Source organism: Salmo trutta, chromosome 15 (assembly GCF_901001165.1).
Source record: "Salmo trutta chromosome 15, fSalTru1.1, whole genome shotgun sequence".
Classification (NCBI taxonomy): domain Eukaryota; kingdom Metazoa; phylum Chordata; class Actinopteri; order Salmoniformes; family Salmonidae; genus Salmo; species Salmo trutta.
Window position 1 is genome coordinate 14,098,125 of NC_042971.1, and position 72,089 is coordinate 14,170,213.

The 72,089-nt window shown below is 41.6% G+C and overlaps 1 protein-coding gene across 2 annotated transcripts; it reads left to right on the top strand.

Moving 5' to 3' along the window:
- The first annotated feature begins 2,308 nt into the window (after positions 1-2,308).
- LOC115148530 (septin-8-A) lies at positions 2,309-53,051 on the top strand. 2 transcript variants are annotated; one of them, XM_029690482.1, is made up of 10 exons: positions 2,309-2,657; positions 11,301-11,415; positions 11,694-11,889; positions 12,748-12,934; positions 14,489-14,650; positions 26,865-26,961; positions 29,278-29,446; positions 29,659-29,791; positions 34,314-34,483; positions 52,102-53,051. In XM_029690482.1, exons 1-10 carry the CDS (start codon positions 2,628-2,630, stop codon positions 52,262-52,264), a joined length of 1,422 nt encoding a protein of 473 aa, XP_029546342.1. In that variant the 5' UTR covers positions 2,309-2,627; the 3' UTR covers positions 52,265-53,051. The 2 variants fall into 2 exon arrangements, with proteins under 2 accessions (XP_029546342.1, XP_029546343.1); XM_029690483.1 differs by lacking the exon at positions 52,102-53,051 and adding an exon at positions 38,744-39,722 and having other exon boundaries at positions 2,628-2,657.
- The last annotated feature ends 19,038 nt before the right edge of the window (positions 53,052-72,089 follow it).

Consider the following 72,089-nt stretch of genomic DNA (forward strand, 5'->3'; position numbering starts at 1 on the left):
TTGTATGATTATTATTATTTTTTTAATTACATCCACATTCAAACGACAACATACAGACAAACACAAATATCCACAACATACAGACAAACACAAACATCCACAACACCCTTCCCAGACACACCTGCTCACACCCCCATCTCCCGTGCGCATATTACTCTTGCCACATGGCCTCAAACTGTACAATTTTGTTCCTCTCCGTAGCCCACACACTTTCAACATTTAGATTAAGCATTTGACCTTTCCACTGTGTTAATGATGGAGGATTGGTTGTTTTTCCATTTTAAGTATAACTTTTTTCAAGATGATTGACGAGAAAAGTTTTGTCCAACCCATCAGGTACACTATCTCACTGCACCCTTATATGCCATGTTTTCAAATATGCAGACAGACATATTAAAAGTACATTTACGTTTTAATACTTCTGACAGCCAACTTTCTAACTCGGCCCATAACTTTTGGACTTTATAGCATTCCCAGAAGGCATGGATTATTGAGTCATTGTACATTTTACACTTAAGACATGACTCTGTCATTGTGCTGTATAATTTGTGAATTTTGTCTCTTGTGTAGTACATTTTATACATTAAGCATTTTCGATAACTGTAAGTCCATTAGTTATGTTCAAACATTCCCTCCATTTTGTGCCAATATCAGTTATTGCTTCCAGTAGTTTATATTTTTTTTCTAAGAGATTGTCAGTTGGACAGGCTCTCTGCAAGGTTTTGTATATCTTACCGATCATATAAATATAATTTTCTGACTAAAATAGGGTTCCTACAAGATTGCTCTGTCCAAAATATTTCTAATTGAAATTTGTTGACATGAAACTTTTACGTTGCATGTATTTGAAAATATCTACATTGGTCAGTCCAAAACTGCTTTTTAATTCGGTTATAGAAATAAATGTATTTCCTATCACCAAGTAATTTATGTTTTTTATGCCTTTAGTTTTCCATGTAGACTAACTTATCATTGAATACTGAAAAGCTATTCAAGGATTGTTCCATAGGGTTGTGTTTTTAGGCACTGCAGTGATATTTGTTCTTGTAGAATACATTTTATTTTCTTCTATATTGTTAGTGTTCTTAACTATGAAGTTGCTGATGTTCTTAGCTTTATCCTTAGAAAATAGACACGTAAAAATGTTCTGGGGATGAGCATGCTCATCTTCAGTATGTACACATTATTCATCTTTAGTGCATTTAACTATATGTCGCCCTGGGTGGCAAATTGATACAATTGCAAGTCTGGAAGGTTAAAACCACCCTCTGATTTAGGAAGATGTAGAACTTTCATTTTTATTCTATGAGTTGTATTTGCCCATATAAAGTCTGTTATGACCTAGTATACTTTTTAAAAGAATGTCTTCCTTGTGGTCATGGGTATTACCAAGAATAAATATAAAAACTTTGGGAGCCATGCCATTCTACCTGTAAGATTTATGGGAAGATTGTTCATTTTAATTAGATCTGTTTACGTATTGTTGAGTAATGGGATAAAGTTGTCTTTATATATTTGTTGTTTGTTGTCACTTATTAAGCATCCTAAGTATTTTATATGTTTTTGTGGTCCACTTAAAGGTTGCTGTAGAGATCAAGAGTTGTTCTTTTCCCTATTTTATATAGAGAGAACTTAGAGTATTCTGAACATATTTTTTCCAAGGGGGGCATTGAGTTTTCAATATTGGTCTGGAATATCAGGAACTATTCTGCAAATAAGTTTAGTTTATATTCATGTTTACCAATACTGATACCTGTTAGGTTTGGGTCCTGTAGTATAACTGCAGTTATAAAGTGCAGTATAACTGCAGTACGTGGCAAATACTGCATCCAGAATAACACCGTTTTTTTACTGCAGTAATTTTGCAGTGTAATTGCATTTAGAGTGCAGTATACTGCAGTTGTTTTGCAATTACTGCATCCAAAATACAACAGTTGACTGCAGTTAATGCACTTTTACGACAGTTTCAAAACGGCAATCTTTTTTATAAGGGCAGTGCAAACAGGAGGTGGGAGAGAGGTCATCCCTGTCTTGTGCCCCTTTCTAAAGCGATTCATCAGTTAATGCATTGTTTGTGTGTATATCAGTACATTTGTAACAGCCTAAACATAACGAGACTTATATTTGATCAAATAAGCCTCACGTAATTCGACACTCTATCATAGACCTCCATACAAAAAAAGGGTTTATCTCATCCGGACAGATTTTGGGCGGAGTAAAATCCTCTCGCTTCGCCTCTTACTCTTTTGCATTGATGAAAAACGAGGCCAAATCAGGAAGTGCAGTCAAAGCTCTCCAAACTACAAATCCCGTGAACGACCTGCACTGCAAAAGCTTATCGATGGCTTTTCATAATCATCAGCGCTTGGAACGTCAATGATACAATGTTGCAAATGTTTCTTCATCTGCAAAGATAATAACAACCGTTCCAATTGTTCAGCGCGCTGTCCTGTCGTCGCTGGCATACCTCCGACAGCATTCCTAAACCAAATGGGAGTTTCCAGGAAGTGGCCATATTGCAAGCAATACCAAGCTAGTTTCCCTGTGTCAGTTTACGGAGAGAGTGAGACGAGGGCAGTTAGTTCCTTTTTGCCTAGCTCGGCATTAAAACATATACATTCCGCACCATGGCTGCTACGGATGTAGACATATTTTCCGTAAGTACACTAATACAGTTTTCTGCCTATCAGCGTATCGCAATATGCATCTATGGAAGGGAATTTGCAATTATTCGTGGAAGTGTGGACTAACCGTAGTGAGCAGAGATGGTGGAAGTGATTTCTCTCAATAAGTGTTCACGTTGGATTGTCCTGATGGTGTTGCGCTCAGGACATGGCTCATTAATTATTTGCGAGGTTCGTAATGAGTTGACTACATAAAGAGGCATATCGTTATTGCTGTATTGATAGTAGCCTATACCGGTAGTATGTGCATTGGTGTAATTCCTCATTGAGTTACACCAACTGATAGCTGCTCATACCACGGTATGGTACCTACAGGAAATTGTAGTGACACCAAATCTCCCTTTACAAGCATTTAGCCTACCCCATATTAGCTACAATGTAGCAACATTGTTTACTAATCATTGGTTGGTTTTATCTAATCATTGATTTGACCTACTTGCTTTGAGAAAATGTGGTTACATTGGAACTTCCTGTTTAAGCAGTCTAAAATTATGTTTAGGCTAGCCTACATACTCATTATTTAATGTTGTGATTGAGATTGAATTGCCTTTTTGAAGGGAAGATGGGCATCTTTTTGTTCAGTAGCCTAATTCACATCTCAGGAATCTTTTCTTTTTTTTAAGAGTATTTTTATATATATATTTTTTTTCCAGCACTTCATTGTTTCCGAGCACTATTAAACAGATTTTTTTATTTAACTAGGCAAATCAGTTAAGAACAAATTCATATTTTTCAATGACGGCCTAACCCGGACTTCGCTGGGCCATTTGTGTGCCGCCCTATGGGACTCCCGATCACGGCCGGTTGTGATACAGCCCGGGATCGAACCAGGGTCTGTAGTGACGCCTCTAGTACTGAGAAGCAGTGCCTTAGACCGCTGCGCAACTTGGGAGCCGTGATGTAGTAGTTCTCTGTCTGAATGCAACCCAAAACCTATCCTGAAGATACAATGTTGAATTGCATTGGATTCAACGTTTCTTCTCACAACCTCTAAAAGCCAGGATGTTGAATTCAAAACATATTTTAACTTCATATTTTAACTTCCAATCTGTAAGTCGTTCTGGATAAGAGCGTCTGCTAAATGACTTAAATGTAAATGTAAACTTACTTTACCAGTTGTCTGTACGGTTGGTCCTTTTGCAGGTAGGAATGTGATACAATATATCCAAAGGAAAGTATAATTACATTAACTTTTCAAAGGGCTTGTACGGAGTTCAGATTTCTATGATCTGAAACGTGCGCAGAACCACGTGCGCATGCTTCAGGTGATGGACATCTGAACGCACGACCAGCGCTTTGAAAAGTTGATGTAATTAAATCAAATAAAATCAATAATTGTCACGTGCTTCGTGTCAACCGGTGTAGACTAACAGTGAAATGCTTACTTACGGGCCCTTCCCAACAATGGAGAGAGAGAGGAAAAATATAAATAATAGAAAAATAATAACAAGGAATAAATTCACAATGAGTAACAATAACTTGCCTATATTCACAGGGTACCAGTACCGAGTCTATGTGCAAGGCTACAAGGTAATTGAGGTTGATATGTACATATAGGTGGGGATAAAGTGACTAGGGAACAGGATAGATAGATGGATAAACAGTAGCAGCAGCGTATGTGATGAGTCAAAAGTTATTGCAAATAGGGTCAATGCACATAGTCCGGGTAGCAATTGGTTAACTAATTATACTTTTATATGGATACAGTCTCGCACTCCAACTTGCAAAACGACCAACCACACGAACAACCGGTAAAGTAGGTTAAAACATATTTTCTTCAACATTCTGTCTTTTAGAGGTTGTGAGATGAAACTTTCCTGATCCAAACGCTCATTTATGCCCATCGTAGAATTCAATGTAATTCAACGTCTGGTCTTCAGGGCAGTGTTCATTTTGGCAGCTATTTTAGATTGTCTAGTTTTAGTCTTAATATACCTTTTTAGTTTTAGCCATGTTAAAGTAATTTCATCCTTCGTTAGTTTTAGTTATCAGTTGACTAAAACTAGACAATTTGTCTAGTTTTAGTCACAGCCATTTTAGTCACAAGTCAGTGCATTTTTTATATATTAAATGATGAATATTTAGGCACATTTAGATAGCCATATCCAACTAGGCCTACTATTCCTTCGTATACCTTAGCTGGCAACATTGATATTGTGGCAGATTTTAACCAATGCCAGCCATAATTAACTCTACAGGCTATAGAGCTTTGACTACAGGTTAAACAATTTACAGTTCTGATTTTCTCCACATAATCAAAGGGGGCAAATAACAGGGTCATTCAAAAATGCCAGAAGTGTTACTATACTTCTAAAATGTAACATTGTTTGAGTTTTTTCCCCAGGTGTCTCGTTATTGTCATAGTTTTAGTCAGGAAAAATGGGTAATTGACAAGTATTTTTCGTTATAGTTATTGTTGACGAAAATTAACACTGCTTCAGGCTACCCAAAAACTAAACCTGGATTATGGTTGCATGTAATCAAAAAACAATGCAAAATATGAATAGTGTGTGTGAGGCATGAGGCTACAAAGACACCACACAAGATGGTGTGATAAGCTTTTTTGGTACAGGTCCACAGTGTTGATTTAACTTTTAGCCAATCCATAAACACATTCCTTGAGTTGTTGAATTAGACAGTAAGCACTAAATTGCTGGGATAAGTAGATTAACAGAGGAGCCGCTCCTTCCTCAACTTGTCACATTTGATTTAGGGAAGGGAGATTTTTCACCCTAAAGAGAGAACACTCCCCAAATTGCAGATTGCATGCAGATACAGTACTCCCCATAGGTTCCATTGTATTGCCCAGTAGGGGCACTGATTACAGAATGATCAAGCCAAATGATTAGATTTGAGTATAGGGAATGCAGTGAAATTAGTGTGACGAACCACTGTGTCATTCCTATTGACTACCCAAGTTTTATGTTGTAGCCTACGTTGCAAGCAAGACGATTTGTTTGATGGGCACTGTTAATTATGACTGGTTATTGATGGGGAGGATGTATGGTTGATTGCATTGATAGGTTGAACAAAGTAGGGTGCACAAAGCTATGTGAAACAATCAGTGTCAAAACAATAAAACAAGAGTTGTAGGGGAGCATTGATCGTATTGTACAACAGCGATCTATTTTAGCCCTGATTTATGTAATGAATTGCCCGTAGCGGCTGTAGAATGTTTGATGCTTACTGACCCCTAAGAACATCAGATGTGTTATGATGCCAACATAATGCATAGCATTGGGCCACGCACATTGCCTTGAGATGGAAGGTATGCTAATGAGTTTTTAACACTGTTTTTTATTTTTAAGAATTACTTTTTCTTGTTGAAGCATATTAGTAATCCTAAAGTAGATGTGCATCTGGTGCTTGCAAACCAGTAGTGTTATTTTCTTGGATATCCACTTTTTCTTTGACTGTCTTTTATTCCCATCAGTGGAGGCTGCTCAAAGGAGGAAGGGGAGGAGGACCGTCCTCAGTGAATTTCATAAAAATAAAAATAGTGAAATTAAAAAAGTTATCATATATTCACGTGGCCAAATAATTGATTAAAACACACTGTGTTGCAATGGAAGTCTACAGTAGCCTCAACAGCACTCTGTAGGGTAGCACCACGGTGTAGCCGGAGGACAGCTAGTTTCCATCCTCTTGGTACATTGACTTCAATAAAAACCTAGGAGGCTCTTGGTTCTCACCCACTTCAATAGACTTACACAGTAATTATGACAACTTCCGGAGGACGTCCTCCAACCTATCAGAGATCTTGCAGCATGAACTGACATGTTGTCCTCCCAATCAAAGGATCAGAGAATGAATCTTGTACTGAAAGCATAAGCTACAGCTAGCTAGCACTGCAGTACATAAAATGTGAGTAGTTGACTCAAAGACAATACTAGAAAATTTTTCCAAAACATTTTTATGAATAAGTGTGTGTGAGAGATTTTGTATTTTTTTCCCCCACTTTCAGTTTCACTTACTTAGCAACAAATGCAGCTAGTTAGTTTAGTCTACTCAAACACCCGGCTCAAACAGTGGAATGCCATGTTAGCTAGCTGACTAACTATCCAACACAACACTGGAACTCTTCCAAGTCAAGGTAAGCTTTTGGTTTTATTAATTTATTGCCACCGGGGCCCACCGGTGTAAATGCTGAACTGCTTAATTGACTATACACTTCAACGTTACTGCATGATTGCAGCGGGTTTACTAACGCATTAGTTCTATTAGCTATGTTGACTAGGATGTTACTTTAGCTAATATGGTGATGACGATGTAGGCTGTGTGCACCGCTTATGACATGGTTTGTCTTGGAAAGGTTTTTTCGCCTGGTCACATACAGCTGATGTGTTGTGCATTGAAGTCCACAAACGAAGGGAAAAGGTGAGAGAAGGAATACAACGTAGCTGCTATGAAAGTGAACTGTTTTTACACTTGATCAGGGGTGTATTCATTCTGTTGAAAAACGTTTCTTAAACAGAAGCAAATGAAACTGGGATAAAAGTACCTGAAATTGTCTAATAGATAGTGCAACAGTTACAAATGAGACTAATGATTACACCCTAGATGGGCTAGATGCAGGCAAGTGTGTGCAAGGCGGTATTGAATGTGTCACTGTCTGTCACCTTAAAATTCTCTTCACCTGTGTGCCCCTACGTTGTAAACTTTCATTCATAGGCTAGGTTGTAGCAACCTCATGATGGGTTAAGGGAAAATTTGAGTATCATGTAGTAACCTAAACCTATTGATGCTACATTGAACTGGGTGAATGGAATATGAATGACAGTCATCCAATATGCTGTAAAAGAAATAAGGCCATGCTGTGGATTTTTTTTTTGTCCCCCCTCATCATAAACGGCACTGACCGCCACTGATCCCCATGATAATGAAGATTGTAACATTCTCTGTAGAACGATTTAGGACAGATTCTTGTAACCTGAGTGTTGCATAATCTGTTTTTATATTGACCATACAACACAGGACAGCCCGGAGCCTGGGCTGTCACATCCACTGTTGAAAAACACTGATTAGCTTAGGCTGTGTGGGCGGTCAATTATCCATGTTATTTGGAGTCCTATATCTCACCATCTGATGTCATGCATATGAACAAACCTATGAAACTGTGCTTTGTGACTCGCATTCTAATACTCTCGATTTGGCTGTAACGAAATGTATTTCCTGACACCCACAGATTGGTATGCTCCTGTCTCTCGTAAAATGGCCTCTGCTGTCTCCCCTCTCCTCGGTGTTGTTTTCTGTCTTTCCTTTTGGACCTAGGCGTGTGACGGGCGAGACGGAGGAGTTTCTGCCAGACAGGCAGCTCTGTGTATGAGTGTGTTTTATTAAAGAAAATATCGGCTTTCTTTTTCCTTGGATGCCTGCTGCCATGCGATGACCAAATCTCCACCATCTGCATACTGTAGACCTGTGCATACTGTGTTAATGTTTCTCCGTTATACTCTGTGTAGTGCCGGTAGCAGCAGTTGTGTCACTTCACTAAAGCGGACCGACTTCAGGTGGGGATGAAAATTCTACTGGAGGTCTCTGTCAGTCTGTCTGGGAATAAATCGTCCCAAGATCCATGTTTTGCCCTAAGGCTTAATGTTAGCATTAAGCATTTGTTTAAGTACTTTGTCATTTGTAATGTATTGTCACAGATAAAGCAAGGGACTGGACAAAGAGCTTTCAATTTTTGTCAAGGTTTACTAGCCTACCGGCAATTACATGGAAATGGAATTACGCAGAGACTCTGATTTTTCACTATAAAATGTACAGTCATGGCCAAAAGTTTTGAGAATGACACAAATATTAATTTCCACAAAGTTTTCTACTTCAGTGTCTTTAGATATTTTTGTCAATGTTACTATGGAATACTGAAGTATAATTTCAAGCATTTCATAAGTGGCAAAGGCTTTTATTGACAATTATATGAAGTTGATGCAAAGAGTCAATATTTGCAGTGTTGACCCTTCTTTTTCAAGACCTCTGCAATTTTCCCTGGCATGCTGTCAATTAACTTCTGGGCCACATCCTGACTGATGGCAGCCCATTCTTGCATAATCAATGCTTGGAGTTTGTCAGAATTTGTGGGTTTTTGTTTGTCTACCCGCCTCTTGAGGATTGACCACAAGTTCTCAATGGGATTAAGGTCTGGGGAGTTTCCTGGCCATGGACTCAAAATATCAATGTTTTGTTTCCTGAGTCACTTAGTTATCACTTTTGCCTTATGGCAAGGTGCTCCATCATGCTGGAAAAAGCATTGTTCGTCACCAAACTGTTCCTGGATGGTTATTAGAAGTTGCTCTCAGAGGATGTGTTGGTACCATTCTTTATTCATGGCTGTGTTCTTAGGCAAAATTGTGAGTGAGCCCACTCCCTTGGCTGAGAAGCAACCCCACACATGAATGGTCTCAGGATGCTTTAATGTTGGCATGACACAGGACTGATGGTAGCACTCACCCTGTCTTCTCTGGTTCATCTTTTTTCCGGATGCCCCAAACAATCGGAAAGGGGATTCATCAGAGAAAATGACTTTACCCCAGTCCTCAGCAGTCCAATCCCTGTACCTTTTGCAGAATATCAGTCTGTCCCGGATGTTTTTTCTGGAGAGTAGTGGCTTCTTTGCTGCCCTTGACTCCAAAAGTCTTCGCCTCACTGTGCGTGCAGATGCACTCCCACCTGCCTGCTGCCATTCCTGAGCAAGCTCTGTACTGGTGGTGCCCCAATCCCGCAGCTGAATCAACTTTAGGAGACTGTCCTGGCGCGTGCTGGACTTTCTTGGGCACCCTGAAGCCTTCTTCACAACAATTGAATCGCTCTCCTTGAAGTTCTTGATGATCCAAAAAATGGTTGATTTAGGTGCAATCTTACAATATCCTTGCCTGTGAAGCTCTTTTTGTGCAAAGCAATGATGACGGCACATGTTTCCTTGCAGGTAACCATGGTTGACAGAGGAAGAACAATGATTCCAAGCAACACCCTCCTTTTGAAGCTCCCAGTCTGTTATTCAAACTCAGTCAGCATGACAGAGTGATCTCCAGCCTTGACCTCGTCAACACTCACACCTGTGTTAACAAGACAATCACTGACATGATGTCAGCTGGTCCTTTTGAGGCAGAGCTGAAATGCATTGGAAATGCTTTTTGGGATTCAGTTTATTTGCATGGCAAAGAGGGACTTCACAATTAATTGCAAATCATCTGATCACTCTTCATAACATTCTGGAGAATATGCAAATTGCCATCATACAAACTGAGGATGCAGACTTTATGAAAATTAATATTTGTGTCATTCTCAACTTTTGGCCACGACTGTATACAAAAAAACCAACAACATTGATTTCAAAGTGTAACAAACCATAGGACTCTATGCACAAGGATTACTTTTAATAATTTCCACTGAACTTTTTACAGAAACACATTTAACGGGAGAACTGTGCAGATACAAAGTTTTGTAACAGAATAACATCGAGGGAGATTTTACTGTGATTCAGTTACCAAACTTTGCATCTGCACATTTTTTTTTTTACTTTTTAAATTGTTCAAAGTAGTCATTGTGCGTAGAGTTTTATGGTTTGTTAACATTGATTTTCAAAGTTTTTGGTTGGCATACATTTTAAAGTGAAAAATCTCAGCGTAGTTCTGGCACTTTGGAATCCACCCTACATATTTCTGAGCTCAGCCGTTTCCCATGCAAATCACTGGATCAAGAGGAAGTGTGGTGTTTCCTTTCCTAGGAACTTTTAACCAGAGTCTCTCTCTGAAAGGCACCATCTCATGATTCTTCTTATACTATTACTTTGCACTCCTATACGGACTCCATTCCCTGACTAGTGTGAAGGATGGATGCCTCGCAGCTTGTGTGACGTGTCCGTTCAGAGTTCATCTCTGGGGAGTTTGTGTCCACATCCGCAGTTCTGTATGATCCTTGAGAAAACACACTGGAGCAGGTTTTGTGTTTGTTTGCATTCCCTTTGTGGCCCTCGGTCGATTCCAGTTGCACACAGGCCTGCCTGCACTGCTCAGCTCTTAGGCTGTGTCCGGTGACATCACCCCTCCAAATATGCAGCTTTAGTAGGAAACGCCAAGCCAAACACATGTGGATGAGCCCATTGATCTCAAGATGGTCTCTCTGCTATCCCTGCACAACGGAGATGAGCAAGATAAGGGACTACATTATTGTTTACCCCCCCAATGGCTCATCATTAGAGATTAGCTGTTGTTCACTGAGGTGGGAGTAGGCTCACTCCCTAACCGTTGCACTTGCCAGATTTATTTTGTGTGACCTCAATTAATCCCACTTGATTTTTGGGATCTCTAGTCTCTTCTCTGTGCAGAGATGCCACCTCCTGTTTAAAGGATTACTCCAGCTCCCTCCTCAGCACTCTCCAGAGTGCTCATCTCATTATTTAAGCTTTAAGGCACATTATGATGAGCTACATGTCCTGTATAATGTATTATCAGAAAATGGCATATGCATAGGGAACAAATGGAATGTGGTGGTGGTATTTCGTATTGCTTATGTCCTCGATTCACAGTAATACATTTTCTCTGTGCTTTCACCCCCTCGCATATCTCTAGCCCTGCCATCATTGTTCATTTATTTAATACTTTCTTTTTGCAGAATGAAGAAAAGCGTAACCTCAGTTTGGGCGGCCATGTTGGTTTTGACAGCCTTCCCGATCAGCTGGTCAGTAAATCGGTGACACAGGGTTTCTGCTTCAACATCCTCTGTGTAGGTGAGTATCAAACCACATGGTAGTGCTACTGTTACTGCATTATCTCAGGGCACCCTATTCCCTATATAGTGCACTACTTTTGACCAGGGCCTATAGGGCTCTGGACAAAAGTAGTGCACTATATAGGGAATCGGGTGCCATTCAGTATGCAGCCAGGGTTGTTTCTGTCCTTGACATGAACGATAATTAAGACTTCTGCTGCGAAGAGGCTGAGAGAAGAATGTCCCCCCTGAGAGTTACTGAGGCCTAACAACACTTTTCCCTCGCTTGCCTCCTAGGGGAAACGGGTATTGGCAAGTCGACGTTAATGAATACACTTTTTAACACAATGTTTGAGAACGAGGAGGCCAGCCACTACCAGAATGGCGTGTGTATGCGGCCCAGAACATACGACCTCCAGGAGAGCAACGTCCACCTAAAGCTGACTATCGTGGACACTGTGGGGTTCGGGGACCAGATCAACAAAGAGGAGAGGTCAGCAGCAGATGCTTAGCATCCTACTTTCAGCTGTTCACTAATTCAAGCATTGCCATTGAGTCTCTTTATCCTTTTCATACTCTCACAGTGAATGATAACATGCCATCTTTTAGAGTAAATTGCTTACATTGCCTGGAATGTAGACAAGACAAGCACAGTCTGTCATTTTTCAGGACATTTTTTCCCCCCCTGAATGGAGCTGGGTTTAGAATGATGATGAGGATGACATTCTTGGTTTGAACTACAGCTGTGGGACTGAGTGTTTGTGTGATCTCCGCAGCAAGAGGGCTCACACGCCCCTGAATGATACAGTGGGAGGAACAGGCCATAACTCATGTTGTTTGGGAAAACGCTGCAGCAATAATGCGTCCCAAATAGTCTTTAAAGGTCATCAGTGACACGTTCTGGGAAAATAGCTTAGAGATGTTAAAGTCAAGGTTAAACATTGTGTATGTATGTTCTTGGCAAGCCTTTAGATCACTAATTTACCCTACAAGCTACAGTATAATGATGGACACAGGGATGTGACTAGTACTTTTAGTCCTTGATTTCACAAGCTAACCAGGGTTTAACAGTGACTTTATGTGATTATTGTTTTTGGCTCACTTCCTCAGAATGCTAGACTAAACACACTGGCATATTAAATGTTCACCTCTGTGACCTCTTAAATATATATTTTTACATGAGTAGATGCTGGATACTTGAATAAAGATCATTTCTGTACACAGACATCTGATATCCCCACTGGCAACTTTGAAAGAAACAAAGAAAGCACATGGGATAGTGGGATCAAAAGGAACCAAAGTGAAACTTTGTTTTACACACCGTAAAACTACATTGTGTTTCCTTTTGCAGTTATAAACCGATAGTGGACTATATCGACACACAGTTTGAAAACTACCTTCAGGAAGAGCTGAAAATCAAGCGCTCCCTCTTCAACTACCACGACGGGAGGATCCACATCTGTCTGTACTTCATCGCTCCCACTGGGCATTCACTGAAGTCCTTGGATTTAGTTACCATGAAGAAACTGGACAGCAAGGTAAAGGATCACTACCACCAATGCCTTGTGGGCAAAAACAGACTGCATCCTATTGTTTGACTTAGAAATATTTCACTTTGACTGGAATGAATTTCACACAGTTGTAGAATAGTCAGATATTCATGTAGGGCTGGGGACCCACAATGTCCTAGAAAAGGAAGCGACAGACATTCCACATAACATTTTATTGGATAGGATTTCCTGAGGTTTATATCATACCCTAGTGTATTGGTCAGAATGATTAAGCAAGTATGATGCTGTAACTTCTTACTTCTATGAAGATCTTTTTTCATTCATGGTTTTGTGTGAGTAACTGGGTATTGGGCAGCAGACCCATATTTTAGAACAATACATTGATTTCAGCCTATTGGAAACATGAATGGTCGGTGCCTTGATTAGTGAACTTGTGGAATTCATCACTATTGCAGTTGAAGCGTGGGTGAGGGAGAGAGTGTCACAACTAGCTACTTTAAAAAATTTTTTAAAAAAATTACCCAAAAGGGGTGGGTGAAATGTGTGAAACACTCAGGCTGAGACAGACCTGACAATGCATACAGTACTCAAACTCCTATTAGCGACAGCCCTACAGAGCTTGTATATCAGGCCGGTTGTACGGCCTATAAAGCGGTTCTAGGAGTGGTGGGGAGGAAATTACAGGCTTGTTTGTATCTGGTAATGCAATGACGCATATCAAACCGATAGTGTGGTTATGAGCAAAGCATAGTAGCTTACTTTAGCCAATACTCTCCTCCAGCATGGCTCTCTGAGCTGTCAGAAATGAACCTTTTCACAGGAGGCAAAGAGCAGGCTATAAATCAGCTTATATTTTATTTAAAGGTCTATGACGTAAAGCAGAGACAGGCAATGGTGTTTGACTTACACTTCCAGAAAGGCTATTAAGCCAGAACGGTGACAGTTAGAAAGGTGGTCTGGTCTAGGGACTGTAGAGATGGGTGTCTGCTCTTTTACCTCAATAGACTTTTTGTAAAGGATGGAAGAAACTATGTAAAACAACAATCACATCCGTTTTGTAGCAAAATTATTGTGAACTGTCACATCGAATAAGGCCTCCTTTTGACCTTAACAAACTATATCCTATATAGCCTGGAGGTGATGAGACGTCGGTGACTAAATCTGTCGTCCCAGTAATCCGAGGAGCCAAGGAAAAACTGTCACAATGTGTTTATTTTCCCATCTGTTTTAGAGCAGAGATGGGACACCATTCAGTTTGTTTTCTTAATTGCGGTTTGTTTTATTTTTCTGTGTGGGTTTGACTGAGCTCAACCCATCGTGGTTGCATAGTGCCACTTTAGCGACATTGAGTAATTTAAGTATTTGTTGATGATACTGTGGCAAAAATTCAGATGCTCTGACTCATTTATTTTCAGCATCTTATCTAATCATGCTTTGATTTATAATTTTACGACACACCCGCCTTGAAAACCTTCCAAACCTTTGCAGAATATCTGAAGATATTAAATTCGAAGGAATAACCTCAAAGCAAACCAAGTGGAGTTGATCTTAAGGCCAGAAATATAATTTTTTATCCTTTAGGTGAATATAATCCCCATCATCGCTAAAGCTGACACAATCTCCAAGAGCGAGCTCCATAAATTCAAGATCAAGATCATGAGCGAGCTGGTGAGCAACGGAGTGCAGATCTACCAGTTCCCCACAGACGATGATGCAGTCACCGAGATCAACTCCTCCATGAATGTGAGTCTCTCTGTCTTTGTACACTCACTCAGTGTTAACCTCACTGTATAGGAATGTATGGTTTTAATAGCTGCACATACTTTCCTCCCTTTGAAACTGCCTCCGTTTGTACTATTTTCCAACTGTAGAGAACTGTGAAGAACTGCACGAAGTGTTTTCTGTGCCAGCTATTTCCTATTATGTAAATCAGGGATGGGCAACTGGCAGCTCGCAGATAAAAAAAATAATTGTGTGAATGTAATACATACGTACATACATAGAGTTGAAGTCAGAAGTTTTACATACAGTTAGGTTGGAGTCATTAAAACTCGTTTCTCAACCACTCCACAAATTTCTTGTTAACAAACTAGTTTTGGTAAGTCGGTTAGGACATCTACTTCGGTTAGGACTACTATCTACTTTGTGCATGACACAAGTAATTTTTCCAACAATTGTTTACAGACAGATTATTTCACTTATAATTCACTGTATCACAATTCCAGTGGGTAAGAAGTTTACATACACTAAGTTGACTGTGCCTTTAAACAGCTTGGAAAATTCTTGGAAACAGCTTGGGGAAAAAATGATGTCATGGCTTTAGAAGCTTCTAATAGGCTAATTGACATCATTTGAGCCAATTGAAGGTGTACCGGTGGATGTATTTCAAGGCCTACCTTCAAACTCGGTGCCTCTTTGCTTGACATCATGGGAAAATCAAAAGAAATAAGTCAAGACCTCAGAAGCCTCAGAAGCCTCCACCTCCATGAGTCTGGTTCATCTTTTGGGAGCAATTTCCAAACGCCTGAAGGTACCACGTTCTTCTGTAAGAACAATAGTACGCAAGTATGAACACCATGCGGCCCTTATACCGCTCAGGAAGGAGACGCATTCTGTCTCCTAGAGATGAACGTACTTTGGTGCGACAAGTGCAAATCAATCCCAGAACAACAGCAAAGGACATTGTGAAGATGCTAGAGGAAACCGGTACAAAAGTATCTATATCCACAGTAAATTCCTATATCGACATAACCTAAAAGGCCGCTCAGCAAGGTAGAACCCACTGCTCTAAAACCGCCATAAAATAGCCAGACTACGGTTTGAAACTGCACATGGGGACAAAGATCGTACTTTTTGGAGTAATGTCCTCTGGTCTGATGAAACAAAAATAGAACTGTTTGGCCATAATGACCATCATTAAGTTTGAAGGAAAAAGGAGGAGGCTTGCAAGCCGAAGAACACCGTCCCAACCGTGAAGCACGGGGGTGGCAGCGTCATGTTGTGGGGATGCTTTGCTGCAGGAGGGACTGGTGCACTTCACAAAATACACTGCTCAAAATAAAGGGAACACTTAAACAACACAATGTAACTCCAAGTCAATCACACTTCTGTGAAATCAAACTGTCCACTTAGGAAGCAACACTGATTGACAATAAATTTCACATGCTGTTGTGCAAATGGAATAGACAACAGGTGGAAATTATAGGCAATTAGCAAGACACCCCCAATAAAGGAGTGGTTCTGCAGGTGGGGACCACAGACCACTTCTCAGTTCCTATGCTTCCTGGCTGATGTTTTGGTCACTTTTGAATGCTGGCGGTGCTTTCACTCTAGTGGTAGCATGAGACGGAGTCTACAACCCACACAAGTGGCTCAGGTAGTGCAGCTCATCCAGGATGGCACATCAATGCGAGCTGTGGCAAGAAGGTTTGCTGTGTCTGTCAGCGTAGTGTCCAGAGCATGGAGGTGCTACCAGGAGACAGGCCAGTACACCAGGAGATGTGGAGGAGGCCGTAGGAGGGCAACAACCCAGCAGCAGGACCACTAACCTCCGCCTTTGTGCAAGGAGGAGCAGGAGAAGCACTGCCAGAGCCCTGCAAAATGACCTCCAGCAGGCCACAAATGTGCATGTGTCTGCTCAAACGGTCAGAAACAGACTCCATGAGGGTGGTATGAGGGCCCGACGTCCACAGGTGGGGGTTGTGCTTACAGCCCAACACCGTGCAGGACGTTTGGCATTTGCCAGAGAACACCAAGATTGGCAAATTCGCCACTGGCGCCCTGTGCTCTTCACAGATGAAAGCAGGTTCGCACTGAGCACATGTGACAGTCTGGAGACGCCGTGGAGAACGTTCTGCTGCCGGCAACATCCTCCAGCATGACCGGTTTGGCGGTGGGTCAGTCATGGTGTGAGGTGGCATTTCTTTGGGGGGCCGCACAGCCCTCCATGTGCTCGCCAGAGGTAGCCTGACTGCCATTAGGTACCGAGATGAGATCCTCAGACCCCTTGTGAGACCATATGCTGGTGCGGTTGGCCCTGGGTTCTTCTTAATGCAAGACAATGCTAGACCTCATGTGGCTGGAGTGTGTCAGCAGTTCCTGCAAGAGGAAGGCATTGATGCTATGGACTGGCCCGCCCGTTCCCCAGACCTGAATCCAATTGAGCACATCTGGGACATCATGTCTCGCTCCATCCACCAACGCCACGTTGCACCACAGACTGTCCAGGAGTTGGCGGATGCTTTAGTCCAGGTGTGGGAGGAGATCCCTCAGGAGACCATCCGCCACCTCATCAGGAGCATGCCCAGGCGTTGTAGGGAGGTCATACAGGCACGTGGAGGCCACACACACTACTGAGCCTCATTTTAACTTGTTTTAAGGACATTACATCAAAGTTGGATCAGCCTGTAGTGTGGTTTTCCACTTTAATTTTGAGTGTGACTCCAAATCCAGACCTCCATGGGTTGATAAATTGGGTTTCCATTGATTATTTTTGTGTGATTTTGTTGTCAGCACATTCAACTATGTAAAGAAAAAAGTATTTAATAAGATTGTTTCTTTAATTCAGATCTAGGATGTGTTTAAGTGTTCCCTTTATTTTTTTGAGCAGTATAGATGGCATCATGAGGCAGGAAAATTGTGGATATATTGAAGCAACATCTCAAGACATCAGTCAGGAAGTTAAAGCTTGGTCGCAAATGGGTCTTCCAAATGGACAATGACCCCAAGCATACTTCCAAAGTTGTGGCAAAATGGCTTAAGGACAACAAAGTCAAGGTATTGGAGTGGCCATCACAAAGCCCTGACCTCAATCCTACAGAAAATTTGTGGGCATAACTGAAAAACATGTGTGAGCAAGGAGTCCTACAAACCTGACTCAGTTACACCAACTCTGTCAGGAGGATTTGGCCAAAATTCACCCAACTTATTGTGGGAAGCTTGTGGAAGGCTACACGTAACGTTTGACCCAAGTTAAACAAGTTATAGGCAATACACTCAATTAGTATTTGGTAGCATGTAAACTTCTGACCCACTGCGAATGTGATGAATGAAATAAATCATTCTCTCCACTATTACAGTGGGGGGGGAAAAGTATTTGATCCACTGCTGATTTTGTACGTTTGCCCACTTACAAAGAAATTCAGTCTATAATTTTAATAGTAGGTTTATTTGAACAGTGAGAGACAGAATAACAACAACAAAATCCAGAAAAACGCATGTCAAAAATGTTATAAAATGATTTGCATTTTAATGAGGGAAATAAGTATTTGACCCCTCTGCAAAACATGACTTAGTACAAAACCCTTGTTGGCAATCAGAGATCAGACGTTTCTTGTAGTTGGCCACCAGGTTTGCACACATCTCAGGAGGGATTTTGTCCCACTCCCCTTTGCAGACCTTCTCCAAGTCATTAAGATTTCGAGGCTGACGTTTGGCAACTCGAACCTTCAGCTCCCTCCACAGATTTTCTATGGGATTAATGTCTGGAGACTGGCTAGGCCACTCCAGGACCTTAATGTGCTTCTTCTTGAGCCACTCCTTTGTTGCCTTGGCCGTGTGTTTTGGGTCATTTTCATGCTGGAATACCCATCCACGACCCATTTTCAATGCCCTGGCTGAGGGAAGGAGGTTCTCACCCAAGATTTGATGGTACATGGCCCCGTCCATCGTCCCTTTGATGCGGTGAAGTTGTCCTGTCCCCTTAGCAGAAAAACACCCCCAAAGCATAATGTTTCCACCTCCATATTTGACGGTGGAGATGGTGTTCTTGGGGTCATAGGCAGCATTCCTCCTCCTCCAAACACGGCGAGTTGAGTTGATGTCAAAGAGCTCCATTTTGGTCTCATCTGACCACAACACTTTCACCAGTTGTCCTCTGAATCATTCAGATGTTCATTGGCAAACTTCAGACGGGCATGTATATGTATTCTTGAGCAGGGGGACCTTGCGGGCGCTGCAGGATTTCAGTCCTTCACGGCGTAGTGTGTTACCAATTGTTTTCTTGGTGACTATGGTCCCAGCTGCCTTGAAATCATTGACAAGATCCTCCCGTGTAGTTCAGGGCTGATTCCTCACCGTTCTCATGATCATTGCAACTCCATGAGGTGAGATCTTGCATGGAGCCCCAGGCCGAGGGATATTGACAGTTCTTTTGTGTTTCTTCCATTTGCAAATAATCACACCAAATGTTGTCACCTTCTCACCAAGCTGCTTGGCGACGGTCTTGTAGCCCATTCCAGCCTTGTGTAGGTCTACAATCTTGTCCCTGACATCCTTGGAGAGCTCTTTGGTCTTGGCCATGGTGGAGAGTTTGGAATCTGATTGATTGATTGCTTCTGTGGACAGGTGTCTTTTTTACAGGTAACAAGCTGCGGTTAGGAGCACTCCCTTTAAGAGTGTGCTCCTAATCTCAGCTCGTTACCTGTATAAAAGACACCTGGGAGACAGAAATCTTTGATTGAGAGGGGGTCAAATACTTATTTCCCTCATTAAAATGCAAATCAATTTATAACATTTCTGACATGCGTTTTTCTGGATTTTTTTGTTATTCTTTCTCTCACTGTTCAAATTAATCTACCATTAAAATTATAGACTGATCCTTTCTTTGTCAGTGGGCAAACGTACAAAATCAGCAGGGGATCAAATACTTTTCCCCCCCACTGTATTTTGACATTCTTACAATAGTGGTGATCCTAAGACAAGGAATTTTTACTAAGATTAAATGAAGGGAATTGTGAAACTGAGTTTAAATGTATTTGGCTAAGGTGTATGTAGACTTCCGACTTCAACTGTATACTCAGCATGAAAAGAAAAGTCCCTTTTTCAGTACCCTGTCTTTCAAATATAATTTGTTAAAATCCAATTTAAGTTCACAGATCTTAATTGTAAAGGGTTTAAACACTGTTTCCCATGCTTGTTCAATGAACCATAAACACTTAATGAACATGCACCTGTGGAACGGTCGTTAAGACACGAACAGCTTACAGACGGTAGGCAATTAAGGTCACAGGTATGAAAACGTAGGACATTCAAGAGGCCTTTCTACTGACTCTGGAAAAACACCAAAAGAAAGATGCCTAGGGTCCCTGCTCATCTGCGTGAACGTGCCTTAGGCATGCTGCAAGGAGGCATGAGGACTGCAGATGTGGCCAGGGCAATAAATTGCAATGTCTGTTCTGTGAGACACCTAAGACAGCGCTACAGGGAGACAGGACGGAAAGCTGATCGTCCTCGCAGTGGCAGACCACGTGTAACAACACCTGCGCAGGATTGGTACATCCGAACATCACACCTGCAGGACAGGTACAGGATGGCAACAACAAGTGCACGAGTTACACCAGGAACGCACAATCCCTCCATCAGTGCTCAGACTGTCCGCAATAGGCTGGACTGAGGGCTTGTAGGCCTGTTGTAAGGCAGGTCCTCACCAGACATCACCGTCAACGACGTCGCCTATGGGACAAACCCAGCTTCACTGGACCAGTCAGGACTGGCAAAAAGTGCTCTTCACTGAGAATCGTGGTTTTATCTCACCAGGGGTGATGGTTGGATTCGCGTTTATCGTCGAAGGAATGAGCGTTCCACCGAGGCCAGTACTCTGGAACGGGATCGATTTGGAGGTGGAGGGTCCATCATGGTCTGGGCCGGTGTGTCACAACATCATCAGACTGAGTTTGTTGTCATTGCAGGCAATCTCAATGCTGTGCGTTACAGGGAAGACATCCTCCTCCCTCATGTGGTACCCTTCCTGCAGGCTCATCCTGACATGACCCTCCTGCATGATAATGCCACTAGCCATACTGCTCGTTCTGTGCGTGATTTCCTGCAAGACAGGAATGTCAGTGTTCTGCCATGGCCAGCGAAGAGCCCGGAACTCAATCCCATTGAGCGTGTCTGGGACCTGTTAGATCGGAGGGTGAGGGCTAGGGGCATTCCCCCCCCCCCCCAGAAACGTCCGGGAACTTGCAGGTGTCTTGGTGGAAGAGTGGGGTAACAGCTCACAGCAAGAACTGGCAAATCTGGTGCAGTCCATGAGGAGGAGATGCACTGCAGTACTTAGTATCTGATGTGGCCACCAGCTGCATTGACTTACTTTTGATTTTGACCCCCCCCCCTTTGTTCAGGGACACATTATTCCATTTCTGTTAGTCACATGTCTGCGGAACTTGTTCAGTTTATGTCTGTTGTTGAATCTTGTTATGTTCATACAAATATTTACACATGTTAAGTTTGCTGAAAATCTACGCAGTTGACAGTGAGAGAATGTTTTTTTGTATATCACGTACTTATTACCGTAAAATTTTGGGTCACTTAGAAATGTCCTTGTTTTTGAAAGAAAAGCACTTTTTTGTCCATTTAAAACAACATCAAATTGATCAGAAAATACAGTGTAGACATTGTTAATGTTGTAAATGACTATTGTTGCTGGAAACGGCTGATTTAAAAAAAAAGAAAAAAAAAAGTAGATTTTTTTTTTTTAAATGGAATATCTACATAGGCGTACAGAGGCCCATTATCAGCAACCATCACGCCTGTGTTCCAATGCCACGTTGTGTTAGCTAATCCAAGTTTATCACTTTAAAAAGCTAACTGATTATTAGAAAACCCTTTTGCAATTATGTTAGCACAGCTGAAAACTGTAGTCCTGATTTAAAGAAGCAATTTAACTGGCCTTCTTTAGACTAGTTGAGTATCTAGAGTATCAGCATTTGTGGGTTTGATTACAGGCTCAAAATGGCCAGAAACAAATAACTTTCTTCTGGAACTCGGTAGTCATTCTTGTTCTGAGAAATGAAGGCTATTCCATGTGAGAAATTGCCAAGAAACTGAAGATCAAGGAAGAGTTCCTCTGTCCAGTGTCTGTTCTTTTACCCATCTTAATCTTTTTTGGTTGAGGTCGGGAGATTGTGGAGGCCAGGTCATCTGATGCAGAACTCCATCACTCTCCTTCTTTGTAGAATAACCCAGCCTGGAGGTGTGTTGGGTCATTGTCCTGTTGAAAACAAATTATAGTCCCACTAAGCCCAAACCAGATGGGATGGAGTATCGCTTCTAAATAAATCATACAGTGTCACCAGCAAAGCACCCCCAAACCATAACGCCGCCTCCTCCATGCTTCACGTTGGCTAATACACATGCGGAGATCATCATTTCACCCACACCGCGTCTCACAAAGACACGGCAGTTGGAACTAAAAATCTCCAATTTGGACTCCAGGCCAAAGGACAGATTTCCACCGGTCTAATCTCCATTGCTCGTGTTTCTTTGCCCAAGCAGTTTCTTCTTATTGGTGTCCTTTAGTAGTAGTTTATTTGCAGCAATTCGACCATGAATGCCTGATTCACACAGTCTCCTCTGAACTGTTGATATGTGTCTGTTACTTGAACTCTGTGAAGCATTTATTTGGGCTGCAATCTGAGGTGCCGTTAACTCTAATGAACTTATCCTCTGCAGCAGAGGTAACTCTGGGTCTTCCTTTCCTGTGGCGGTCCTCATGAGAGCATTCCTCATGAAGCTAGTTGAGAGAATGCCAAGAGTGTGGAAAGTTGTCATCAAGGCAAAGGGTGGCTTTTTTGATTGAACACTTTTTTTTGATACTACATGATTCCATATGTGTTATTTCATAGGTTTGATTTCTTCACTATTATTCTACAATGTAGAAAATAGTAAAAATTAAGAAAAATCCTTGAATGAGTAGGTGTGTCATTTTGACTGGTACTATATTTCACAGCGGTTTAGATGGTACAATGATTCTCGACATCAGGGATGGGCAACTTTTGATGGGGTCCACATAAAAACAGAACTCATCATGAGGGCCCACAGTGGCTCGTGGGCCCCACCATTGTTGGTAATTCGACCATGCTTAATTCAAGTTTAGACAGTCTAGTGGCCTGCTAACTTACCGATCAAATAGAAAATGGGCTAATTGAGTGACTGCTGATACACAGCTACATTTTGAAATTGCACCTTGTTCATTCTATTATTCAGTAAATTAAGACCCTGACTGAGTTTAAAAACATTTGGATTTTTTTTTGTTGTGAAATTGGGCTGAGGGCTTACGAAAGGGGGCCGCCAGTTACCCATCCCTGCTCTACGCTATACTTTTTTGTTTTGTCACACTCTGAAATTAGGCAAACTATTTGAATTTTAGCAACCAGGAAATGACGAAGCCCTTTCTGCATAGTGCATCTTTTAAGAAAAGCTTTCAATCGTGCCAGCCTTCTCTTAATGCACAGTTCAGACACCGAATAGAAATTAAGTCGTTTTTAATTCTTAAGTCTATTGACGCACCTGTGCGTAATACAAATGTCCCCATCAAAATCTGTCAGTTTAAGCTAGAGATCAGGTTTTTAGCATGGTCTCCATCTCAATCCGCCTATGTCGGCCTTCCGCATCTGCGGTGGAAGGTTGCCGAGCTACAGAGGTGTTTGTCAGACCATGAGACATCCCGAAAATCGATCTTGGAACAAAAACGCTTGTAATGTCCAAACGGTTTGGTCCAAAAACACTCTATGGAAAGGGGAGATTCATGGACACTATGGTGTTCACCGTTTTGCTCTACGAGCCCCACAAGTGTCACTCGTCTGAAAGTAACCCATACAAAGAAATGGAGGTAGTTTTGTGCCAACAAAAATAAGGGGTTAAATGTGTCCAAAAAACTAATATCCTGAGCTTTCTCCTAGATATAGGACAGACACTTTAAAACCTTATTTGTTATGCCTGTCTTTTTTGCAATTCATGAATGTGTTGTTCAATGTGTTTCTATGGGCTATAGTATTAAAGGCCAAATTCAATATCTTATCCCCACAGAAAAAGATACCTAAAGGGATCCTAAAATTATAAATCAAATAACTAAATGATCCATGGTATGACCATCTTAAAAGAATTCCATATGTTAGCTTAGTGTATTAGCTCTCCCTGCCCCCAACAGCTTAGACTTTGAGGTTGACTGCACAAATAGATTGATTGCACAAATCAGTTCTGCGTGTGTGTATGGATGTGGGCGTGCAGACCCGCGAGCCACTGCGGCCCCTACCCCCATTAAAGTTGCCCATCCCTGATGTAAATGAATTGGCCGCCTGGCATTGGTAGAGCAGTTGATCAGACAGAACAGGAGTTGTTGTTCTGTCCTGTCTATTGTTGCATCCCAAATGGCACCCTATTACCTATATACTATAGTGCACTACTTTTGACCAGAGCCCTATGGGCCCTGGTCAAATATAGTGCACTAAATCGGGATTAGGGTGCCATTTGGGACATACCCTATAGCTCTGTGTTCAGGCTAGATGACCTCAGTGCCTGGGCCCTAGCCAGTTTTGGCTTGCCACTTAACTCCTGAGGTTCCTTTTGGTGAACATGTTTTCCTCATGATGGCTCACTGGCTAGGGTCATTCTGGGAGCAATAAAGAACCATGGGCCAATTGCACCAACATTGGTCACTAGATTATCGCCAAGGGATCTCTCGTTATGCCCTTACACGCGTGGGAATGTACCTAATATTTACAGGGCCAAATTGAAATGTTTCTAACAGAAGAACTATAAAAAGCATGGTAGCAATTGAAAGTGACCACTGGAGATTATGGGGAAATGATTACACCAAAGGTGAGGACACAACAGTTCACCTGACGCAAGAATGAATCCAAACATTACAATGTTGATTTGATGTGCATTTTACCTTTACTGTACTTTTTACAGCATTTGTCAATAAGGAAATCTGAAAATATGTTCAGCAACAAAAGTATATTCTTTGAAATGTGGGAGTCGGTGCAAGATAATAAAAAAATATTACAAGGGTTTGAGGGAGAAGCTTCCAAGTGGCCTCATCTCTCCAAACTGTGCCTACCAATTACTGTTTCACGCAATCCAAAAACGGTCCATTATAAATCGCAATCTGGGTCAGGTGGGAATCCTTTGAAAGCTTATTCTATTGCTGACATGGCTTGCTACAGTAAGTTATAAAATACGATTTTACAGTGTTGGGCTTTCGAAGGCACTTCAGACAAACCGACTGTAATTTTGGTGCACATAGAATGGAGTCATGAGTGCATTCAAGTGTGTGTTCCATGGCAAATTTTCTTCACAATACGACAAACAGGCTCATTGTGTTCAGGACAACCCAGGGTATAACGCATGCCGTCATTGTAACTGTGGATCAAACATGGCGATCATAAACATTGATACTGTAAATTACATGAGTTTTCAAATATGGAAATGTGAAGTTCACATTTGGGACTCATGGGTGTGTGGTTTGCTTGTATGACATCAAAGCTGTATTTATTATAATCCTCAACGTCTCAACTGTCTGAAACACGTTGACCTCACTCGGATAACAGATGTGAAAAGGTAGCTTAATTAGCAGAAGGGGATCTTTTTGTGGCGCGCGGCGCTCAAGTTTAGAACTGCTGACAGTCAAAACCATACAGTGTAGTGGAGAACCTGAACTCAGTATAGCGTGTTACTGTACAGCCACTGTGATCCAATTTAGGCGCTTATCAATGACGAACTCTGCCATTTTCAACTCGTATACGGAATGACACGTGCTGTGAGTGGAAAGGGCTACACCATCATTACGTGCTAAAATCAACCACACATCTGAGCTCAATTACAACAATCATCCGCCACCGATTTTACCGCTCCATAACTCGGATGTCATTAGCTTTAATCCGGATTACATTTTTCAAGATTTCGTCCTCTGGTGGGTATTATCATTGGAACAATTTGATCTTGCGATTTTATGTATTTGGCTAATCATTCTGTACAACTGAAATAAGGTATTTCATTTACTTGTTTATCACAGCAAATCTGCTATGGCAATGTAGCCTACCCTGCACATTTTATGAATGGGAAAGATCATGGTGTTGGATAAAAAATGTTTGTTTACTATTTATGTAATCCATTAATGGTTTAATTGTCTGAATCGAATATGTCCATTTCTTATCAAGAGGGGAAATATAAATATTCCTGAACTGTAAGCTACACATTTGACATTTGAAACTAACTTGTGATTGTGTTGTATTTTGAATCAAATTATATTGTATTCTAATATTGTGCAGACAGCGGAGATTATTTATTTGTAGAATGTGATAAGTCAATGAACCTGTATCATTTCTTACAGTGCTACATTAATTAGGCAGTGGGCCCACTGTGGCATATTGTACTTTATTGAAGAAACAATGTCTGTCACACATGTTGCTGCAATCCATATAACTTTAATGAATTAATATAAAGTTGGTCTTCAATAACTTTATTTTCGCAAAGTTATAATCATTGTAATTAACAGGCTACATTTCCAGTCAAATAATTTTATTTCAGTTGTAATATGTCACATTCTTCTCTTATCTTTTTCATATTTATCTTTCGTTGTTCCTGATAGAATGTTTTCTCCACTGGGGTGGGAGTAGTAAACGCAGACAATTGCCATTTCCACTGTCTAGTATCAAGCCGGCTTGACACCGTAACAGCGTCAGATCAGCTGGTCTTCTAGTTATATTTCCCCTTCTTTTTTTCCCTTGCAGCCAGGGTTATTTTAGCTTGGAGCTCTGTGTAATCTCCTGGTAGTAGAGTGTTGAGAAATCCAGCTGTAACCTGCAGGTAATCCGCAGCTTCCGCATCTCTGTTGCAATCGGGCCCGTATGTTTAATCAGACCAACAAGACATGCCCCTAAATACAGCTGGCTAGATGTTAAACGCAGCCCCTGAAGTAACTGATATCTCAACACTTTTTAGAGTTACTCTTGTGTGGTCTATGGCAACGTTGGTACAGCCAAAGTTTATCGCCTGTCTGCTTTTTGTCTCTCTTCCATGGACATCTGTCTAAGCAGTTAGACCTGTCCAGTAAAAATGTTGGCTATGCTGTGAGGAAGGAAGTGTAACCTGTGTGAGAGTGATGGGTGTTGTGGAAGCTGCTTCTGGTCAAATCTGTAACCTGACTAACCTCTTGACCTATGAACTCTTTCAGGCTCACCTCCCCTTCGCTGTGGTGGGGAGCATCGAGGAGGTCAAAGTGGGGAACAAAACGGTGCGGGCCAGGCAGTATCCCTGGGGAGTAGTGCAAGGTGAGTACCTCTCCTTCTGTACCACTTTGCTTCTTTCCATTTCAGGAGAGAACCACTGCTCAGGAAGTCAGTCCCTAGTGTCTTTGGAAAATGGCAGAGACCGATGAATGCACTATTGGTAGTATTACTACATGGACACTGCTACATCTATTGGTAGTATTACTACATGGACACTGCTACATCTATTGGGAGTATTACTACAGGGACACTGCTACATCTATTGGGAGTATTACTACAGGGACACTGCTACATCTATTGGGAGTATTACTACAGGGACACTGCTACATCTTGGTAGTATTACTACAGGGACACTGCTACATCTATTGGGAGTATTACTACAGGGACACTGCTACATCTATTGGTAGTATTACTACAGGGACACTGCTACATCTATTGGTAGTATTACTACAGGGACACTGCTACATCTATTGGTAGTATTACTACAGGGACACTGCTACATTGTTTGCTTTGTTTGCAGACGTTTAGCTGTGGTCGACAGGGATGGCTAAACGCTGTAATTTGATCTTGTCACTGAGCACTGTTGTGAGAATATTTGAACCCAGCTGGGAGTTTGATTCAGAACGCTCTCTCCATTATCCTCTGCCTGTTGTTTCCATTCCACAATCCTTCAAGGACTGTGGTTTCGGTTTATTTATAAAGCCTGCCTCATAGGTTAGAGTGTAGGAGAGGATTTCCATCAGTCAATAGGGTGATAAATAATAGGCTAGATAGAAAATGATTAAGTCAGGGGTTCCCAAACTTTTTGGGCCAGTGACCCCATTTTGATACACAAAAATGTGTGACCCCCCACCATCTGTTAAAAAAAACAAAAAAAACAAAGAGCTGTAAACAACTGCCAGTTTTTGCTTTTTGAATTGGGGCTATGACGGCCTATTACAAATCAGTCTGACAGTACTTTTGAAAGCATTTCAAATCTGAAGGAAGTACGGTTTGAAGTGACTGAAATACATCAGAAAGGTATTGGGAAGTTCAGAAGATCATCAGGCAATAATTTTGTATTATCTTCTGTCTAGAAAAGAACATCATTGATGTTATTTTTCCCCTCGTCTGATTTGGTGCCTGGTCTTGTCCACTTTGTTCTAATGAGTCCTGCGTGGCTTGTGGGCATTGTAGAGGGAAACAGAAGACTCATATACGTGTTCCTGAGAGTCTTATCTTTCAGTGAATGGGTCATAAAAAAAACTATTTTGAAATTGTTTGGGAAACTGGATTAAGTGAATCATATTGTGTCCACTTGATTGAATCTCCCTCGCTTATAGCAGCAACTGTCTCAATCAAAACAGGTTTCCTATGTCATATATGGGCTATGATAAATGAGAAACAAAGTCTTGTGGGCGGGGGGAATATTTTGAGGGCTTTTTTTAATCTCACCTCAGGATATCTCTCTTGTTATCTCTGAACCCCAGACAACTATGACAGATGGCAGACGCTGGTATTTCTTCCCTTCCAACTATTTCTGTGCAGAGTGTGTAATGTGTTTCTCCCCTGCCCTGGCAACTCTGGGTTTCCCGGGGTCAGCAAATTGCACCCCGGATCTCAGCGGGGAGAGTTTACCAGAGATGTTAGATGTCGCCATTTTCTTCCCCATTTCTCTTCTCCGAAGACTTCAAAGTGGAGGTCATTTGTCTGTGTATGTAATTTCTCTCAAAGTATTTTCACGTTCTCTGTATACTGAAGGTGTAGTGACTTTCATGTCGAAAGCAATCATGTTCCACACTAAACGCTGTGCTAATTGCCACTTTTTTTTTTTTTTTTTTTACCACATCCTTTACATCCAGCACAGCGCTCACAGCTGGGGTTGATACAGTATTTATTTCCACTATATCCTGCAGTATACCACTGTAGCCATGGAGTCCATGACCTTCCTCTGGGCAAATCCTCCCCCACTTATGTCACTGTGAAAAGCAGGAAAGGCTTCCTGCTCCAGTCCTCACACGATTGGATGCCTGAGAACTCTTTGACTCTGAGAGATAGTGGACCATAAAAAATGGACAAAGTCCAGAGGTTTTCTAATTAATGTACACTACTCTTTTGCCAAATATCCCCAAGTTTTCCCCTGAATCGTACGGTGCTTTCCTCAGCTGATGTGATGCTACTCCTACTCTGAGAGGAGAGTTATCTTACAGAACCTAGTTTATCATGAATCAATTGCAGGAGCCTCACAACGTGGACCCATTGCACTTGTATATCATTCATGTAGATTCATTGACCGTGGTTGAGGGTGGTGCCTGTGACCTCAGATGTTAGTAACATAGCCTCGTTGACATTGCATTGTCTCTGTGCTGTCCCGCCCAGTGGAGAACGAGAGCCACTGTGACTTTGTGAAGCTGCGTGAGATGCTGATCAGGGTGAACATGGAGGATCTGAGGGAGCAGACTCACACTCGCCACTACGAGCTCTACCGCCGCTGCAAACTGGAGGAGATGGGATTCAAAGATACAGACCCTGACTGTCAGCCGTTCAGGTGAGGCAGCAAGGCTGATCACAGAACACACAAACACCGAAATGAATAGTTGAGTCATATGTTATAGGAAAGCAGACCAATGAATCCCAGAGTTCAGCATGTAAAGATGCTCTGTGAGTGATTTTTAAAAACTGTAATTCCTTTGTGAGTTAGTCCAAGCTGTAGTTAGTCTGATATGTAGTAAGCCACTTCTTTGTTTGTCCTGTCCACAGTCTCCAGGAGACCTATGAAGCCAAGAGGAAAGAGTTCATGGGAGACCTGCAGAAGAAGGAGGAGGAGATGAGACAGATGTTTGTTAACAAAGTGAAGGAGACTGAGGCAGAGCTGAAAGAGAAGGAGAGAGAGGTGAGGGTGTGGCTGCTGGCTGGGAAAGAGGAGGAAGGTGGGGAGGTGAAGGAAATTAGTTTGCGTTCTTATGGAGGATTCAGTTGTTGCACATACAGTACCTGTCAAAAGTTTGGACACCTACTCATTCAAGTGTTTTTCTTAATTTATTGAAGACATCACAACTATGAAATAACACATGGAATCGTGTAGTAACCAATAAAGTGTTATTTTATTTTAGATTCTTCAAAGTAGCCACCCTTTGTCTTGATGACAGCTTTGAACACTCTCAACTAGCTTTTGCTTTTCCAACAGTCTTGAAGGAGTTCCCACATATATGCTGAGCACTTGTTGGCTGCTTTTCCTTCACTCTGCAGTCCAACTCATCAATTGGGTTGAGGTCGGGTGATTGTGGATGCCAGGTCATCTGATGCAGCACAATCACTCTCCTTTTTGGTCAAATAGCCCTTACACAGACTGGAGGTGTGTTGGGTCATTGTCCTGTTGAAAAATAAATTATAGTCCTATTAAGCGCAAACCAGATGGGATGGCAGCGGTAGCCATGCTGGTTAAGTGTGCCTTGAATTCTAAATAAACCACAGACAGTGTCACCAGCAAAGCACCCCCACACCATAACACCACCATGCACCATGCTTCACGGTGTGAACTACACATGTGGAGATCATCCGTTCACCTTCTCTGAGTCTCAAAGACACGGCGATTGGAACCTAAAATTTCTAATTTGGACTAATTTGGACCAAAGGACAGATATCCACCGGTCTAATGTACATTGCTCGTGTTTCTTCACCCAAGCAAGTCTCTTTTTATGGGTGTCCTTTAGTAGTGGTTTCTTTGCAGCAATTAGACAAAGAAGGCCTGATTCACAGTTGATTTTGAGATGTCTGTTACTTGAACTCTTTGAAGCATTTATTTGGGCTGCAATTTCTGAGGCTGGTAACTCGAATGAACTTATCCTCTGCAGCAGAGGTAACTCTGGGTCTTCTTTTCCTGTGGCGGTCATCATGAGAACCAGTTTTATCATAGCGCTTGATGGTTTTAGCAACTGCACTTGAATTAACTTTAAAAGTTATTGACATTTTCCGCATTGACAGACCTTTCATGTCTGGAAAGAAATTCCACAAATTAACTTTTAACAAGGCACACATGTTAATTGAAATGCATTCCAGGTGACTACCTCATGAAGCTGGTTTAGAGAATGCCAAGAGGGTACAAATCTGTCAAGGCAAAGGGTGGCTACTTTGAAGAATCTCACATGTAAAATATAGTTTCACATTTTATTTGTCACATACACATGGTTAGCAGATGTTAATGCGAGTGTAGTGAAATGCTTGTGCTTCTAGTTCCGACAATGGAGTAATATCCAACGAGTAATCTAACCTAACAATTTCACAACAATTACCTTATACACACAAGTGTAAAGGAATGAATATGTACATAAAAAAAATATGAATGAGTGATGGTATAGAACGGCATAGGCAAGATGCAGCGGATGGTATAGAGTACAGTATATACATATGAGATGAGTAATGTATGATATGTAAACATATAAAAGTGGCATTGTTTAAAGTGGCTAGTGATACATTTATTACACACATTTTTCCATTATTAAAGTGGCTGGAGTTGAGTCAGTATGTTGGCAGCAGCCACTCAATGTTAGTGATGGCTGTTTAACAGTCTGATGGCCTAGAGATAGAAGCTGTTTTTCGGTCTCTCGGTCCCTGCTTTGATGCACCTGTTCTGACCTCGCCTTCTGGATGATAGCGGGGTGAACAGGCAGTGGCTCGGGTGGTTGTTGTCCTTGATGATATTTTTGGCTTTCCTGTGACATCGGGTGGTGTAGGTGTCCTGGAGGGCAGGTAGTTTGCCCCCGGTGATGCATTGTGCAGACCTCACTACCCTCTGGAGAGCCTTACGGTTATGGGCGGAGCAGTTGCCGTACCAGGCGGTGATACAGCCCGACAGGATGCTATCGATTGTGCATCTGTAAAAGTTTGAGTGTTTTTGGTGACAAGCCAAATTTCTTCAGCCTCCTGAGGTTGAAGAGGCGCTGCTGTGCCGCCTTCACCATGCTGTCTGTGTGGTTGGACCATTTCAGTTTGTCCGTGATGTGTACGCCGAGGAACTTAAATTTCTAGCCTCTCCACTACTGTCCCGTCGATGTGGATAGGGGGGTGCTCCCTCTGCTGTTTCCTGAAGTCCACGATCATCTCCTTTGTTTTATTGACATTGAGTGTAAGGTTATTTTCCTGACACCACACTCTGAGGGCCCTCACCTCCTCCCTGTAGGCCGTCTTGTCGTTGTTGGTAATCAAGCCTACCACTGTAGTGTTGTCTGCAAACTTGATGATTGAGTTGGAGGTGTGCATGGCCACGCAGTCGAGGGTGAACAGGGACAGGAGAGGGCTGAGAACGCACCCTTGTGGGGCCCCAGTGTTGAGGATCAGCGGGGTGGAGATGTTGTTACCTACCCTCACCACCTGGGGGTGGCCTGTCAGGAAGTCCAGGACCCAGTTGCACAGGGCAGGGTCGAGACCTCGACCCTGCCTCGAGCTTGATGACGAGTTTGGAGGGTACTATGGTGTTAAATGCTGAGCTGTAGTCGATGAACAGCGTTCTCACACAGGTATTTCTCTTGTCCAGATGGGTTAGGGCAGTGTGATTGCGATTGCGTCGTCTGTGGACCTATTGGGGTGGTAAGCATATTGGTGTGGGTCTAGGGTGTCAGGTAGGGTGGATGTGATATGGTCCTTGACTAGTCTCTCAAAGCACTTCATGATGACGGAAGCGAGTGCTACGGGGCGGTAGTCATTTAGCTCAGTTACCTTCGCTTTCTTGGGAACAGGAACCATGGTGGCCCTCCTTGAAGCATGTGGGAACAGCAGACTGGGATAAGGATTGATTGAATATGTCCGTAAACACACCAGCCAGCTGGTCTGCGCATGCTCTGAGGACGCGGCTGGGGATGCCATCTGGGCCTGCAGCCTTGTGAGGGTTGACACGTTTAAATGTTTTGCTCACATCGGCTGCAGTGAAGGAGAGCCCGCAGGTTTTGGTAGCTGGCCGTGTCAGTGGCACTGTATTGTCCTCAAAGCGAGCAAAGAAGTTGTTTAGTCTGTCTGGGAGCAAGACATCCTGGTCCACGATGGGGCTGGTTTTCCTTTTATAGTCCGTGATTGACTGTCGACCCTGCCACGTACCTCTCGTGTCTGAGCCGTTGAATTGCGACTCTACTTTGTCTCTATACTGATGCTTAGCTTGTTTGATTGCTTTGTGGAGGGAATAGCTATACTGTTTGTATTCGGTCATGTTTCTGGTCACCTTGCCCTGATTTAAAAGCAGTGGTTCGCGCTTTCAGTTTTGCGCGAATGCTGCCATCAATCCACGGTTTCTAGTTTGGGAATGTTTTAATAGACGCTGTGGGTACGACATCGCCGATGCACTTGCTAATAAACCCGCTCACCGAATCAGCGTATTCATCAATGTTGTTCGCCGCAATGCAGAGCATATCCCAGTCCATGTGATCGAAGCAATCTTGAAGCGTGGAATCCGATTGGTCGGACCAGCGTTGAACAGACCTGAGCGCGGGAGCTTCCTGTTTTAGTTTATGTCTATAGGCTGGAAGCAACAAAATGGAGTCGTGGTCAGCTTTCCGAAAGGAGGGAGGGGGGGGGGGGGCTTAAATGCGTCGCGGAAGTTAGAATAACAACGATCTAGGGGTTTGCCAGCCCTCGTAGCGCAATCGATATGCTGATAGAATTTAGGGAGCCTTGTTTTCAGATTAGCCTTGTTAAAATCCCCAGCTACAATAAATGCAGCCTCAGGATATGTGGTTTCCAGTTTACATAGTCAAATTAATTTTGTTCAGGGCCATCGATGTGTCTGCTTGGGGGGGGATATATGCGGCTGTGATTATAATCGAAGAGAATTCTCTAGGTAGATAATGCGGTCGGCATTTGATTGTGAGAAATTCTAAGTCAGGTGAACAGAAGGACTTGAGTTCCTGTATGTTGTTATGATCACACCACGTCTCGTTAATCATAAGGCATACACCCCCGCCCTTCGTTTTACCAGAAAGATGCTTGTTTCTGTCGGCGCGATGCGTGAAGAAACCAGCTGGCTGTACCGACTCCGATGGCATGTCTCGAGTGAGCCATGTTTCCGTGAAACAAAGAACGTTAGTCTCTGTCTCTCTGGAAGGCTACCCTTGCACGGATTTCTTCTACCTTGTTCATTTGTTTAACACTTTTTTGGTTACTACATGATTCCATATGTGTTATTTCATAGTTGTGATGACTTCACTATTAATATACAATGTAGAAAATAGTCAAAATAAAGAAAAACACTTGAATGAGTAGGTGCGTCCAAACTTTTGACTGGTACTGAATGTTGACATTGACACCTACATACCAACAAATGTAACAATGCATATTTATACCTGTGCTGATCTTTTGATATATATTTGGATCGTGGATAATCAAGTTTTATCTCTTGGCCTGACGTCTTATCTATCTGCCACAATCAGTTGCACAACAAATTTGAGCAGCTGAAGCATATGCACCAGGAGGAGAAGAGGAAGGTGGAGGAGAAGAGGCGGGAACTGGAGGAGGAAATGAACGCCTTCAACCGCAGGAAGGTGGCAGCTGAGACGTTGTCCTTAGCCCAGCCACTCAAGAAGGACAAGGACAAGAAAAAGTAAGCAAGTTCCTGTCCTCTTCCACTCGCTCTCCCTTTATTCCTCCCAAACCTTCTCTTACCCTAGCTTTAGCTTCAAAGTCCCATTGTCCTCCTTTTCCCCAAAGGATTGAATTGAGATCACAGATAGCAGTGGATTGACTTAAGAGTTTATACCTTGATCATGAGGGGCCTTCCCCTCCGTCCCCCCCCCCAAATTCCATGCCAGGGTGTTGTATTTATTGTACACTGAAATAGTTATATGAGCAAACAGACTTATGGAAAATACCTGACCTTAGCAGCTTCTAGTTGGAGAGAGACAGGTTCTCTGTAAGGCAGTCACAAACTTTTTTTAGATTCTAAAGTCTCCATCTAGTGGATAATATGTGCGTTATTAGTGAAACCGTTCATCCATTTTGTGGTTAGTCTGACAGATTTCATAGTTCCTGAGGTAGTGCTTGGGTTTTCACTGCATTAGGGATTGTACGTTATTTATGAGGGATACCTGGAGAAAATTGTAACTCTCTGAAATTAACATGGATGGTCCTTTCCTCAGTAAAATATATTTTTACTCGACCCTCCCTGAGCGCTTGAAATAACTGTTCCCTCCCAAAAAATGTGGCACTGAGCAAATTTCAGGTCTGCTGAGTGCAAACATGAATGTTGTAAAATTCGGTGCAACTTCCATCGCGCGTTTACTATGAACACTGAGGCCGTACCCGCTTTAATTTTTTAATTAAATGTTTTTGCTTTTGTGCAGATGCCCGTCGGTCAGAGGCGTGACCACTTTAAGCGGGCCAAGTCCAACATAACAGGAACAGCCACAGACATCTCTACCAGGGGTTTCTAAAACGGCTGTCCTCAGTCATGTATGACACACTTGAACTCGCCCTACTATCCGAGTACCACCACTACTGCATATGCAGACAAACTGATCCATCGCATGAACCTTATCACACCAACAAGATCTAGGATCCACATTTTTTGTGTATCTGCCTTGATGTTCATAAAACTCCACGGACCCCCTTGTGCAGTGAAACTTAGAATGATACGTGACCACTGCTATCCAGTCAGCACCACGGTTCGAAGGGTGCTCAAATTAACCCTCATAAAGATGTTGCCTACATCTGATAGACCTACTCATCACTTATTATTTACAACGGGTGGGTTTAATCCAGAATGGTGATTGGTTAAAACCGCATTCCAGCCGATGTCTATTCCACAAGCTACCACCGGCTAAATCTATGATGTTAAAATGCCTATTTACTCTCTTCCATCGGACTGTGCAATCGACTGTCTAGTCAGCCCAGCCAGGCAATTTATAAACTTTATCTCCATTATACATTATCTCATTTATTTTAGACTAACATGGAGATTTGTATAAACCTTGCTGTCTGTCTCTCCGACATTTGCAGCCTTGTTTCAATATTCAAATTCGATCTTCAGCTGTCGCATAGTAATGAACGTGTTGGGATGAGACAGACAGGCAGGCAACTTTTCTCAACCAGTCAAAATCATGAATCGGCATATATTTTCAAGGATATATACAAAGAAATGTCAATAGAAAACAGGTAAAACGAAACTAAGTGCAGCTAGTTTGCAGTCTTTCAAGCTTGTATGAAGTGACTGTTGTTGTTAGCTCCGTTGAGCATCGGTGTCCTGCGAGAGAGCACATTTTCTATGCCAAGTGAAATTGCGCATCATTAGCTCATTGTTATAGATGTATCCAAATAGAGAGACAGGTTCTATGTGAGGCAGTCACAGAACCTTTTTTTAGCTTCTACAGTCTCCATCTAGTGGATAACACCGGCCCTCGACACCCGTGTTAAGCTCTCTTGGGCAGGTGGGACGCTAGCGTCCCACCCACAGTTCACACTATTCAACAGCCAGTGAAAAATCAGAGCGCCAAATTCAAATCAACAAAATGTCATAATTCAAAGTTCTCAAACATACGACTATTTTACACCATTTTAAAGGTACACTTCTCCTTAATGTAACCACATTGTCCGATTTTCAAAAAGGCTTTACGGCGAAAGCATAAAGTTAGATTATGTTAGGACAGGTACAACACAATAAAAACCACACAGCCATTTTCCAAGCAGGAGAGGGGTCACAAATACCAGAAATTAAGCACTAACCTTTGACGATCTTCATCAGATGACACTCCTAGGACTCAATGTTAGACAATAATGTATGTTTTGTTCGATAAAGTTCATATTTGTATCCAAAAACAGCATTTTACTTTGCCGCGTGATGTTCAGAAAATATTTTGCCTCCAATACTGCCGGTGAATCAGCACAACAATTTACAAAAATACTCATCATAAACGTTGATAAAATATTAAACTGTTATTCAAAGAATTTTAGATAACCATCTCCTTTATGCAACCGCTGTGACAGATTTTTAAAAAAAGCTTCACGGGGAAAGCACACTTTGCAATAATCTGAGTATGGCGCTCAGAAACAGACACTAGGCAATACAGATACCCGCCATTTTGGAGTCATCTAAAATCATAAATAGCATTATAAATATTAATTTACCTTTGATGATCTTCATCAGAAGGCACTTCCAGGAATCCCAGGTCCACAATAAATGTTGTTTTGTTCGATAAAGTCCATAATTTATGTCCAAATACCTCCTTGTTGTTTGCGCGTTCAGTAAGCTACTCCAAATGTAGGAAGCGCGCCCAAAATTTCACGACGAAAAGTCAGTTCTATTTACGTTCGTTGAAACATGTCAAACGTTGTATAGCATCAATCTTTAGGGCCTTTTTAACATAGAACTTCAATAATATTCCAACCGGACGATTCCAATGTCTTGAAAAAGTTTTGGAACACAGCTACCTCATCACGTGAATGCGCGCCAATGAACTCATGTCCTTTCCTGAGTCACCAACTCCCCGGCCTTCTTGTTCGCCCTCTGTTCACTGCAAAATCCTGAAACTAGGTTCTAAAGATTGTTGACATTTAGTGGAAGCCTTAGGAAGTGCAAAATGAACCCTAAGTCACTGTGTGTTGGATAGGCAATGACTTGAAAAGACTACAAGCTCCAGATTTCCCACGTCCGGGTTAGATTTTTCTCAGGTTTTTGCCTGCCGTATGAGTTCTGTTATACTCACAGACATCATTCAAACAGTTTTAGAAACTTCAGTGTTTTCTATCCAAATCTACTAATAATATGCATATTCTAGTTCCTGGGCCCGAGTAGTAGGCCGTTTTAATTTGGGTACGTTTTTCATCCGGCTGTGAAAATACTTCCCCCTACCCAAGAGAGGTTAATATATCCTCCAAACACCGGCTTCTCGGGCATTATCATTTAAATATTCAATCTGTGGGTACAAACTTTGGTCTGAGAAATGATTGTCATTGAATTATTTATTTTGCTCTCACCTAAAAAAAAATAACACTACACCACTGCTTCTCGGCTATAGAAAGTTGTAGCGCTCCCTCTGAATGTCAGTCAAACCATGAATGGGAACGCCTATCCATTGCACTGTGTAATGCAGTGTAGCCTAGTGTTTTTTAAAATATTTTTTTATATATATCTCACACACACCATCCCAGCAGTGCAAAAACTCGAAGTACATTTTCTTAAAAATAGAACTTTGCCCTGTGCTTCTCCCAGCATGCTTGTTGTACAGCCTAGTCCATGGATCATTTCATTGAGACCACACTAGGCACACTAGATATTGCGCACCCAGCAGGGAATCAGGGAGGAGGGGCCGTATCGGGCACACATGAGATACTATATTAAGCAACTCATTCTCAAACCCTGAGCATTTGACATTTCATCGATTTACAAATTACATGACCCTCCCCTGGACAAAATAAAAAACATATTAAACCCTCCCCCTGACTGAAATTGAAAAAGCATGACCCTCCCCCATTTTCCTCCCAGTAACTATTGTGTAAATTTCGATCTCTTCATGACAGTTTTGTTAGAACTTTACATTTACACTGGCATTTTTCATGAGTGGTCTTCAAAATGGAGTTGAAGGGCTCCCTCCCCTGACAGCTCTGAGAATTATCACTCATTCATGAATTATTCTGTACTGACATTATAATGATTCTCTGAGGCACAATCTACACATTTTCTGACCTTTTTTTTCTTTTTTCTGTCTATTCTCTTTCACCTTCATTATACTTTATCTTCATGAAGTCATACATTTTTCTGAAAAAAATGTAATGTGCAATGTATATGATTTGCATTATTTCATTCCACAGTGTTTCCATTCACTTTATTTTGTCATTTGTGGTCATTTTCTTTGTCATTTTCTTTCAGTTAATGTATGGGCCCAGTATGCCAAGCCGACCATGGATTTGTCTTCCATCATCATTGTGACGTCAACGTTTTGTTTTTTGACATTCCTTCATGACATTGTACACATGGACCAAAGACCCTGATGGGACAGGAGACCGAGAGAGCTAACTTGCTGACAGTGGCCATTCCCTTCTCTAGGATCATTAATGTTATAATTTGGAACATGGTTTTTATACATTTTGTTCTTTTTCTAGCTTGAGACTTACTGATGTGTTTTGCTCACCATCACTGATTTATAACAGAAGGCACAACAAATCATGGACTTTCAACTTCACTGTTTTTTGGTACTAACTTGTGTTGTTACCTTGTTCTCTCATATTGTCAGTTAATGTAATGTTTAATGGATAAACATTTACTGGTAGTGTAGGTGAACTCGACTCCTCACCAGCCAAACACCATTGTCTTACATCAGGTGGCGTCACTCCTACGTGACATTCAACAGACAGTGTAGACATTTCGTTACGCTATCTGACATAAGACAATGGCCGTACACCTCATAGAGTGGGTTCTGAATTCTGAGCCAAACTAGGCCAGACCTTAATCATGCATAGCAATAACGTAACTAAGTACAGTACCTGTATATTTATATTTTTGCAAACCGGTATATGTAAGTACCATCAAGTATATACTAGTACTAAATATTAAAAATATGCAATCAATTCTGGTGCTGTTTTATGTTAATCCAGAAACCTGTATGTGAATATTTTCAGAACTTACTTGGCTTTATTAAAATGCAGATATGCAAAATGGATATGATAAAGCACACAATACTGTATGTTGTCTAATTGTGATGTACCGTAAGCCATTGATGTGAGTGATGTCAGTTTACACAACCCATATACAATGCAGCAACTAATGGAGGCCTCAACTCACAATAGAAATGTTTACGTCGAAAGACTAGAAGTACTCGTTCTCATTGGAAATAAATGCAACCATCGCATTGGATGTCTCCCTATCCCATGATTGATTTTATAAACTTGGGGGTTCGAGCCCTGAAAGCTGTGGCATATCAGACCGTATACCATGGGTATAACAAAACATTTATTTTTACTGCTCTAATTACGTTTAACCAGTTTATAATGTACAGATGTCGGATCTTAATATGACCCATTTCGTCGTAGGAGGAAAATAATCTTGCAGCATGAGGATTTGAATGTCTATTTAGAATTGACGCTGGGAGTCAGCTGGTAGCTGTGTTTGTAGTCTACACAATAATTTAGACTGCAGATCCACTGGGTGTCAGTACAAGTAGCCTATGCATGCTACGTGCAAGCGACGGTGCGTCTTGTGTGAATTCTTATGTGGATTATAATAAATGGACAATATTTGTAGGGGATAATGTATTCTTCGTTAGGGAAAATCTGTTTCTTTAGATCAGTTGTTTTATTCTATGTTCAAGGCAACCAATAGGCAAAATAAATGAATGGTTATTTCAGTTCCTTCCATGAACTACATGAGTATGAACATGAGTTTGAATCTGGTCCCTTAATATTTTTGGAGGAACTAGTTATTTTCTACTTACTCTCTGTAATTTCTGGAGGAAGTAACTAAGTTTCAATTGACCAAATCCCTTTCGTTACATATACAGGAAAAATATATAAAACGCAACATTCAATAATTTCTTAGATGTTGCTGCCTTACAGTTCATAAGGAAATCAGTCAATTGAAATAAATTCATTAGGCTCTAATCTATGGATTTCACATGACTGGGCAGGGGTGCACCGACTGGGGGAGCCAAGCCCACCAATAAAAATGAGTTTTTCCGGTGAAGAAACCGGACGTGGAGGTCCTGAGCTGGCGTGGTTACTCGTGGTCTGCGGTTTTGAGGCCAGTTGGACGTACAAACAACATTGGAGGGGGCTTATGGTAGATTATAACTAAATTCTCTGGCAACAGCGCTGCTGGACATTCCTGCAGTCAGCATGCCAATTGCACGCGCCCTCAACTTGAGACATCTGTGGCATTGTGTTGTGAGACAAAACTGGACATTTTAGTGGCCTTTTTATTGTCCCCAGCAAGGCGCAACTGTGTAATGATCATGCTGTTTAATCAGCTTTTTGATGCGCCACACCAGTCGGGTGGATGGATTATCTTGGCAAAGGATAAAATGCTCACTAACATGGATGTAAACCAATTTGTGCACAAAATCTGAGCGAAATAAGCATTTTGTGTGTATGGAACATTTCTGGGATCTTATTTCAGTTCATGAAACATGGGACCAGCATTTATATTTTTTGTCAGTGTAGATTTATTATATTATTGCTGACAGACACAAACCTCCCAACCAAACTTGATTAAAAAAATATTTACATGAATTGATACTATTGGTTCCCCTTTAAGTCTGTATGACTATTGAAGTGAAGCAGGTAGCTTCATATTTTTGTTCTTGGGTTCTTAGCCAGACGCGATCAGAGGTAAGTTGCACTTTACCTTCGGCCTTTTAATAATATATTTCTGGAGTAAGATAACCATTTCTAAGATATTCTAATTCTAATTGTGTTTTGAGGACAAGTACAAATCAAATGGCTACTTAGCTAGCTTTGGCAAACCCAGATTCTGACAAAAAGTTGAATCTCCTGTTTTTAGCTCATATGATCTCAGTTAGTTGGCCAACTAGCCACCTTGTCATTGGCACAAAGCTTGAATAGATTAATCAGATGTGTGTGGCAGTAGCTAACTATCATATTAGGTTGCCACTAAATAAACTGTCTAAGCTAGCTGTGTCAACCATGCAGGTAGCTAATGTAAGCTGGATCAACGGGTCAGTTTCAGCTCAGCGTCCTCCCACGCATTTCTCACTCTTGCTCTCTCAAGAAAAGAAAATACCCCTCAGTGGAAAGGAGATGTTTGGAAGATGAGGATACATTTCATAGCAGGTTAGGAGGAGTAGGTTAGGAAAAGGCAAACATTTCCATGGTGAAAATGTCTAATTTGCATACTGGTAACATAAATGGTGAAAATTCGGTATTGACTGTTGTAACACCTGTTCATTCTGAGTGAAACATTTTACATCACACTTGGTGTAAATCTTTTTAGTATGCATTCACCATCACATACTTCAAATGATATTGTGAAATGTATTTATTCCAATGTCTGGAGTACCATTATGAAATTGTGCACATTGATTAAGTCTACTGAATTATCATAATTGAAACTGTACAGCCTACAGACTTTAGTCTTCATGGAAGAGTACCTGTGCTGGGGGACATCTGCAAGATGGTGCTGTCAGGCTTTAACGATAGTGCAATTGATTTGACATTAATCTAAGTTGTCCTTTTGGTTTGCTGTCACAGTTTACCATGAGGTGTAAAAAAAAATAACCAAACTCATGCAACTAGTAGTTTTTATTTAACTAGGCAAGTCAGTTAAGAACAAAGTCTTATTTTCAATGACAGCCTAGGAACAGTGGGTTAACTGCCTTGTTCAGGGGCAGAACAATAGTTTTACCTTGTCAGCTCGGGGATTCAATCTTGCAACCTTTCAGTTACTAGTCCAATGCGCTAACCACTAGGCTACCTGCCGCCCCCTAGTTAAGTCGTTTTCTGACCCGATACTTTTTACTGTTACTTGAGTAGTTTAAGGAGTCAAATTTTACTTGAGCAAATTACAATTAAGTGACAGTACTTTTACTTAAGTACAGATTTTCAGTACCGGTACTCTACCCACCTATGCAAATTATACATAGTCTAACTATAAAACGTGGGCGAGCAACCGCATATTAAACACATTGGGCTTATTTTGGAGAGAGTGAGCCCTCTCACTTCGCCTCTTCCTCTCTGCCTTAGTCCTGCTTGCAACCAAAGTCTTTCAAGTGGAAACGTCTAGGAGCAACAACGGCTCAGCCGCAAAGTGGTAGGCCATACAAGCTCACAGGACAGGACCGCTGAGTGCTGAAGCCTGTAAAAATTGTCTCTCCTCGGTTTCAACACTCACTGAGTTCCAAACTGCCTCTGGAGGCAATGTCCGTACAAGAACCCATGAAATTGGTTTCCATGGCTGAGCAGCCACACTAAGATCACCATGGTTCGGGCCCCTTAGATCCAGTGAAGGGAAATCTTAACACTACAGCATACAATGACATTCTAGACGATTCTGTGCCAACAAGATCATCAACGGCCTCAGCCACGGCCTATTCACCCAGCTATCATCCAGAAGGCAAGGTCAGTACAGGTGCATCAAAGCTTGGATAGAGAGACAGAAGCTGTTTTTATATCTCAAGACCAGACAATATTTTTCTCTTTTCTTTACCCCGTTTTCTCCTCAATTTTGTGGTAGCCAATTGGTAATTACATCATGTCACTGAGTACTGCCCCTGTATATAGGACCTGGGATATGGATGCCTGATGAAGACCTAAGGGTTGAAACGTTGCTAATAAATATCACCTGGGAGCATGAGCAGCAGTGTGTGGCATTTTCCTTTATGTTTTACCCATTTCATATGTACTGTGTATTCAGACCCCTTCACTTTTTCCACATTTTGTTATGTTACATACAGCCTTATTCTAAAATGGATTAAATTGTTTTTTTTCCCACTCATTAATCTACACACAATACCCCATAATGACAAAACAAAAACAGGTTTTAGACATTTTTGCAAATGTATTAAAAATAGTACTATCACATTTACAGTTGAAGTTGGAAGTTTACATACACCTTAGCCAAATACATTTAAATGCAGTTTTTCACAATTCCTGACATTTAATCCTAGTAAAAATTCCCTGTTTTTAGGTCAGTTAGGATCACCACTTTATTTAATAAATATGAAATGTCAATAATAGTAGAGAGAATTATTTATTTCAGCTTTTATTTCTTTCATCATGTTCCCAGTGGGTCAGAAGTTTACATACACTCAATTAGTATTTGGTAGCATTGCCTTTAAAATTGTTTAACTTGGGTCAAATGTTTCGGGTAGCCTTCCACAAGCTTCCCACAATAAGTTGGGTGAACATTGGCCCATTCCTCCTGACAGAGCTGGTGTAAATGAGTCAGGTTTGTTGGCCTCCTTGCTCGCACACACTTTCTCAGTTCTGCCCACAAATGTTCTATATGATTGAGGTCAGGGCTTTGTGATGTCCACTCCAATACCTTGACTTTGTTGTCCTTAAGCCATTTTGCCACAACTTTGGAAGTATGCTTGGTGTCATTGTCAATTTGCAACCAAGCTTTATCTTCCTGACTGATGTCTTGAGATGTTGCTTCAATATATACACCTAATTTTTTTCTGCCTCACGATGCTATCTATTTTGTGAAGTGCACCAGTTCTTCCTGCAGAAAAGCACCCCCACAACATGATGCTGCCACCCCCGTGCTTCACAGTTGGGATGGTGTTCTTCTGCTTGCAAGCCTCCCCCTTTTTCCTCCAAACATAACGATGGTCATTATGGCCAAACAGTTCTATTTTTGTTTCATCAGACCAGAGGACATTTCTCCAAAAAGTACGATCTTTGTCCCAATGTGCAGTTGCAAACCGTAGTCTGGCTTTTTAATGGCGGTTTTGGAGCAGTGGCTTCTTCCTTGCTGAGCGGCCTTTCAGGTTATGCCAATATAGGATATGTGGATATAGATACTTTCATACCCGTTTCCTCCAGCATCTTTCCAAGGTCCTTTGCTGTTGTTCTGGGATTGATTTGCATTTTCGCACCAAAGTACGTTCGTCTCTAGGAGACAGAATGCGTCTCCTTCCTGAGCGGTATGACGGCTGCATGGTCCCATGATGTTTATACTTGCGTACTATTGTTTGTACAGATAAACGTGGTACCTTCAGGCATTTGGAAATTGCTCCCAAGGCTGAATCAGACTTGTGGAGGTCTAAAAAAAAAATTCTGAGGTCTTGGCTGATTTCTTTTGATTTTCCCATGATGTCAAGCAAAGAGGTACTGAGTTTAAAGGTAGGCCTTGAAATACATCCACAGGTACACATCCAATTGACTCAAACGATGTCAATTAGCCTATCAGAAGCTTCTAAAGCCATGACATAATTTTCTGGAATTTTCCAAGCTGTTTTCCAAACTTCTGACACACTGGAATTGTGATACAGTGAGTTAAAAGTGAAATAATCTGTATGTAAACAATTGCTGGAAAAATTACTTGTGTCATGCACAAAGTAGATGTCCTAACCGACTTGCCAAAACTATAGTTTGTTAACAAGAAATGTATGGTGTGGTTGAGAAACAAGTTTTAATGACTCCAACCTAAGTGTATGTACACTTCCGAAGAAGAATTGCTGCCAAAGGTGCTTCAACAAAGTACTGAGTAAAGGGTCTGAATACGTACAGTTGAAGCACCTTTGGCAGCGATTCTTCTTGGGTATGACTACAAGCTTGGCACATCTGTATTTCGGGAGATTTTCCCATTCTTTTCTGCAGATCTTCTCAAGCTCTGTCAGGTTGGACTGGGAGCGTCGCTGCACAGCTATTTTCATGTCTCTCCAGAGATGTTATTTCTGTTCAAGTCTGGGCTCTGGCTGGGTCATTCAAGTACATTCAGAGACTTGTCCCGAAGCCATTCCTGTGTTGTCTTGGCTGTGTGCTTAGGGTTGTTGTCCTGTTGGAAGGGGAACCTTTGCCCCAGTCTGAGGTCCTGAGCGCTCTGGAGCAGGTTTTCATCAAGGATCTCTCTGTACTTTGCTCCGTTCATCTTTCCCTTGATCCTGACGATTCTCCCGGTCCCTGCCGGTGATGCTGCCACCACCATGCTTCACCGTAGGGATGGTATTGGCCAGGTAATGAGCGGTGCCTGGTTTCCTCCAGACGTGAGGCTTGGCATTCCGACCAAAGAGTTTAATCTTAGTTTCATCATGATCTGAGTCTTTTATGTGCCTTTTGGCAAACTACAAGTGGGCTGTCGTGCCTTTTACTGAGGAGTGGCTTCCGTCTGCCCACTCTCCCATAAAGGCCTGATTTGGTGGAGTGCTGCAGAGATGGTTGTCCTTCTGACCAAGGCCGATCTCCCCCGATTGCTCAGTTTGGCCGGGCAGTCAGCTCTAGGAAGAGTCTTGGTGGTTCCAAACTTCTTCCATTTAAGAATGATGGAGGCCACTGTGTTCTTGGGGACCTTCAATACTGCAGATATTTTTTGGTACCCTTCCCCAGATCTGTGCCTCGACACAATCCTGCCTCTGAGCTCTATGGACAATTTTTTCGACCTCATGGCTTAGTTTTTGCTCTGACATGCACTGTCAACTGTGGGACCTTACATAGACAGGTGTGTGCCTTCCCAAATAATGTCTAATCAATTGAATTGACCACAGGTGGACTCCAATCAAGTTGTAGAAACATCTCAAGGATGATCAATGGAAACCGGATGCACCTGAGCTCAATTTTGAGTCTCTTAGCAAAGTGTCTGAATACTTATGTAAATAAGGTATTTATGTTTTTGAAGGTTTTCTCTTGTCATTATGGGGTATTGTGTGAAGGTTGAGGAGGAAAAAATGATAATTAAATCAATTTTAGAACAAAGCTATAACGTAACTGTTGAAAAAGTGAAGGGGTCTGAATACTTTCTGAATGAATATAAAAAAGTAAAATGTAAAAAGTTTGGACACACCTACTCATTCAAGGGTTTTTCTTTATTTTGAATATTTTCTACATTGCAGAATAGTAGTGAAGACATCAACACTATGACGTAACACATATGGAATCATCTAGTAACCAAAAAAGTGTAAAACATATCAAAATACATTTGACATTCTTCAAAGTAGCCACCCTTTGCCTTGATGACAGCTATGCACACTCTTGGCATTCTCACAACCAGCTTCATTTCAATTAACAGGTGTGCTTTGTTAAAAGTTAATTTGTGGAATTTATTTTCTTAATGTGTTTTAGCAAATGAGTTTTGTTGTGACAAGGTTGGGGTGGTATACAGAACATAGCCCTATTTGGTAAAAGTCCATATTATGGCAAGAACAGCTCAAACAAGCAAAGAGAAACAACAGGCCATCATTACTTTAAGACATGAAGGCCAGTCAATGCGGAACATTTCAAGAACTTTGAAAGTTTCTTCAAGTGCAGTCACAAAAACCATCAAGCGCTATGATAAAAATGGCTTTCATGAGGACCACCACAGGATAGGAAGACCCAGAGTTACCTCTGCTGCAGAGGATAAATTCATTTGAGTTAACTGCACCTCAGATTGCAGCCCAAATAAATGCTTCACAGAGTTCAAGTAACAGACACATCTCAACATCAACTGTTCAGAGGAGACTGTGTGAATCAGGCCTTCATGGTCGAATTGCTGCAAAGGAACTACTACTAAAGGACACCAATAAGAAAAAGAGACTTGCTTGGGCCAAGAAACACAAGCAATGGACATTAGACCAATGGACATTTTTCCTTTGGTCTGGAGTCCAAATTTGAGATTTTTGGTTCCAACCGCTGTCTTTGTGAGACGCGTGTGGGTGAACGGATGATCTCCGCATGTGTATTTCCCACCGTAAAAAACATGGAGGAGGAGGCGTTAGGGTGTGCTTTGCTGGTGACACTGTCTGTGGTTTATTTAGAAGCGATATGCCATCCCATCTGGTTTGGGCTTAGTGGGACTATCATTTGTTTTTCAACAGGACAATGTCCTTACACATCTCCAGGCTGTGTAAGGGCTATTTTACAAAGGAGAGTGATGGAGTGCTGCATCAGATGACCTGTCCTCCACAATCCCCCGACCTCAACCAAATTGAGATGATTTGGGATGAGTCGGACTGCAGAGTGAAGGAAAAGCAGCCAACAAGTGGTCAGCATATGTGGGAACTCCTTCAAGACTGTTTGAAAAGCATTCCAGGTGAAGCTGGTTGAGAGAATGCCAAGTCTGCAACGCTGTCATCAAGTCAAAGGGTGGCTACTTTGAAGAATCTCAAATATAAAATATATTTGTGATTTGTTTAACACTTTTTTGGTGACTACATGATTCCATATGTGTTATTTCATAGTTTTGATGTCTTCACTATTATTCTACAATGTAGAAAATAGTAAAAATACAAACAAACCCTTGAATAAGTAGGTGTTCTAAAACTTTTGACTGGTAGTTTATGTGGGAACTCCTTCAAGACTGTTGGAAAAGCATTCCTCGTGAAGCTGGTTGAGAGAATGCCAAGAGTGTGCAAAACTGTCATCAAGGCGAAGGGTGGCTACTTTGAAGAATATAAAATATATTAGTGATTAACACTTTTTTGGTTACTACATGATTCCATATGTGTTATTTCATAGTTTTGATGTCATCACTATTATTCTACATTGTAGAAAATAGTCAAAATAAAGGATAACTCTTGAATGAGTAGGTGTGTCCAAACTTTTGACTGGTACTGTATTTCTACTACAGACTACTTGCTCCTTTTAATATTTCTATATTTTCTTAATTTAACTTTTTAGATTTGATATTACTGCACTGTTGGAGCAAGGACCACAAGCATTTCGTTACACATGCAGTAACATCTGCTAAATGTTTATGCAACCAATAAAATGTGATTTGATTTTAACTTTGTGGCAACAGTTTGGAGAAGGCCCTTTCCAGTTCCAGTATGACAATGCCCCCGCCATGCACAAAGCGAAGTCCAAACAGAAATGGTTTGTCGATCGGTGTGGAAGAAGTTGACTGGCCTCCACAGAGCCCTGACCTCAAGCCTGTTGGACATCTTTGGGAGGAATTAGAATGCCAACTGCGAGCCAGTCCTAATTGCCCAACATCAGTGCCCGACCTCACTCATGCTCTTGTGGCTGAATGGAAGCAAGTCCCCGCAGCAATGTTCCAACATTTAGTGGAAAGCCTTCCCAGAAGAGTCAAGGCTGTTATAGCAGGAAAGGGGGGACCAACGCCATATTAATGCCCATGATGTTGGAATATGTTTGACAAGCAGGTGTCCACATACTGTTGGCCATGTAGTGTATGTGAAAACACCCTAAGATAGCGAGCCATGATCCCAAGGACTTTGACTGCCTCCGAATGGAGAAAGAGAACTGCTCATTTTTAGCCAATCACAAGGCTCATTTGAATTTCCTGATGCATCAGAAAAATTCTCTGCAACGAGAGTGATTTAAGTTAAGATCTGGCATCTGTACACTATATAAGTTGTAGACCAATAGAACAAAATGGAGAGAGCCCATCTTAGCCCTACAGTAAAAAGTATAACCCTCTGCTATTAAGAAGTAAACAACAGTGAAAGAGGAAGTTGCTGTGTGAGTTCTCCCCCACCACATGATTTACAACAAAAAAAGTTTACAAAAGGCTTGTACATTGTGGTCTTGAACCAACCCGAAGTAGAACAGAGAGCTGTCATCCATTTACCATGAACAATTGAAACAGCAGACTTAATAGAATTTGTGTATAGAATACATTATTTTTCCCAAAGTGTCTACATAAAACTTGAAGGTTATGATGGGTAGAAAGGGATGGATACATGTGGGCAGCTTATTGAAAAGTCACAGATCTTGTTATTGTTTCAGTTACAAAGAAGAGATAGTGGTCATGAAACTGAATGTTTGTCATAGCTTTTATTCTGGAGATAACAGTAACATAGCTGTCTTTTCTGACAACCAAAGACATAAGAAATTAACACTTTTCACTTTGGAAAACAGTGTAACATCAATGACGGAACATGATTTACATTATAACTTGACAAAAAAAAACATGTAATTCACAGTTGAAAGCACTACAATACTCCACTGTATCCCAAACATAACTTGTAAATGTTTAGCTATAATACTTCAGTTCAATGTGGTAAGTAAAGAGGCACGTTATAACAGTTCCACACATTGGGATGTGACTAGCTTTAAATGAAAGAATACATGTCTTTGCAGCACTGTTATTTGTAAACAAAGCATTTTGTAAAAGTAGCTATAGTGATTAACTTGTTTGAAAGATCAACAGAACAAACATGTTTTAGTACAACAAAGTAAAAACAAAAGATGAGTCTTGAAAAATATAATTATAAAATGATATGTATATAAAAAGCTCCTCTAAATATCAAAGTGCTGAATAGGTCATGGAAGAGGCAATACCAAGTTCCTGACAAGGTATTCTTGGTCCTCAACAAAATAAAAACAATCCCCAACACATGCAGACAAGTTCAGTCCAACAGGATATTAGCTCACAGCAGGGTGGAGAGGTGGGCAGGGGGACACATTCTTCTGGTGGGCCTCATGGAGGATTTTAGTATCACTGTCCCCGTCGACCTCCAGAGCCAACCCCTCGTTGTATAGGCACCTAAAACCATCGTAGAACTTGTCTGTATCCCCCTCCCCCTGGCTTCCCTTTCCCCTCCTCGTCTGCCCGAGACCCGGTCTGCTCGCAGGCTCCCAGGACACCTCATTCTGAAGCTTGGTCATCTTGGTGCTGTCAAATATGTACACTGCATTGGCTGGTAGGGAGAACTCCAGGCTGGTGAGGTATTCGTCCACCATCTCCTTGCAGTGGATGAACTCCGTGCTCTGAATCTGGAGCAGAAAAACAAAAACACTGAGTGATTTCCTCATACATGGCAAACGGGTTTAGTAAAAATAAAAACACCTTATGACAGATGTCGATTGTGTGGGTTCCATTGTTTTTAACTCAACTGTAATAAAAAAATAAGATTGAAATATAGAAAAATGTTATGGACGGCAATGTTTTTCTAACCAGGAACGTACAAATACAAAAGAAAAGTGAGAAAAAAAAGTGTTATTGTGAACTGAAAGAAAGATTTACAGTATCTGTCAAAAGTTTGGACACCTACTCATTCCAGGGTTTCTTTATTTTTACTATATTTCTACATTGTAGAATAATAGCGAAGACATCAAAACTATGACATAACACATATGGAATCATGTGGTAACCAAAAAAAGTGTTAAACAAATCAAAATATATTTGAGATTCTTCAAAGTAGCCACCGTTTGCCTTGACAGCTTTGCACACTCTTGGCATTCTCCCAACCAGCTTCATGAGGTAGTCACCTGGAATGCATTTCAATTAACAGGTGTGCTTTATTAAAAGTTAATTTGTGGAATTTCTTTCCTTAATGCATTTGAGTCAATCAGTTGTGTTGTGACAAGGTAGGGGTGGTATGGCAAGAACAGCTCAAATAAGCAAAGAGAAATGACAGCTCATCATTACTTTAAGACATGAAGGTCAGTCAATACAGAACATTTCAAGAACTTTGAACGTTTCTTCAAGTGCAGTTGCAAAAACCATCAAAAACCAACTATGATGAAACTGGCACTCATGAGGATTGCCACAGGAAAGAAAGACCCAGAGTTACCTCTGCTGCAGAGGATAAGTTCATTAGAGTTACCAGCCTCAGATTGCAGCCCAAATAAATGCTTCACAGAATTCAAGTAGACACATCTCAACATCAACTGTTCAGAGGAGACTCAGGCCTTCATGGTTGAATTGCTGCAAAGAAACCACCACTAAAGGACACCAATAATAAGAAGAGACTGCTTGGGCCAAGAAACATGAGCAATGGACATTAGACCGGTGGAAATCTGTCCTTTGATCTGATGAGTCCAAATGTAATATTTTTGGTTCCAACCGCTGTGTCTTTGTGAGATGCAGAGTAGGTGAACGGATTATCTCTGCATGTGTGGCTCCCACCGTGAAGCATGGAGGTGTGATGGTGCTTTGCTGGTGACATTATCTTTGATTTATTTAGAATTCAAGGCACACTTAACCAGCATGGCTACCACAGCATTCTGCAGCGATACGCCATCCAATCTGGTTTGCGCTTAGTGGGACTATCATTTGTTTTTCAACAGGACAATGACCCAACACACCTTCAGGCTGTGTAACAGCTATTTGACCAAGGAGAGTGATGGTGCTGCATCAGATGACCTGGCCTCCACAATCACCAGACTTCAACCCAATTGAGATGGTTTGGGATGAGTTGGATCGCAGAGTGAAGGAAAAACAGCCAACAAGTCCTCAGCATATGTGGGAACTCCTTCAAGACTGTTGGAAAAGCATTCCAGGTGAAGCTGGTTGAGAGAATGCCAAGAGTGTGTACAGCTGTCAAAGGCTACTTTAAAGAATCTCACAAAATATTTTTAGATTTTTTTAACACTTTTGGTTACTACATGATTCCATGTGTTATTTCACAGTTTGTCTTCACTATTATTCTACAATGTAGAAAATATTACAATCAAAGAAAAACCCTGGGATGAGTAGGTGTGTCAACTTTTGACTTGTAATATGGTCCAACATACTTCCCTAATGTTTACTGACATGAGCACCAACTTGGTTGCATAATTACACTGCAAACACAAAAGCATGACAGCAAACAGCCAAGTGTTTTGAACAGTGTGAGGGGTGGTAGCTCCAATGGGAGATGTTGCGTGTCTTACCTGTGCTTTCTTCAGCAGATCGGTGAAGACTGAGAACCAGTCTGGGGTGAGTCTCTCCAACTCCAAGGTAATGATGGCCAAGGCTAGTGTGGAGCCCTTGAACTGTGATAGCTGGTGGCAGGCCATACAGTGCTGCACCTGCCTAGTCCACAATGCCACCTGGAGGCAAGGCCTCTTCTGAGAATGAGCACCCACAGACGAAAGGTGGGGATGGCCAGAGATCAACAGGGCATGGAACTGCAATAACCACAAAATACAGAAGATGGAGACCATCATTAATACATATCCACTGTTTCATTCATTCATTCGTCACAATTCATATCGATCATGGACAACTTTCCACATCTTCTCTTTAACAGCCATTCCCATAGTACATTATCTTCTTAGTAACCCCCCCCCCCATCTGCCCCCTTTCCTTGCCTGGGGTGTGATGCCCTCTTTGCTGTGTGCAGTGCTAGTCTGTCTCCCTGTTTTAAGACTGTTAGTGTAAAACCAACATGGGGGGCTACATTTGTAATGCCAAAACCTTTTTTCTTCTTCTCTTTGTCACAAAATTGTGAATGCATTTGCATGTCTCCACTCTTTAACAAATAGTCAGCCATGTTGTTTGCGCAAAGAAAACCTGAAATTCTAAAGTTTGTCGTTTAACAGATATAGTGGAAATGTTGAAAGAGCTCATCTTTGAATCCACAGCTCAATCATACAACTGTGTTATGGTGGAAAGTATGTGACAATATTCCTGTAGTACCCATTGTTGTTTGAAAGACAATGGAGATATGACCACTATTTCGGTTGCTGAATGCAAAGTACATTTTCAGGGGAATGTAATTGTTGGAAAGTTTATTTGAAAAGTATTAGAGAATTTATTTTTATTTAACTAGATTTTTTTTGTATTTTTGTAATAAACCTATTGTGAGCTAGGACAATATGGAATAGTTCTTATGGATTAAACTATAATCTACACACAACTAACTGGTGAGACATTCATCGATCTCTGAAATGTTTCAATATTCAGAACAATCTTATGTTCAAATTTGAGGAAATTCTCACATTGGCTCTGGTGTGAAACAATGAAACCGCCCTAAACATTTTACTTCCCACCAATAGAATTCTGTTCAAGGATGTTGGCCAATGGCTGTTGTCTGCCATGGTAACATTGCAGAGACGTCTACTACTAGACTTGAGGATGAAATATGTCTGGTAATAGTTAGTGTTTGAGGCTTATTTGACTTCCAGTTTGTGGTGTGTAGTATAAAGTATGGATCTTTCCAAGATGTCAAACTCCAGTGTGCCATAAACAATCTATACAGCATGGCATTTTTTTATGACACTAAATATGCATACATGACAGCACAGTACTATTCCAATTAATCTCATTTTATTTCACCTTTTTAACTAGGCAAGTCTAGGCAAATTCTTATTTATGTTAAGAGTGTACTTGGAAGTGGGTTAGGGTTGGACAAATGATATCTTAAAAGCCTCTCCCCTTGTTAAATAACAGTGTTCTACTTTCTGCTTTACTGCTGGAGGTAAATCAGATAAGTGCCTTGGCTTGATCTATGCTCTAAATTGCACTTAATCACTAAGTTTTAGATGACCGCTTGTCAATGGTGTCAGGTGTGGACAGAGACATATCACAGGTGGACACAAGTCAAATCAATGCACAATTTCTAGGACCAATACTCTATCGGGGAGAAGTTAACATTGGCCATCTTTGACAAGATGAAGTGTGTGTTCCCTTGTGCTTTTGTACTGTGTTTGAGCCTGTCAAAGCAGTGAGGACGTATTAACTGCTACTTACGATGTGAATGAAGTCGATTGGCGTTGCGATATACAGGTCCCAGTTCAGCTTATCTAGTATGATCCTCTCCATGCGAAGAATCTCCGCTGTTGAAAAGTTGCATCCGCTCTGCACAACAAGGCCCTTGACTGATCCAATCACCTGTTTCAACAGACATCAGCAAGGGAGCTAATAAACATATTGTATTAAAACTAGCGTTGTGTTTTATTTTGATTATAAGAAAGAATAAACTTATGTTCACTATGTTCAATTATGTTTTGATAAACTTCCAAGAGATAAAAATCCCACCTCATCTTCCTCATTGATTTTTGCTGAGAGAATCAGAGAGGTGAAGGCGATACACTTCAGGTATTTGGGCGGGGCCTGAAACAGAAGACAGAAGGTGATGTAGCACCTCTATAATTTAGCAGAATGTGAGCTGTGAATTGTTTTCAAGAACAGAAGATTTCCATACCTTCACTGTTGCTAGAAGTCTGTTCAGAACACAGCCTCCAAGAGCAAATGTTTCTTGACAGAAGTTGAACAGTCTGCACATTTCACCCAGCCACAGGATCACATCTTGCAGTTGGAATGGGGTAATGTCAGTACCCTGTGTGCAATGGAAAGAATCAAGAGGTCAGAACTTTGCAGGGGTGTGTGGTGAATGTGTTAGACTGTGTCAAACATTAGGCTCAGTCAAGATGGTAGCCCATATACCTGAATGCAGCTGTTCTTGAAGACTGGCACTTTCCAGAGGCGCATCTCCCTGCCCAGTGCGTCCTCCAATAACGCCACCAACCGTTGGTTCTCTGCAGCGCCTGGGTTCTTCATTGTGACCTTGGTGCCGGCCAGAGTTCCCCACCACCTAAGAAGGACACACCGTGTAGTGTTACAGGCCATGCCATTTACAGTGGGAGAATGAAATGGATCACATTACAGCTAAACACAACTTCATAGGTTACATTGAAAGTCAAAGTCATAGATACTTTGCAACAAAACCTTTTCTGAAATGTCCAATCAATAGCCCAAGGTTCTCCTTTCTTCTTCACAAAGGGTTAATGTAATGTCACTTTCCCCAGGCTAGAAATGTCTAATTTGGATAGTCTAATTCTAAACAACTGATTTCTGAGCAAAATGTGCCAACCAGTGGAGTAAAGTACTTAAGTCGTACTTTAAAGTATTTTTCACTTAATATGTTTTTTGAGGTATCTGTACTTCACTACATTCCTAAAGAAAACATTGTACTTTTTACTTCATACATTTTCCCTGACAACCCAAAGTACTAGTTATATATTGAATGCTTAGCAGGACAGGAAAATTGTGAAATTCACACTTATCAAGAGAACACGTGGTCATCCCTACTGCCTATGTTCTGGCAGACTCACTAAACACAAATGCATCTTTTGTAAATAATGTGAGTGTTGGAGTGTGCCCCTGGCTATCTGGAAATTTGCTTTGCTTAATATAAGGAATATGAAATTATTTAGACTTTTACTTTTGATACTTAAGTATATTTTCGCAATTAAGTATCAAAAGTAAATGTAAGTATATTTAAAACTTTTAGTTAAAATACTTTTAGACTTTTACTCAAGTAGTATTTTACTGGGTGACTTTCAATTTTACTTGACTAACTTTCTATTAAGGTACTTTTACTCAAGTATGACAATTGGGTACTTTTTCCATCACTGGTGTCAACCTAATCAGCCTGGTCATCTCATAGACTAGACTTAACATAGACACTCATTAGTATATGTTAGGTTTGGAATGGTTACATAAAACAGAAGGTTACTTAAAGCTGGGGCCCTACAAAATTAACATAGAAATGTGACTTATAGTCATTCTAGTCGAACGTAAGTCTAGGCGGTTGATCTGTTCTATGTGTACTATTTCTATGCTTCCCATTATTAAGTTTCATTTTTGCGTCTTTTACTTTCGGTGTTGTACACCAGTTTCAAACAGATGAAAATACAATGATTTTGGTTATGGATGGGTAGGTGTGTAACTCGAACGTCTGATAACTCAAAGGTTGCGTATTCGAATCTTATCACGGACAACTTTAGCAACTACTTAACATGTTACGTAACCCTTCCTAACCACCTAGCTAATGTTAGCCACAACAAATAGGAATTCCTAAAATATCAAACATATTGCAAATTCTTAATATATTGTACCAATTGCAATTCGTAAAATATACGAATTGTAATTCGTGACATATAATACGAAATGGATGACGGACGGACGACATCCACAAATGAATACATACGAAACCTAACATATTCTAAAAGGAGGGCAATATCTTTACATTTACTATGTTAAGTCTACCCCTGAGTCAAGTTGCAGCAATGGATTGTACATAAGCACCGAAGAGATTTTTCAACAGTGTACAAAAGCATACAGCGCTCCATTGATAGATTGACTAGGCAGGAAATCATGAAATAAGCGTTACATTCTTGTTAAGGCACGCAATTTTTTGATTTTCGTATGCTGTGTGCAACAATTTTGCACATTCATAAATTATTCACTTTTGCTTGTGCATAAAAACAAGACATATGGGCGGGATAGTGAACAGCTGCAGCTGAAGTCAATTGCTTTTGTTTTGCATCTCAGATGCTGCCGTGATATCTTTCTACCCTTTATTTCTTCAATTAGTCTTCTTACCTTTCGAAATGCAGATATGTTCTTCGACAACAGGCGCATTTATATTCAGGTTTTAATCCGCCATGTTTACGAAAGCAAGATTATGCAATCAAACAAGATGGAATTTGTCAGTAACAATAGTACAGGATTTCCTCGCAATCTAGTTCACAACCAAATAAAAGACACATACTTAATTTCATACAGTCTTATACGGATGTATAAACACTACATAAAAATGATGAAAAAAAATAAAGACTGCACATAAGAGAGAAACAACATCTAGCCCAGCAGCGACTGTTTTGAATGCCCCTGACTCCGCCTATCTTTTCATCATGTCCGTAATAAAACATTGTGTTAGTGGGGCAAACATACGGGATCCGTTACACAAAATGGTCGAGCCTCCACCGAAAATGTCCCTACAACATGTACTGTAAAATACTATTAAGTAATATTATTTGGGCTAGGCTACTTGTATCATGTGCATGAAACGAATGGTCTGATTTTGGGCATTGTGTTTCAAACAATGAAACCTTATCGGGTTGTTTTCCTTCTGCAGCACTCTCTGAGCCAGAGACAAAGGAGACACAACATTATGAGGGCCCCCAGCCCCTATAACAGTGGTCGGATGTTGTGGGTAGACTAAGCTTGCCGGTTGTTCTCCCTCAAGCACTAGGCCTTCTTTTCATAAATTACCACAATTCTAGATATTTTTTTAAGGAACAAGAATACAACACAAAAACAACTGTAAGCATAGATGTTGTTAGGCTACTGCATAGAGGATGGAAAGAATATGACCATCTACGGACATTACATAAATCAGTTACTCCAAAACAAGTAGGCATAATACCGCTGTTGCAGAAATGCATATTTGCCATAGATAACATTTCTGGTGAAGGGTGCACTTGCGGCCTGCAATTCGGGACGTTCCTACATCTATACTTCTATTGGTAAATGTTTAAGCTAGGACAGGCGGGAGGCGAGGGCAATCCAATATATTAGGTGGCGTTAATGCACAATAACGTTGGATACCAGCCGCCGATAAACCCCACTGAAGAAGAGGCTGGTAACTAGCCATACACCATTAGACAGTGTCCTTTGTTCCCGCCTGTCGGGCATTGTTTTCTGCAGTTCTGTTAACGACGGCAGGGGGCATGTGTTCAGCAGGCGGTAGCGGAGGACACTGTGTGCTAGCTTAGCCAGCTATTCTGGTACACAGCAGGCGGGAGGCGGTGGTGACCCCGTGAACTAGCATGCTAGCTATAGCTTGAATGATTTTTGCAGTTCGTTCCAGTCATTGGCAGCAGAGAACTGGAAGGAAAAGCGGCCAAACGAGGAATTGGCTTTGGGGGTGACCAGTGAGATATACCTGCTGGAGCGCGTGCTACGGGTGGGTGCTCCTATGGTGACCAGTGAGCTGAGATAAGGCGGGGCTTTACATAGTAAAGACTTGTAGATGACCTAGAGCCAGTGGGTTTGGCGACGAGTATGAAGCAATGACCAGCTAACGAGAGCGTACAGGTCGCAGTGGTGGGTAATATATGGGGCTTTGGTGACAAAACAGATTGCACTGTGATAGACTGCACCCAATTTGTTGAGTAGAGTGTTGGAGGCTATTTTATAAATGACATCGCCGAAGTCGAGGATCGGTAGGATGGTCAGTTTTACGAGGGTATGTTTGGCAGCATGATTGAAGGATGCTAGTTTGCGAAATAGGAAGCCGATTCTAGATTTAATTTTGGATTGGAGATGCTTAATGTGAGTCTGGAAGGAGAGTTTACAGTCTAGCCAGACACCTAGTTATTTGTAGTTGTCCACATATTCTAAGTCAGAACCGTCCAGAGTAGTGATGCTGGAGGGGCGGGCAGGTGCGGGCAGCAATCGGTTGAAGAGCATGCATTTAGTTTTACTTTCATTTAAGAGCAGTTGGAGGCTACGGAAGGAGAGTTGTATGGCATTGAAGCTCGTTTGGAGGTTAGTTAACACAGTGTCCAAAGAAGGGCCAGAAGTATACAGAATGGTGTCGTCTGCGTAGAGGTGGATCAGAGATTCACCAGCAGCGAGAGCGACATCATTGATGTATACAGAGGAGAGAGTCGGCCCAAGAATTGAACCCTGTGGGACCCCCATAGAGACTGCCAGAGGTTCGGACAACAGGCCCTCCGATTTGACACACTGAACTCTATCAGAGAAGTAGTTGGTGAACCAGGCGAGGCAATCATTTGAGAAACCAAGGCTGTTGAGTCTGCCAATAAGAATGTGGTGATTGACAGAGTCGAAAGCCTTGGCCAGGTCGATGAATACGGCTGCACAGTAATGTCTCTTATCAATGGCGGTTGTGATATCGTTTAGGACCTTGAGCGTGGCTGAGGTGCACCCATGACCAGCTCTGAAACCAGATTGCATAGCGGAGAAGGTAAGGTGGGATTCGAAATGGTTGGTAATCTGTTTGTTAACTTGGCATTCAAAGACCTTAGAAAGGCAGGGTAGGATAGATATAGGTCTGTAGCAATTTGGGTCAAGAGTGTCTCCCCCTTTGAAGAGGGGGATGACCGCGGCAGCTTTCCAATCTTTGGGAATCTCAGACGATACGAAAGAGAGGTTGAACAGGCTAGTAATAGGGGTTGCAACAATTTCGGCATATCATTTTAAAAAGAGAGGGTCCAGATTTTCTAGCCTGGCTGATTTGTAGAGGTCCAGATTTTGCAGCTCTTTCAGAACTTCAGATATCTGGATTTTGGTGAAGGAGAAGTGGGGGAGGTTTGGGCGAGTTGCTGTGAGGAGCGCAGGGCATGGCCAGCCGTAGAAAAATGCTTATTGAAATTCTCAATTATAGTGGATTTATCGGTGGTGACAGTGTTTCCTAGCCTCAGTGCAGTGGGCAGCTAGGAGGAGGTGCTCTTATTCTTCGTGGACTTTACAGTGTCCCTGAACATTTTTGAGTTTGTGCTATAGGATGCAAATTTCTGCTTGAAAAAGCTAGCCTTAGCTTTCCTAACTGCCTGTGTATATTGGTTCCTAACTTCCATGAAAAGTTGCATATCACGGGGGCTATTCGATGCTAACGCAGAACGCCACAGGATGTTTTTGTGCTGGTCAATGGCAGTCAGGTCTGGAGTGAACCAAGGGCTATATCTGTTCCTGGTTAAAAAAATGAAAGGGGCATGCTTATTTAAGATGGTGAGGAAGGCACTTTTAAAGAATAACCAGGAATCCTCTACTGATGGGATGTGGTCAATATCCTTCCAGGATACCTGGGCCAGGTCGATTAGAAAGGCCTGCTCGCTGAAGTGTTTTAGGGAGCGTTTGTTAGTGATGAGGGGTGGTCATTTGACCGCAGACCCGTTATGGATGCAGGCAATGAGGCAGTGATTGCTGAGATCTTGGTTGAAAACAGCAGAGGTATATTTGGAGGGTAAATTGGCTAGGATGATATCTATGAGGGTGCCCGTGTTTACGGATTTGGGGTTGTACCTGGTGGGTTCATTGATAATTTGTGAGAGATTGAGGGCATCAAGCCTAGATTGTAGGATGGCCGGGGTGTTAAGGATGTCCCAGTTTAGGTCACCTAGCAGCACGAGCTCTGAAGATAGATGGGGGGCAATCAGTTCCATATGGTGTCCAGGGCACAGCTGGGGGCAGAGGGTGGTCTATAGCAAGTGGCAATGGTGAGAGACTTGTTTCTGGAAAGGTGGATTTTTAAAAGTAGAAGTTCGAATTGTTTGGGTACAGACCTGGATAGTAAGACAGAACGCTGCAGTAGGTTGCAACACCGCCCCCTTTGACAGTTCTATCTTGTCGGAAAATGTTATAGTTAGGTATGGAAATTTCAGGGTTTTTGGTGGTCTTCCTGAGTCAGGATTCAGACACGGCTAGGACATCCGGGTTGGCAGAGTGTGCCTGGGCAGTGGATAAAACAAACTTAGGGAGGAGACTTCTAATGTTAACATGCATGAAACCAAGGCTTTTACGGTTACAGAAGTCAACAAATGATAGCACCTGGGGAATGGAGCTACTACTCCATAGGAAAATTGGAGGAGTAGGATAAGGGTACGGCTAAAGGCTAAAATATCTGGTCATCTAGTACGTTCAGAACAGAGAGTAAAAGGAGCAGATTTCTGGGCACGGCAGAATAGATTCAAGGCATAATGTACAGAAAAAGGTATGGTAGGATGTGAATACAGTGAGGGTAAAGCTGTGCATAGAGTGACGATGAAAGAGATATTGTATCTAGAAATATAATTTAAACCAGGTGATGTCATGGCATACTTGAGGGGGGGTGGGAGTTCTGCAGGAATGCCCACATGCAGGAACGCCCTGAATTACAGGCTGCACAGTATTGACGTTTTGGACGACCAAAAATACTTTTGGTTATGGAAAATATATTTCCCTGCAGTTTAGATGGTGATTCTATACACTATACTGGTTTGTTTTGTCACATAAACTGAAATTATGTGAACTATTAGAATTTTAGCAACCAGGAAATGATGAAGCGATTTCTCCATAGTGCATCTTTATTGACATAAAAGTCAGTGCAGCGCAATGCTTTCACAACTGTGTTGGTGTGTTTGGACCATGATAGGTCCTTAGTGATGTGGGCATCGAGGAACTTGAAGCTCTTGACCCGCTCCACTACAGTCCCATCGATGTGAATGGGGACGTGCTCGGCCCTCCATTTCCTGTCGTCCACGATAAGCTCCTTTGCCTTGCTGACGTTGAGGGAGAGGTTGTTGTCCTGACACCACACTGTCAGGTCTCTGACCTCCTTAATCATGGTGTTGGAGTCGTGCGTGGCCAAGCTGTCGTTGGTAAATAGGGAGCACAGGAGGGGAAGAAGAACACACCCCTGAGTGTAGGTGACAAAACATACACCACGCTGACCCTCACCACCTGGGAGTATCCTGTCAGGAAGTCCAGGATCCAATTGCAAAGGGAGGTGTTCAGTCCTAGGGTCCTTAGTTTTGTGATGAGCTTGGGGGGCACTATGGGGTTGACCGCTGAGCTGTAGTCAATGAACAGCCTTCTTACGTAGGTGTTCCTTTTGTCTAGGTGGGAAAGGGCAGTGTGGAGTGCAATAGAAATTGCGTCATCTGTGGATCTGTTTGGGCAGTATGCGAATTGGAGTGGGTCCAGGGTGTCTGGGATGATGGTGTTGATGTGAGCCATAACCAACCTTTCAAAGCATTTCATGGCCACAGGTGTGAGTGCTATGGGGGGATAATCATTTAGACAGGTTACCTTGGCATTCTTGGGCACATGGACTATGGTGGTCTGCTGGAAACAGATATTACAGACTAGGTCAGGGACCAGTTGAAAATGTCAGTGAAGGCACTTGCCAGCTTGTCAGCGCATGCTCTGAGTACACGTCCTGGTAATCCATTTGGCCCTGCGACCTTGTGAATGTTAACGTCTTTAAAGGTCTTTCATCGGCTATGGAGAGTGAGATCACACAGTTGTCCAAAACAGCGGGTGCTCTCATGCATGGTTCAGTGTTGCAAGCCTCGAAGCAAGCATATAAGGTATTTAGCTCATTTGGTAGGGTGCAGCTGGGCAGCTTGCAGCTGGGTTTCCCTTTGTAATCCGTGATAGTTTGCAAGCTTGACACATCTGACGAGTGTCTGACGAGTAGTCGGATTCGAGTAGTCGGACGGGTAGTCGGATTCGATCTTAGTCCTGTATTGACACTTTGCCTGTTTGATTGTTTGTCGGAGGGCATAGTGGGATTTCTTATAAGCGTTCGGATTAGTGTCTCACTCCTTGAAAGTGGCAGCTCTAGCATTTAGTTCAGTGCAGATGTTGCCTTTAATCCATGGCTTCTAGTTGGGATATGTAGGTACGGTCACTGTGGGGACGACGTCGTCGATGCACTTATTAAAACCTGTTGGGGCTAGGGGGCAGTATTTTCACGGCCGGATAAAAAAACGTACCCGATTTAAACTACTCTTTCCCAGAAACGAAAATATGCATATAATAGTAGATTTGGATAGAAAACACTCTAAAGTTTCTAAAACTGTTTGAAAGGAAAGAGACCGATGCTGGCACTAAAACTGCACTCAATGAGTATAACAGAACTCATATGGCAGGCCAAAACCTGAGAAGATTCCATACAGGAAGTGCCCTGTCTGACAATTTGTTGTCCTTCTGTTGCATCTCTATTGAAATTACAGCATCTGTGCTGTTACGTGACACTTTCTAAGGCTTCCATTGGCTCTCTAAAGCCCTCAGAAAGCAGAATGACGCGTCTCCTGTCTCTGGGCAAAGTACAGCAGCAGAGTTTGTAAGTGGCCTGCCTGGGGACAGTGACACTGGAGATGCGCGTTCACGAGACTTCGCCATTTTTTTATTTCTCTCTTTGAATGAATACAACGAGAAAAATAGCATAAAAATTGATTTTAAACAGCGTTTGACATGCTTCTAAGTATGGTAATGGAATATTTTGACATTTTTTGTCACGAAATGCTCTCGCGCGTTACCCTTCGGATAGTGACCTGAACGCACGAACAAAACGGAGGTATTTGGATATAACTATCGATTATTTGGAACCAAAACAACATTTGTTGTTGAAGTAGAAGTCCTGGGAGTGCATTCTGACGAAGAACAGCAAAGGTAATCCAATTTTTCTAATAGTAATTCTGAGTTTAGTGAGCACCAAACTTGGTGGGTGTCAAATTAGCTAGCCTGTGATGGCCGAGCTATGTACTGAGAATATTGCAAAATGTGCTTTCGCCGAAAAGCTATTTTAAATTTTTTAGGTATTTGTATTTCGCGCCACGCGATTCTACTGGCTGTTGAATAAGGTGGGGCGCTAACGTCCCACTGGCCCAGAGAGCTTAATGAAGCCAGTGACTGATGTGGTATGTCATCGGATGAATCCTAGAACATATTCTAGTTGTGCTAGCAAAACAGTCCTGTAGCTTAGCATCCGCTTCATCGGAACACTTACATATTGAGCGTGTCACTGGTACTTCCTGTTTGATTTTTTGCTTGTAAGCAGGAACCAGAAGGATAAAGTTATGGTAATATTTGCCAAATGGAGGGTGAGGGAGAGCTTTGAAAGATCCCTTTGTGTGGAGTTAAGGTGATCTAGAGTTTTTTTCCCCTCTAGTTGCATTTCTACATGCTGATAGAAACGATGTAAGACGGATTTGCATTAAAATCACCAGCCACTAGGACCGTCGCCTCTGGGTAAGCATTTTCTTGTTTGCTTATGGCCATATACAGCTCATTGAGTGCAGTTTTAGTGCCAGCATCGGTTTGTGGTGGTAAGTAGACAGCTACAAAAAATATAGATTAAAAGTCTTTTGGTAAATATTATGGTCTACAGCGTATCATGAGGTATTCTAACTCAGGCAAGCAGAACCTTGAGACTTCCTTAATATTAGAGATTGCGCACCAGCTGTTGTTAACAAAGCGACACACCACACCCCCTGAGTTTACACAACGCCGACATTCTGTCCTGCCAATGTATAGAAAAAACAGCTACATTTGTATTTTCCATGTCCTTGTTCAGCCACGACTCGGAGAAACATATTACAGTTTGATCACGTTGGAAGGATAGTTTCGAACGGAGCTCGTCCAGTTTATTCTCCAGTAATTGCACGTTCGCCAGTAGAATGGAGGGTAGAAGCGCTTTACGACGTAGTCTTGTCAGGTATCCCGCATGCCGGCCTCTATAATGCCGCCTCTTCCTTTTTTGAGTGTCCGGGATTTGGGCCTGGACCGGGATGAGCAGTATGTAATTCGCATCCTATTCACACATCAAGTAGAAATTCTCATCCAAATTGAGGTTAGTGATTGCTGTTCTGACGTCCAGAAGCTCTTTTCGGTCAAAGGAAATTATGGCGGAAACATTATGCACAAATAAGTTAAGATCAGCTTAAAAAAACACAAAATTGCACAATTGGTCAGAAGCCCGTAAAACGGCTACTATTCCCTCTAGCGCCATCTTGACAAAGTTAAGTTCCACAGCAATACAGTTTGGAAACCTTTGGAACTTAACTTTCATATAAGAGAGAAATAATCTTTAAAATACAAAAGATACACTTACTGTGCAGTTTAGCAAAGTTGCACCCGGCTGTTTTCACACACCGCCTCGGCTATTACACATCCTCTCACCTTGAGCTAGCTTTCCATTGGACCATTCTATTCCACATTTCCAGCTGGTTCGCATGTGTCTCTCACAATACGGATATCATTGCATGCGCGATAGAACAGCAGAGTACACTTTTTTTTTTTTATTACGTTGCTTGATGCTCCTTTTCAAAAAACGAAACAAAAACAATAACAAATGAGCTTGGGGCGACCAGTGGCACTGTTTTACCTTTTGCCATTAAGAGTTTTTTGTAGGAAACAGGGCCGGCCCAAGCCTTTTGGGGCAATTATATAACTAATTTAATGCAATTCTACTAATTTTGCCATGGGGTTGAGAGGAACAGTTGCAGTTTTACAGCTAATTCCCTGCAATTTTACACATTTTGCCATGGAGTTGAGATAAATGTTTGCAGTTTTAAAGCTAATTCCATGCAATTCTACACGTTTTGCTATGGGGTGGAGAGAAATGTTTGCAGTTTTAAAGTTAATTTCCTGAAATTCTAGACATTTTGCCATGACTTATGCCATATTAATATGATATCTGGGTGAGAGTGACTAACGAAATCAATGGAGGCCCCCTGGAGGTCAGGACCCCTGGGCACGTGCTCTTGGTGCCCAGCCTGTCACACCCTGATCAGTTTCACCTGTCCTAGTTATTGTCTCCACCCCCTCCAGGTGTCGCTTATTTTCCCCAGTGTATTTATCCCTGTGTTTCCTGTCTCTCTGTGCCAGTTCGTCTTGTATGTTAGTCAAGTCAACCAGCGTATTTTTCCCGTACTCCTTTTGCTATTATCTTTTTGCTAGTCCTCCCAGTTTTGACCCCTGCCTGACTCTGGACTTCTTTCCTGCCTGCCTGATCATCCTGCCTGGCCTGACCTTGATTCTGCCTGCCCTTCGGTACCTTTTGGACTCTGAACTGGTTTTGACCCTTTTGCCTGTCCACGACCATTCTCTTGCCCTCCCCTATTGGATTAATAAATATTGTAAGACTCCAACCATCTGCCTCCTGTGTCTGCATCTGGGTCTCACCTTGTGTCATGATACAGTCAGTAATTTGTCCATGATTACTACAGGTTTAGATAGCTGGCTAGACTAATTTACCAATCTAAAATATATATTATAATTTTTGGGGGTCAGGGGCTCCGGCTAAGTGACCACTGATGTTGCTTATGCCCAGGGCCGGCCTTGGAGGAAACATCACATTAAGGTAATCAAATACATTTGACACATTTGATAGGTCAGTGGTGACTTCTGGCTCTAAATCATTTACTCACAGGCTGGTAGGTATTTAGACCTCCCCCAGGGCCAATACACCTCATAAATCACTCTTAACCATGAAACTGAAAGAAGTTATACCGCAACCACAATTTGTGGCACACTTCTCGCTCTGCTGGCATTTGTTCTCTTTGGTTCTCCCCAAATAAATAGTGTTTTTCTTTAACGACTCCAGGCATTTCCTAATCCATGTTGCAGTTCCTCAACAAAAGTCTCTAAACAGCTTTCGATGTGGCATAGTTTTTTGATACCTTCTCAAGTTGTCCTAGTAGAAAACTGTGACATCAACCTTTGTTATTAGACCCTCAATAAAAGATACCAGTATAGCAAAAACACAGATCTTTAAATATATTTTGACATAATTATATAAAATAATGGTGCACTGCCATTAATGCTGTTACAACAAATACATTTTAACATTTTGGTCATTTAGCAGACACTCTTATCCAGAGCGACTTACAGTACAGGAGCATTTAGGGTTTAGTGCCTTGATCGAGAGCACATCATCAACAGATTTTTCATTTAGTTGATTCAAACCAGCGACCTTTCGGTTACTGGCCCAACTTTCTTAACCGCTAGGCTACCTGCCGCCCATATACATTATTTAGCTGTGAGTAGAGACCGTTTCAAAGTGCATCGGAGAACATTCAGTAGGCCTACTTGTGGTGATGAGCAAGATGTACTTTTTCATTGTGAATATAGGGTACACAAAAAAATATATATTTTATTTATTTTTATTTAAAGAGGTTAATGGAAGCCAGAGGTCTGATTCAGACCAAGTCTGACGTCAGTGGGATTTAGTAGTTGAATCCAGCTGCTTTAATATCACGTTTTCCATCACTCCATCACTCCTCAGCACAGCATAGCACAAATGCAATCTCAAGATACCCAGAGGAAGAAGGATCATTCAGTGGAATATTTTTTTTTACCTGTGCAGGCAGTCATCGATTTTCCTGAAAGTTGGTTCAAATAGATGATCATTTGCAATGTGTATCTTTTGTCTTTACAATTGTCAAGCGGCAGGTCTACGGGGGGGGATGTATTGTGTGTAATAATACTTTGAATTAGTAAGATTTCCTGCTGTTCTGTAAGCGTCTGGTAAACAGATAAGAGCATTCCAGGATAGCAGATGTCTCCTCGTCACCTAAGTATGCTGCATATTCTGTTGTTTCTTGGTGATTGGCAGGCAGTCTAAGAGGGAAGTTGTCCCCTGAGGTTGGAAACATAGAAGGAAGTTTTTAAGAGCTGCTCACTTGTTCACTCTACTGCACGTTCACGCTGGCTGTTCCGCTTGAAGTGACTCCGTAAATGCTCACTGCCATGTCAGATAGGGTGCTGAGCGTGAAATGTCACTTATTAATAATTGAAACATTAGTCTTGTGTGTACAGAGCTGGAAAAACATGCAAGTTGGCATGTTGACCTGCATATAGAAGGCCTACTGTAGATCCAGCTGGCATGTCCAGCTGGCATGTCAAAACTGTTTTTGCTCATTGTCAAGCTTCTTTGGTTAAGGACTTTCTGTCATGTAGACATACTGATTATTTGACGAAGAATGTATTATTTCTGACAACGTTTAGTAGTAGTACATGCAACCAACCACTGGAGGGAGACATAAACCAGACAATACATACCAGGTGGTAACTTTTCAACAGTATCCATAAATCTTTACTTGGGTTTCCAAAAATGTTATTAATCACACATTTGACTCTAGGGGCCATTTAATTTAGTGATGGTCCATTTGCCATGCATAAGGATATCGTCTACATTGGTAGTGGAGGGCGCCACGCTCCATTTAGCATTTGTTGAAGATCATGACTGGTGTCACATTTAGCCAATTTTCCCTCAGTGAAGCATATGTAAATGTAGCCTTGGAGCGAGGCTTAGAAATGTGCTTAATCCACTAACTCTGGAAGATCTTTCATCAAAATGGTTTGTCATTGTGCCATTAATGAGGAGTTTTTCAACGACTGACTCATCCTTTCCTGGGGAGGGTATAATAATCATAATCTCTCACTGCTGCAAACTGTTCTTAAAAGACATGCTGTCCAACTTGGATAATATAAATGATTGTTTGTAGCATTAATTAACAACACTGTCCTGGTCCTTATAGCATCCAGCTGGCAATGTACAGTAAAGTCTGGAGGATGGCTCTGAATATGTTGTGGCTGAATACATGTAGCTCTGCTCTGGGAAAATGGAGAGAAGATTGTTGTTCTGTACACAGCAAAATTATTTACCCCGTGCTATAGTAGAAAAAGGTCATGCTAGATTTGGATCTGAACTGTACCTCAATAGTCATATTATGTGTGGTTTTGATAATGCACGTAATACTTTTTGTATTACATGGCAGTGTTTTTACCATTTATATTCTATTGTTGTTTATTTTTAAATAAATTAAACACTGTCTACTCTATATCACATTTTATACCCCTCACCACTACACCATGGCTGTAAAATAAACGCCGATCGGAATGAGTCTTTCTGCAGAGGAGTTTAAGGGTGGTAGTGCAGCATATCACTCCTGTAATGGATGGCAGAGTTGGTGCAAATAAACCCCCCCACTGGGCATACACTGGTTGAATCAACGTTGTTTCAACTTCATTTGTCAATGTATTGTGACTTGGAATCACTGTGGAATATACATTTGATTAGAAAAATATAATCAAGCAGTACTGTTTTCATCTCATTACCACCAGAGTGGTAAACATTGAAATTAGGCTAAAACTTAAATAAATTGACCTAATCTGACGAACAGGGTATTACATCAATCTAATTTCAACATAATCATCATGTATGTGTTGAAATTGACGAGCTGCCCAGCTCTCAGTGCAGGTATAACTCACACTGAAAGTATTCTGTAGGCTTTTTACTGCTACCTTTTCCCTCCACAAGCTTATTGAATTAGTCCACTACCCCTTTTTGGTTGGCTGTTATGGTAATTGGAGTCAATGGAGCTTGGACGTTTAGGTATTTAGGTTCTAATTTACTTGCTACAGTGACTCATCTGTGCTGGGTGGATGCGTTTTTTAAAGCTATGCACATGGATCGTTTTAAACAATAGTAGGGGAGAGTGGGGTAAATTGTGCCAAAAGGTTAGTTGAGCCACCCCATGTTTCTAGGAAACCATATACAAAACTAATCATGTGACCAAATATTTAGGAAGAGGTCATCCTTTCATGGAGTCTGGTAGTTCTAATAGTTTGCCTAATTTCAGTTTTTTTTTTTTTACATCAGTTGGGGTATCTATAAGCTACAATATGAGGTCCTTAAAGGTCAACTGTTTTAAACAGCCTATGTGGCATTGATATGAGCCAGAAACTTTAATTCTAGTATAAAAATTGACTACAAAGTGTAAATAGGATCATTTTGGTCATGAAGTCAGTCTCGTCCAAAACAGAGTTTTGTGACTGAGTTCATCACGACTTACTGGAAGGTTAGTATGGATTGTGATCATGCCCACTTTCCCAATGCCCACTAACATGAGAGAAGTAGCTGTGGTGATTGCGCTCTATCAGCTGCGTGCGCTCCATCCAATCATAGCAGCCAGAACCTCCAGACAATGAGATAGACCTGCCCATTACACAGCGCCTCAGACTTGCTTACATAAGACTTGCTGATGTGTTTAATAGTGTCAGTCAGTTGAGAATTGAGATGATCAGAGCACACTTGTATCCAAACTGCAAATTGTCAATATTCCAAAACCCATTCACAAGCATCTTGTGTCCACAACGACCTGTTTTGTAACATGATTTCATATGAAACACTGCCAAACAGATGCACATTCTGGTAATAGATAGTGAGAAAGTTGACTCGATCATCGGATTGTGGCCTGGCTGCTCAATGTGCTTGTTAGCTACTACTTGCTAGTGTCATTGACAAACACAGAGTTGGAACTTAGCTAGCAAGTGATTTTGAGCACTGATTAACAACATGTAGCTTGTGATTTATTTATTTACGATATCTGTCATCTTACGACGGAACTTTTAACCCTCTCCACTGAGGCCCAGTCTGTGTGCTCCCTCTTCTGTCTCCTCTAGTGCACGATAAGCTCCTTAGTTTTTTTTTTACATTGAGTGAGGGGTGTTTTTCCTGGAACCTCTCCGCCAGGGCTCTAACCACCTCCCTGTAGATTGTCTCGTTGCTGTTGGTAATCAGGCCTACCACTGTCGTGTCGTCAGCAAACTTGATGATTGAATTGGAGTCATGCGTGAACAAGGCGTACAGGAGGGGGCTGAGCACACACCCCTGTTGGGGGGTGGGGTGCCTGTTTTGCATGTTAATTTAGCATTTATACGTGTCACATATCAGTTTGAAAACAATGGGAAAAAACTAAAAAATACCATTGAGTTAATAAAAACTGCTTTCTTGAGTAAGTCAGCACCAAAATCCAGGTGTTTCAGCTTAGCTCAGAGCTTTCTGTGGTGGTGGGGTGGCCAGTGGAAAATACAGAGCATTTTGCCACAACTTTGGAAGTATGCTTGGGGTCATTGTCCATTTGGAAGACTCATTTGTGACCAAGCTTTAACTTCCTGACTGATGTTGCTTCAATATATCCACATAATTTTCCTCCCTCATGAAGCCATCTATTCTGTGAAGTGCACCAGTTCCTCCTGCAGAAAAGCACCCCCACAACATGATGCTGCCACCCCCGTGCTTCACGGTTGGGATGGTGTTCTTTGGCTTGCAAGCCTCCCCCTTTTTCCTCCAAACATAACGATGGTCATTATGGCCAAACAGTTCTATTTTTGTTTCATCAGACCAGAGGACATTTCTCCAAAAAGTACGATCTTTGTCCCCATGTGCAGTTGCAAACCGTAATCTGGCTTTTTTATGGCGGTTTTCGAGCAGTGGCTTCTTCCTTGCTGAGCGGCCTTTCAGGTTATGCCGATATAGGACTCGTTTTACTGTGGATATAGATACTTTTGTCCCTGTTTCCTCCAGCATCTTTACAAGGTCCTTTGCTGTTGTTCTGGGATTGATTTGCACTTTTCGCACCAAAGTATGTTCAAGTCTAGGAGACAGAACGCGTCTCCTTCCTGAGTGGTATGACGGCTGCGTGGTCCCATGGTGTTTATACTTGCGTGCTATTGTTTGTACAGATGAGCGTGGTACCTTCAGGCGTTTGGAAATTGCTCCCAAGGATGAACCAGACTCGTGGAGGTCTACAATTTTTTTTCTGAGGTCTTGGCTGATTTATTTTGATTTTCCCATGATGTCCTAAACGACTTGCCAAAACTATAGTTTGTTAACAAGACATTTGTGGTGTGGTTGAAAAACGAGTTTTAATGACTCCAACCTAAGTGTATGTAAACTTCCAACTTCAACTGTATATATAAAAACATATCCTGAAAGCCCTGATTGCTAAGGGATATATTTACATCAATGGATTGGTAGAGACTTCAGCTTTCTCATCCTTTCATGTAAGGCATGGCACATTGCACAAGCCCTGTGCTTTTAATATGTCTGTGTTCCTATGGGAATTTGTGCACGTTTAGAGCACCACCATCGGGTAAAAGATCTGCATATTTTTCTGTTTGTTTAAAAAAAAATACATTTTGGAACAGTAATTGGTGACAGTAATTAGTGATATTTTATTTCAACCCTAGACTTTCAAATCTCCTGTTCCCTAACATGGGGACAACAAATACAATACTAATAAAAAAACAGTACATTTCAGGGTTTTTTGGCCTGCTGTATCTTGGGCTCTGTAGTAGTCACATTGATCAGAAACCCACAGTTCTTACCTTTCTAACAGTACTAAGCATGTGTTTGTAGAACTTATAGTTTTGAAACTGAAATGTACTTCATGAGGGTAGTATACAATATTATGTGTCGTTTAGAAAAGGCTACCAGAGGGTATCAGAGTTTGAGGTTAAAAGGGTGTATAAAATAAGTACACGATACATGCATTATTCAGATATATGGGCTAAATTGGATCTCATGTCAGTGCAGACAGTGCAACATTTCCTGCTTACATTTTGTTGGATGATTTATTTAACTGTGGTTGTGGTATATGCACATTAGAAATAATCTGGCACGTGAAATCCTGGAAAATGTGGCTGTGGTTGTAAAAGTGACAAAGTGTGCTACTACTACTCGCAAAATGTAAATGCACTGTGAGGTTAGAAGCTATTTAAACTCTGGCTTTTTTATATGCTGTGACAAAGTTAACTGAACTTGTTGCCATTTGTCTGTGTTCTCGTAATAAAACTGTTGCGTAAATAA

What these genes read in the sequence shown, in the direction of transcription:
- LOC115148530 (XM_029690482.1), top strand. Translation starts at nt 2,628, where the DNA reads ATGGCTGCTACGGATGTAGACATATTTTCC. An exon ending in CTTCAACATCCTCTGTGTAG is followed by an intron (nt 11,416 to 11,693) that starts GTGAGTATCAAA and finishes CTTGCCTCCTAG; the next exon opens with GGGAAACGGGTATTGGCAAG. An exon ending in AAGGACAAGGACAAGAAAAA is followed by an intron (nt 34,484 to 52,101) that starts GTAAGCAAGTTC and finishes TTTCTTCAGCAG; the next exon opens with ATCGGTGAAGACTGAGAACC.